This window comes from Oncorhynchus masou, chromosome 12 (genome assembly GCF_036934945.1).
Source record: "Oncorhynchus masou masou isolate Uvic2021 chromosome 12, UVic_Omas_1.1, whole genome shotgun sequence".
Taxonomy (NCBI): Eukaryota; Metazoa; Chordata; class Actinopteri; order Salmoniformes; family Salmonidae; genus Oncorhynchus; species Oncorhynchus masou.
The window spans coordinates 63844624-63916712 of record NC_088223.1 but is presented as its reverse complement, the minus strand read 5'-3'; the positions used below and the strand labels follow the sequence as shown (position 1 = coordinate 63916712).

The following is a 72089-nucleotide window of genomic DNA, read 5'->3' as shown; positions in this document are numbered from 1 at the left end:
ACTCATGCCAGGTAGGCTACTCCTGTTATTTCACTCCACACATCAACCATTATTTGAGGAGCATGCAGTGCTCCTCAAATGTAGGCCCTGTTTCAAATGATCCCCTTTATGCTCAACATAGCTACTTCATATGAGCATGCACTGCAATGGGAAAAATATCCTTTCTATTTTATTCACCTAAGAAAAATGACATTCTTCTTACTATAAATTAATATTAAACAATGGCACAGATCTTGTCTGCTAAATTAACAAACCTACAGCATGGTGCATAGCCAGATAACATACAGTAGGCCACCTCATATTCTGTTCTTCTTAACTACATTTTCTTAATTTCATAATGTTTATTTTGACCTGCCTAAAATAAAAAGTGGATTATTGTGATGGTGTATATTAAATAGCTTTTTTAGACTTTTTTTAAAAACGTAAAGGTTCCAAAGGCGCTCATCACTTGCTTGTATGCGGTTTGTATGTGTGGACGCCTGGAGATGTGTTTATGTTAATTAACGGTAAATTGAGTGAGACTGGCAGGCTTTTGCATGACAATACACCTGTGGACAAAATGTTATGACGGCCACGGCCGTAGGCACACATCATTAATTCATAACTTTAAATACATTTTGGAATGTGGTTTGCACAGCTGTTCGCTCAGCATACATACATTTTAATGAGGCACTTGAAGACCAGTACATCCATTAACATTGTTTGGATTTAGCCATAATCCTAGACAAATGTCCAGGCTATAGGTAAAGTTACAATGTTTTACCATTAAAATCCCCATGGGTGGTGGTCCAGGTAGACCTAGTCTTTCTTTTGCAGTGGTGCAGTGCTGCTCAGATTATGATTGGTACAAGGATGAACAACCAGTAGCAGTGCATGAGTAACATCACTGGGGAAGCCATGCCAGGGAAAAAAATAGCCATATTACAACCTGTCTTGTAATAATTGCATTTGCTCTTTAACCTGTTAGTTCATATGCCTTGCCACCATGATATAAGGCTGTGACAATAAGAAGACATTGGCAGAATAAATTCAACCACAACTGTTTCGTCACAAAATCGGAGAACAACATCTGTCAAGTCCACAAAGCACAGTGCCTGTAACAAATAGTTACATGACCTACAGCATGGTCAATCAAGTTAATGTTTTTTTATTTTTTATTTTCAGAGTACTAAACAATGATTGATGTTAGGCTACCATTTTTTTTTAAATTGAAACTTTATTTAACTAGGCAAGGTATTGGGTGCCCAATCACAGCCGGTTGTAATACAACCTGGATTTGAACCAGGGTGTCTGCAGTGACACCTCTAGCACTGAGATGCAGTGCCTTAGACCGCTGAGCCACTCGAGGGCCCATACACACCGTAGCATTATTGCAGTCCTACTAGGAAGACTACAGTTGCGTTCTTGAGGACTGACATGAGCATAATGCTGCACATTTGCCAAAAAAATGCTTGTTTTGTTTGAATATAGAAAGAGGGTAATATGTGGGAACTAGAATATTTTAGTGATAGTTCTACTGTTTTAGCCCTTATAGCCCTATTCAGAATGGGTATTACAAGAGACGTTGGTATCACACAGGATTCGTTTTTCCAAACAGCCCCCTGTAATTCTTAATTTTTTCAAATAGAATTGATTTATGACGGAACCCAGGAAGTTTTTGTAGGCGTGAAGATATTTCAACGTAATGTCTAGACGATAATAGGCTAGCGACATTGAAATCGTGCTTGGCGGCCAAATGTATAGGTCTCCACATAATTTTTAAATCGAATAAGTGTGATCATAATAATTATTTTTGCGATCCGTCCATGTTGGACGTCCTCCTAATAACAACGCCCCACATCCTGCTGATTCGAGCTATTGAACCTATTTGCACTTGTGTTTATGGATCGGTAAGTGACCGAGGTAAAGACAGTTTCCAGTTGGATATTCGAAGGATATTCGTGCTTTCAAACCTAAATAGTTTTCAAACCACTTGAGCCACAGACTCCAAATAAGTGTCATGATGTTGGAAAAATTGCACACATTGCACAGGTCTTATTTCCATGATTTGGAGATTAATTCGCTTTCCAAAGTGAATAAGCATGTGTAAATGTGAGCAGCATTTTGTATTCCTAGTTGAATTGGTTAGGAAGTGTAAACAAAGTACAAACTATTTTTACATTCAAATTTCAATAGCTTCTTGGTCATGTGACCTACTTGACTCAAACAAGGTTCAGAATGTCCACTGACTACCCCTCTATGTTGCACACCCTTTGGTTTGTTCATTTTCATCTCACACGTTTTTACATGAATTTTTCAACTTTCAAAATTCAATAGCTCCTTGGTCATGTGACCTACTGACCTCAAACAAGGTTCAGAATGTCCTCTCACTGCGCCTACACATTGCACACCCTTAGTTTGTCCATTTTCATCTCATTCGATTTTACATACATTTTTCAAACGTTCAAAATTCAATAGCTCCTTGGTCATGTGACCTACTGGACTCAAATGTTTTTTAGAATGTCCATGGACAAGCCGTATATATTGCACACTCTTGTTTGTGTACTGTAAAATCATGCGGTGTAACATACGTTTTTCATAGTTTTACATTTCAATAGCTCCTTGGTCATGTCAATTACACACCTAAGAAGCGTGCAGTTGATATACAGCCATATTACATAACCTCTAGTCATGTATCATACATACTGTATGTGGGAATGTCTTATGTCTGTCCTACATGTAGTGTTGATACATGGAATATTCCTCATAAATTGCTATTGCAAGTAGAAGTATTATGGTCAACAACTGACATTTTCAGATATTATTTTGACAAACTCACTTTGTGTGTTAGAGTAATTTTTCAGCTATGATTTTACCACTCAGAATCCATAATGGATATGACAATGTGGCCAGCACAGGACGTAATACACTCTTACAACAATCTACTTTTTGAAATTCTTGTCACGCCCTGACCACAGAGAGCTTTTGATGTCTCTATTTTTGGTTTGGTCAGGGTGTTATTTGGGTGGGCATTCTATGTTCATGTTTCTATGTTTTGTATTTCTTTGTATTTGGCCAGGTATGGTTCTCAATCAGGGACAGCTGTCTATCGTTGTCTCTGATTGGGAATCATACTTAGGTAGCTTTTTTCCCTCCTTCTATGTGGGATCTTTTTCTTTGTTTGTGTGCAGTTAGTTTGCAGAAAGAAGCGGTTCGGGCGTTGTTTTCGTTTTCGTTATTGTTTTGTTTTGTCTAAAGTTTCACTTCAGTAATAAATATTATGTGGAACTCAAGAAACGCTGCGCCTTGGACTCATCCTTCCGACGACAGCCGTTACAGAAGATCCCACCACAAAGAGACCAAGCAGCGTTTCCTGGACATGGGAGGAGATTTTCGACGGACAGGGACCCTGGAGACAGGCTGGGGAATATCACCGCCCCAAGGAAGAGCTGGAGGCAGCTAAAGCGGAGAGGCGGCGATATGAGGCAAGGCAGCGCAGCAGGCACGAGGGGCTGCCCCCCACCCAAAAAATGTTTTGGGGGCACACGGGGAGATTGGCGGAGTCAGGCGAGAGACCTGACCCAACTCCCTGTACTTATCGGAAGCAGCGGGGTACTGGTCAGGCACCGTGTTATGCGGTGAAGCGCACGGTGTCTCCAGTGCGCGCTCATAGCCCGGAGTGCTATAGGCCAGCCCCCCGCAAGTGCCATGCGAGAGTGGGCATCCAGCCAGGGCGGATTGTGCCAGCTCAGTACGTTTGGTCTCCGGTGCGCCGTTTCGGTCCAGGGTATCCTGCGCCGGCTCAACCTACTGTGTCTCCGGGGCGTTGGGAGGGTTCAGTTCGCCCTATGCCTGCGTTCCACCCATGACGGGCAAATGTGGGCATTGAGCCTAAGGGAGAGGTGCGATTGTTAAGCACCAGATCTCCAGTGCTCCCCCACAGCCCGGTTCAACCTGTGCCTGCACTCTGGAGGGTCTGGGCTAAAGTGGTCATCCAGCCTGGAGGAGTGGTGCCAAGGCTGCGCACCAGAGCTCCAGTGCTCCCCCACAGCCCGGTTCATCCGGTGCCTCCTCCACGCACCAGGACTCCTGTAGGTCTCCCTGTGGCAGCCCCACACACCAGGCTGTCTCTCCGTCTCCTCCCTCCAGAGTCGCCCTCCTGTCCGGAGCTGCCAGGGTCGCCCTCCTGTCCGTAGCTGCCAGAGTCGCCCTCCTGTCCGGAGCTGCCAGTGCAGCGGCTCCACTCAGTCCAGTGGCGCCCTCCAGTCCGGGGCTCTCTACGAGGACCTTCAGTCCGGGGTCGGCGGTGAGGGTCCCCGCTCTAAAGGCGTCACATAAGTGGGCCGAGCCAGAGGTGGAGCGGGGTCCACGTCCCTCACCAGAGCCGCCACCACGGAGTAATGCCCACCCAGACCCTCCCCTATAGGTTCAGGTTTTGCGGCCGGAGTCCGCACCTTTGGGGTGGTACTGTCACGCCCTGCCCATAGAGAGCTTTTTATGTCTCTATTTTTGGTTTGGTCAGGGTGTTATTTGGGTTGGGATTCTATGTTAATGTTTCTATGTTTTCTATTTCTTTGTGTTTGGTCAGGTATGGTTCTCAATCAGGGACAGCTGTCTATTGTTGTCTCTGATTGGGAATCATACTTAGGTAGATTTTTCCCTCCTGTGTGGGATCTTGTTCTTCGTTTGTGTGCAGTTAGTTTGCACAGGGAAGCTGTTCGGACACTGTTTTCTTTATTGTTTTGTCTAAAGTGTCACTTCAGTAATAAATATTATGTGGAACTCAAGGAACGCTGCGCCTTGGACTCATCCTTCCGACGACAGCCGTTACACTTCTTGACTTCTTATCTGGTAAACTGCTACTGTGTGTCAAGAAAAGAGCCCCGATTAGGAGTTAGTGTACTCCAGTAAAAAAAAGGCTGGTTTAGATGAAAAACTATTGCCCTGAGTCCCCGTTCATTGGGGCATGAGAGACTAGTCAGTGGTAGAATTGAGTTGGCACTTTATTGGCCCAAACACCCACAGACCCACAAGGTTGAGGTTACTCATGGACAGAAATGAGTAATTATTATTTTTGCATTTTTACATTTGTGTCTTCTAACTGTCCAAGAATAGGATCCAAAGTGTTTGGAAATATTTGTTCCCGTAAATACAAAGGATAAACTTCCGGCGCCGACAGAGATGGCCGCTTCGCTTCGCGTTCCTAGGAAACTATGCAGTTTTTTGTTTTTTTACGTGTTATTTCTTACATTAGTACCCCAGGTCATCTTAGGTTTCATTACATACAGTCGAGAAGAACTACTGAATATAAGATCAGCGTCAACTCACCATCAGTACGACCAAGAACATGACTTTCGCGAAGCGGATCCTGTGTTCTGCCTTTCAACCAGGACAACGGAATGGATCCCAGCCGGCAACCCAAAAAAACGACTTCGTAAAAGAGGGAAACGAGGCGGTCTTCTGGTCAGACTACGGAGACGGGCACATCGTGCCCCACTTCCTAGCATTCTTCTCGCCAATGTCCAGTCTCTTGACAACAAGGTTGATGAAATCCGAGCAAGGGTAGCATTCCAGAGGGACATCAGAGACTGTAACGTTCTTTGCTTCACGGAAACATGGCTCACTGGAGAGACGCTCTCGGATGCGGTGCAGCCAGCGGGTTTCTCCACACAACGCGCAGACAGAAACAAACACCTTTCTGGTAAGAAGAGTGGTGGGGGCGTATGCCTTATGGCTAACGAGACGTGGTGTGATCACAGAAACATACAGGAACTCAAATCCTTCTGTTCACCTGATTTAGAATTCCTCACAATCAAATGTAGACCGCATTATCTACCAAGAGAATTCTCTTCGATTATAATCACAGCCGTATATATTCCCCCCCAAGCAGACACATCGATGGCTCTAAACGAACTTTATTTGACTCTTTGCAAACTGGAATCCATACATCCTGAGGCTGCATTCATTGTTGCTGGGGATTTTAACAAGGCTAATCTGAAAACAAGACTCCCTAAAATGTATCAGCATATCAATTGCGCCACCAGGGCTGGCAAAACCTTGGATCACTGTTATTCTAACTTCCGCGACGCATATAAGGCCCTGCCCCGCCCCCCTTTCGGAAAAGCTGACCACGACTCCATTTTGCTGATCCCTGCCTACAGACAGAAACTAAAACAAGAAGCTCCCACGCTGAGGTCTGTCCAACGCTGGTCCGACCAAGCTGATTCCACACTCCAAGACTGCTTCCATCACGTGGACTGGGACATGTTTCGTATTGCGTCAGGCAACAACATTGACGAATACGCTGATTCGGTGTGCGAGTTCATTAGAACGTGCGTTGAAGATGTCGTTCCCATAGCAACGATTAAAACATTCCCTAACCAGAAACCGTGGATTGATGGCAGCATTCACGTGAAACTGAAAGCGCGAACCACTGCTTTTAATCAGAGCAAGGTGATTGGTAACATGACCGAATACAAACAGTGCAGCTATTCCCTCCGTAAGGCTATCAAACAAGCTAAGCATCAGTATAGAGACAAAGTAGAATCTCAATTCAACGGCTCAGACACAAGAGGTATGTGGCAGGGTCTACAGTCAATCACGGACTACAAGAAGAAATCCAGCCCAGTCATGGACCAGGATGTCTTGCTCCCAGGCAGACTAAATTACTTTTTTGCCCGCTTTGAGGACAATACAGTGCCACTGACACGGCCTGCAACGGAAACATGCGGTCTCTCCTTCACTGCAGCCGAGGTGAGTAAAACATTTAAACGTGTTAACCCTCGCAAGGCTGCAGGCCCAGACGGCATCCCCAGCCGCGCCCTCAGAGCATGCGCAGACCAGCTGGCTGGTGTGTTTAAGGACATATTCAATCAATCCCTATACCAGTCTGCTGTTCCCACATGCTTCAAGAGGGCCACCATTGTTCCTGTTCCCAAGAAAGCTAAGGTAACTGAGCTAAACGACTACCGCCCCGTAGCACTCACTCCCGTCATCATGAAGTGCTTTGAGAGACTAGTCAAGGACCATATCACCTCCACCCTACCTGACACCCTAAACCCACTCCAATTTGCTTACCGCCCAAATAGGTCCACAGACGACGCAATCTCAACCACACTGCACACTGCCCTAACCCATCTGAACAAGAGGAATACCTATGTGAGAATGCTGTTCATCGACTACAGCTCGGCATTTAACACCATAGTACCCTCCAAGCTCGTCATCAAGCTCGAGACCCTGGGTCTCGACCCCGCCCTGTGCAACTGGGTACTGGACTTCCTGACGGGCCGCCCCCAGGTGGTGAGAGTAGGCAACAACATCTCCACCCCGCTGATCCTCAACACTGGGGCCCCACAAGGGTGCGTTCTGAGCCCTCTCCTGTACTCCCTGTTCACCCACGACTGCGCGGCAACGCACGCCTCCAACTCAATCATCAAGTTTGCGGATGACACAACAGTGGTAGGCTTGATTACCAACAACGACGAGACGGCCTACAGGGAGGAGGTGAGGGCCCTCGGAGTGTGGTGTCAGGACAATAACCTCACACTCAATGTCAACAAAACTAAGGAGATGATTGTGGACTTCAGGAAACAGCAGAGGGAACACCCCCCTATCCACATCGATGGAACAGTAGTGGAGAGGGTAGTAAGTTTTAAGTTCCTCGGCATACACATCACAGACAAACTAAATTGGTCCACTCACACAGACAGCATCGTGAAGAAGGCGCAGCAGCGCCTCTTCAACCTCAGGAGGCTGAAGAAATTTGGCTTGTCACCAAAAACACTCACAAACTTCTACAGATGCACAATCGAAAGCATCCTGGCGGGCTGTCTCACCGCCTGGTACGGCAACTGCTCCGCCCACAACCGTAAGGCTCTCCAGAGGGTAGTGAGGTCTGCACAACGTATCACCGGGGGCAAACTACCTGCCCTCCAGGACACCTACACCACCTGATGTTACAGGAAGGCCATAAAGATCAAGGACAACACCCACCCGAGCCACTGCCTGTTCACCCCGCTATCATCCAGAAGGCGAGGTCAGTACAGGTGCATCAAAGCTGGGACCGAGAGACTGAAAAACAGCTTCTATCTCAAGGCCATCAGACTGTTAAAAATCAACCACTAACATTGAGTGGCTGCTGCCAACACACTGACTCAACTCCAGCCACTTCAATAATGGGAATTGATGGGAAAGGATGTAAAATATATCACTAGCCACTTTAAACAATGCTACCTAATATAATGTTTACATACCCTACATTATTCATTTCATATGTATACGTATATACTGTACTCTATCATCTACTGCATCCTTATGTAATACATGTATCACTAGCCACTTTAACTATGCCACTTTGTTTACATACTCATCTCATATGTATATACTGTACTCGATACCATCTACTGTATCTTGCCTATGCTGCTCTGCACCATCACTCATTCATATCTTTATGTACATATTCTTTATCCCCTTACACTGTGTATAAGATATTAGTTTTGGAATTGTTAGTTAGATTACTTGTTGGTTATTACTGCATTGTCGGAACTGGAAGCACAAGCATTTCACTACACTCGCATTAACATCTGCTAACCATGTGTATGTGACAAATAAAATTTGATTTGATTTGATGCTGTCTCTCTTCATACCTCTGGCACTTTAATCAGACTGCCAGACTGTGTAAAAACATTATGATGGGGCCGGCAATGGAGTTCCCATTGACGAAGCACCACAGACCCAATTAGGAGAGAATGCTTATAGGTCAAGGGTGTGTCTGTGCCTTTTGGATTACTCTCTCTTTACAGAGAACCCATGAGGTTCAAGTCAAGAGCTACCCTTCCCCTTTCAATCTACTCTGCGCATGTCTGACAGAGCCAGCAGCCAAGAGTTTTTCACAGTATGTCATAAAAAATTATTACACTTATGAATGTATGTAAAATGCTAATATGTATTAGATCCAGTTCAATGGAATAACTAAGACCTGAATTTGAATGCAGCGTGTTCCGATTCCTCCTTCTCTTTCTGTCCAGCAGGGTCAACCAAAAACACTTGGCCTGATGGTTCATGGAGATACTGGGGAAGTAATATAGAAATGTATTCATCCGTGAAATGATTTTACTATTAAATCACCCATATCACAACCCTCATACCTCTTCACAAAAATGTACCTCAATCAATTTTGGAAGAAGGATTTTACTCACAATGAACTTCCAGTGGTTCTGGTTCACATTTTAAGAAACTCATGACGGCATTCTAGTTACTGAAGTTCACCTGAAATAAATAATTTCACATGTTTGCCACTAAGCCCCCAAAAATGTATCAATAGTTAATCCTTTAAAATTCCACTAACAGATTGTATTGGTACCTTGGGCAGACTTTGCTTACGCTGTCATGTCTTGTTATGTCTGTTCCTGTCCTTTCTCTTCACTCTCTCTCTCTCTGCTGGTCTTTTTAGGTTACCTTCTCTGTCTCTCATTCTTCAGCTGTTCTACATCTCCTCTAACTAGCTCATTCACTCTTTCACACCTGTTCTCTCTTCCCCCTCTGATTAGGTCTCTATTTCTTTCTCTGTTCCTGCTACTTTCAGTGTCTGATTCTTGTTTGTGTTTTTTGATGCCAGAAGCAAGCTGTCGTCTCGTTTGCTTCCACCTTGTCCTGTCCTGTCGGAGTCTGCCTGGCAGGTGCAACCTGCACTATACTAACGTTATTTTTGTTCCGCTGACAACGTTGGAAGAGGATTTATGCCATTCCTGTTTTTTCATTAAAGAACTCTGTTTTCTGTTAAAACCGCTTTTGGGTCTTCACTCAAGTTCATAACAGAAGAATCAGACCAAGAATGGACCCAGCGGCTCCGGACCCTTTTCACTCCGCCGTCGAGATCCAGGGAGCGATGCTAGGCAGACACGAGGAGGAATTGTCTGCTGCTCAACATGCCGTTGAGACCCTGGCCGTCCAAGTCTCCGACCTCACAAGACGGGTTCACCAGCTCCACCTCGATCCACCGCCCACTTCCAGGGTTTCCGAGTCTCCGGAGCCCAGGATCAACAACCCGCCGTGTTACTCTGGGGAGCCCACTGAGTGCCGCTCATTCCTCACTCAGTGTGATGTGGTGTTCTCTCTCCAGCCCAACACTTACTCCAGGAGCGCAGCCCGCATCGCCTACGTCATTTCTCTCCTTGCCGGACGGGCGCGTGAGTGGGGCACGGCAGTCTGGGAGGCGAGGGCTGAGTGTATTAACCAGTATCAGGACTTTAAGGAGGAGATGATACGGGTTTTTGACCGTTCTGTTTTTTGGCGAGGAGGCTTCCAGGGCCCTGTCTTCCCTATGTCAGGGGAATCGATCCATAACGGATTATTCTATTGAGTTTCGCACTCTCGCTGCCTCTAGTGACTGGAATGAGCCGGCTTTGCTCGCTCGTTTTCTGGAGGGTCTCCTCGTCGAGGTTAAGGATGAGATCCTCTCCCGGGAGGTTCCTTCCAGTCTGGACTCCTTAATAGCTCTCGCTATTCGCATAGAGCGACGGTTTGATCTTCGTCGCCGAGCTCGTGGAAAGGAGCTCACGTTCTCCGTTGCTCCCTCTCCACATCACTGCCACCTGCCGCATCACTGCCACCCTCCTCCACCGGCTCGGATGCTGAGCCTATGCAGCTGGGGGTATTCGCATCTCGGCCAAGGAGAGGGAACGGAGAATCACCAATCGCCTCTGTCTCTACTGCGGCTCCGCTGGTCATTTTGTCACCTCATGTCCAGTAAAAGCCAGAGCTCATCAGTAAGAGGAGGGCTACTGGTGAGCGCAACTACTCAGGCCTCTCCTTCTGGATCACGCACTACCTTTCCGGTCCATCTCCGCTGGCCCGGTTCATCTGCTTCCTGCAGTGCCTTGATAGACTCTGGGGCGGAGGGCTGTTTTATGGACGAGACCTGGGCTCGGGAACATGACATTCCTCTCAGACAGTTAGGGGAGCCCAGGGCCTTGTTCGCTTTAGATGGTAGTTCTCTCCCCAAGATTCAGCGTGAGACGCTGCCTTTAACCCTCACTGTCTCTGGTAATCATAGCGAAACCATTTCTTTTTTAATTTTTCGTTCACCTTTTACACCTGTTGTTTTGGGTCATCCCTGGCTAGTGCGCCATAACCCTTCTATTAATTGGTCTAGTAATACTATCCTATCCTGGAATGTTTCTTGTCATGTAACCTGTTTAATGTCTGCTATCCCTCCTGTTTCCTCTGTCTCTTCTTCACAGGAGGAGCCTGGCGATTTGACAGGGGTGCCGGAGGAGTATCACGATCTGCGCACGGTGTTCAGTCGTTCCAAGGCCACTTCTCTCCCTCCACACCGGTCGTATGACTGTAGTATTGATCTCCTTCCGGGAACTACTCCCCCCGGGGTAGATTATACTCTCTGTCGGCTCCCGAACGTAAGGCTCTCGAGGATTATTTGTCGGTTTCGCTCGACGCCGGTACCATAGTCTCCTCCTCCTCCCCGCCGGAGCGGGGTTTTTTTGTTCAGAAGAAGGACGGGTCCCTGCGCCCATGCGTGGATTATCGAGGGCTGAATGACATAACAGTTAAGAATCGTTATCCGCTTCCTCTTATGTCTTCAGCCTTCGAGATCCTGCAGGGAGCCAGGTTTTTCACCAAATTGGACCTTCGTAACGCCTACCATCTCGTGCGCATCAGGGAGGGGACGAGTGGAAGACGGCGTTTAACACTCCGTTAGGGCACTTTGAATACCGGGTTCTTCCTTTCGGCCTCGTTAACGCTCCAGCTGTCTTTCAGGCACTAGTTAACGACGTCCTGAGAGACATGCTGAACATTTTTGTTTTCGTTTACATGGACGATATCCTGATTTTTTCACCGTCTCTCTCGATTCATGTTCAGCACGTGCGACGCGTCCTCCAGCGCCTTTTGGAGAACTGTCTTTATGTGAAGGCTGAGAAGTGCACTTTTCATGCCACCTCTGTCCCTTTCTCGGTTCCGTTATTTCCGCTGAGGGCATTAAGATGGATCCCGCTAAGGTCCAGGCTGTCATTGATTGGCCCGTTCCTAAGTCACGCGTCGAGCTGCAGCGCTTTCTGGGCTTCGCTAATTTCTACCGTCGTTTCATCCGTAATTTCGGTCAGGTGGCAGCTCCTCTCACAGCCCTTACTTCTGTTAAGACGTGCTTTAAGTGGTCCGTTTCCGCCCAGGGAGCTTTTGATCTTCTTAAGAATCGTTTTACATCCGCTCCTATTCTTGTTACACCTGACATCTCTAGACAGTTTGTTGTTGAGGTTGACGCGTCAGAGGTGGGCGTGGGAGCCATTCTTTCTCAGCGCTCTCTCTCTGACGGCAAGGTCCATCCTTGCGCGTTTTTCTCTCATCGCTTATCGCCGTCAGAACGTAACTATGATGTTGGTAATCGCGAACTGCTCGCCATCCGCTTAGCCCTAGGCGAATGGCGACAGTGGTTGGAGGGGGCGGCCGTTCCTTTTGTCGTTTGGACTGACCATAGGAACCTTGAGTACATCCGTTCAGCCAAACGACTTAATGCGCGTCAGGCTCGTTGGGCTCTGTTTTTCGCTCGTTTCGAGTTTGTTATTTCTTATCGTCCGGGCTCAAAAAACACCAAGCCTGATGCTTTATCTCGTCTCTTCAGTTCTTCTGAGGTCTCCACCGACCCCGATGGGATTCTCCCTGAGGGGCGCGTTGTCGGGTTGACTGTCTGGGGAATTGAGAGGCAGGTAAAGCAAGCACTCGCTCACACTCCGTCGCCGCGAGCTTGTCCTAGGAACCTTCTGTTCGTTCCCGTTCCTACTCGCCCGGCCGTTCTTCAGTGGGCCCACTCTGCCAAGTTAGCCGGCCACCCCGGCGTTCGGGGTACGCTCGCTTCCATTCGCCAGCGTTTCTGGTGGCCCACTCGGGAACGTGACGCGCGTCGATTTGTCGCCGCTTGTTCGGTCTGCGCGCAGACTAAATCTGGGAACTCTCCTCCTGCCGGCCGTCTCAGACCGCTTCCCATTCCCTCTCGACCGTGGTCTCACATCGCTTTAGATTTTATCACCGGACTGCCTTCATCAGCGGGGAAGACAGTTATTCTTACAGTTGTCGATAGATTCTCTAAGGCGGCTCATTTCATTCCTCTCGATAAGCTCCCTTCTGCTAAGGAGACGGCTCAGATCATTATCGAGAATGTTTTCCGAATTCATGGCCTTCCGTCTGACGTCGTTTCCGACAGAGGCCCGCAGTTCACGTCTCAATTTTGGAGGGAGTTTTGCCGTTTGATTGGGGCTTCCGTCAGTCTCTCGTCCGGCTTTCATCCCCAGTCTAACGGTCAAGCCGAACGGGCCAATCAGACTGTTGGTCGCATTTTACGCAGTCTTTCTTTTCGTAACCCTGCGTCTTGGTCAGAACAGCTCCCCTGGGCAGAGTACGCCCACAACTCGCTTCCCTCGTCTGCTACCGGTCTATCCCCTTTTCAGAGTAGCCTCGGGTACCAGCCTCCGCTGTTCTCATCTCAGCTCGCCGAGTCCTGCGTCCCCTCCGCTCAGGCTTTTGTCCAGCGTTGCGAGCGCACCTGGAAGGGGGTCAGGTCGGCACTTTGCCGTAATAGGGCGCAGACTGTGAGGGCCGCTAATAGCGTAGGACCAAGAGTCCTAGATATTGTTGCGGTCAGAGAGTATGGCTCTCCACTCAGAACCTTCCCCTTAAGACAGCTTCTCGCAAGTTGGCCCCGCGGTTCATTGGTCCGTTCCGTATTTCTCAGGTCATTAATCCTGTCGCAGTGCGACTTCTTCTCCCGCGCTATCTTCGTCGCGTTCACCCGGTCTTCCATGTCTCCTGTGTTAAGCCCGTTCTTCGCGCCCCGCTCGTCCCTCCCCCCCCATCCTTGTCGAGGGCGCACCCATCTACAGGGTTCGTAAGATTTTGGACATGCGCCCTCGGGGCCGTGGTCATCAGTACCTAGTGGATTGGGAGGGGTACGGTCCTGAGGAGAGGAGTTGGGTTCCCTCTCGGGACGTGCTGGACCGTTCGCTGATCGATGATTTCCTCCGTTGCCGCCAGGTTTCCTCCTCGAGTGCGCCAGGAGGCGCTCGGTGAGTGGGGGGGGTACTGTCATGTCTTGTTATGTCTGTTCCTGTCCTTTCTCTTCACTCTCTCTCTCTGCTGGTCTTTTTAGGTTACCTTCTCTGTCTCTCATTCTTCAGCTGTTCTACATCTCCTCTAACTAGCTCATTCACTCTTTCACACCTGTTCTCTCTTCCCCCTCTGATTAGGTCTCTATTTCTCTCTCTGTTCCTGCTACTTTCAGTGTCTGATTCTTGTTTGTGTTTTTTGATGCCAGAAGCAAGCTGTCGTCTCGTTTGCTTCCACCTTGTCCTGTCCTGTCGGAGTCTGCCTGGCAGGTGCAACCTGCACTATACTAACGTTCTTTTTGTTCCGCTGACAACGTTGGAAGAGGATTTATGCCATTCCTGTTTTTTCATTAAAGAACTCTGTTTTCTGTTAAAACCGCTTTTGGGTCTTCACTCAAGTTCATAACATACGCACTAAACTTCTTTCTCCATTTAGAATGACTTGGGCTGGGTAATGATTTAAGATGTAAATCATTGTCCCGTGACCGCAGCTTGTTGTGGTTGCTTGAAAGTACCATTTGATTGTCTGTAGAAGAGAAAGTAAAACCACAAATGCTTTGAATGTGAAGAACATCATACAAATAATTAAGCATAAACTGAAATACATAGACATTTCAGAGAATATTGGTTTAGTTAGAAGGATTGTTTATCGAGATTTAAAACAAATGTAATTACATTTATATTCTGTCTATGTGCAATTTAATGGGTCATTGTCACATACAGTATATATGCCTTGTTAGGAAGATTAAGTGTCATACAGAAGGTGTTATGTAGTCAAAGTGTTTTATTGCTGACAATACTGTGTTTACGTGATGACACATCTTCACTATTTACTTTAAAGTGACAGAATAAGGGCCATATTCAAGTGTACATCATCAGAAACATTCAACTCCAATTCCAGTGAACTACATAATGATATTACATGTCCTTAGAAGTACATTAGATGTGCACCTAACCAAGTCTATGTTCATCCTTCATACTGCATGATTTCCCCCCCCCCCCCCCCTCAAGATATGTTTAGAATTGTGATTGAAAAAATGCTTATTGTCATGTTACGACTAGTATTTATTACCTCCCCATTTCAGATCCGGAGGGGGGGGTTGTCCTTTATCCTTGCCCATTCCGGGCAGAACCAGAGCATAGTACAGAACTGCGCTTTCTCAGATGTTCAACTAGGATCTTCAAACCCTCTTCTGTGTACAAGTTAATGCCAAACGGCTCGACTTGGAGGTGCAGCATTTATCCAGATGTAGTAGCTGAAGTTGTGGCACACTCCTTCAAAACCTTTTGTGCAAGCATGAGCTCTAGCATCATGTCATCGTACAGCAGGGGTGTCAAAGTCAAATGGACGGAGGGCCAAATAAAAAATTTAGCTACAAGCCGAGGGCCGGACTGTTCGAATGTTCATTGAAAATTTTTTAAATGACGCATATAGTCTAGTGAACCTAATTGAACCTACTGAAAACCTAACAAATATATTCCAATATGATCAGATAAATAAAGCAATATTTTCTTATGGCTCTGTCAGTAATCTTTAATTTTCAACAGACACAAAAGACAAATTTCCTTTATATAAAAATCCCCATAACATGAACATTAAATGAAAGAAACCGGTATTCAAGGCACCATCAGTAGCCTATATTTTCTATTTTAGCAAAAGTGGGCTAAATTTACTTCAAAGAAAAAAACAATAATAGCAATTTTCTATCATCCACTCAACTGAAATATTTTTAAAATATAATTGGATTGAAATACAATAAAATAAAGTGCAAAAATCTATTAATCAAAAACAACACTTTGTTTAAGGAGAAGTAACATGCAGTGAAAACAAATATTAAACTTTAACTTTTAAACTTGAACTGAGTAAAAACTCTAAATATGTGATTGCACAGTAATGTTCACTTGTTTGAGGTTGAGGGTGATACTTGGTGGTGTCCCATCTTTTCCACAAGTTCATCAATGTTCGGGGTAAGGCTCTGAGCTGAGGAAATCCTCAGAATTGAGTGGAGGTGTTCAGCAGTAAGTCGACTTCTGTGTGATGTTTTGTTCAGGTTCATCAAAGAAAAAAGTTGTTCACACAGGTATGTGCTGCCAAACATAGACAACGTTTGAGCAGCCTGGATGCGCAGCTGGGGCATTGTGTCGGGGAGGAAACGGGCGAACTCCGCAGCACCCACTGCCGCATATTTTGCCCTCAGTGCATCATTGCATTGGAGGTCAATCAACTCCATTTGGAGGTTTGGTGGTGAGCTTTCCACGTCAACAGCAAATGGGTTACCGAGCAGTTCCAACCTGCTTTTTGTGCTTCAAAGTCAGCAAATCGGCGTCGAAAGTCAGCGGCAAGCATACCTATTTTATCAGCCAACTGTGCGCTCGGGAACGCACTGGTAGAGAGCTTCTCTTTCATGGTCTGGCAGCTGGGAAAGTGGCTCAAATTTTCTTTCCGCATCTGCGTCTCCCACAGAGTCAGTTTGGTTTTAAATGCCTTCACTGTACTGTACATATCAGAGATGACATGATCCCGACCCTGCAGCTGCAAGTTCATTGCATTCAGATGACTCGTAATGTCACACAGAAAAGCCATTTCACACAGAAACATTTCGTCTCGGAGTTGTGTTGTGTCTTTCCCTTTGCTGTCCAAGAACAGACAAATCTCCTCACGAAGCTCGAAACATCTTTGAAGCACCTTTCCCTGGCTTAGCCATCGCACCTCTGTGTGATAAGGCAAATCACCATGCTCCGTTTCTAACTCCGTCAGAAATGCCTTGAACTGGCGGTGATTCAAACCTTTGGCTCTGATAAAGTTAACTGTGCGCGTGATGATGCTCATTACATGCTCCATTTTCAAGGCTTTACCGCACAACGCTTCCTGGTGTATGATACAATGATAAGCTGTCAGCTCACCTGTCGCGTTTTCCTCTTGCATCTTTTCCCGTATCTTCGCCACCAGTCCGCTCCTGTGTCCACACATCGCAGGTGCTCCGTCGGTTGTCAAACCCACGAGTTTTTCCCAAGGCAGCTCCATCTCATTTACACATCTTGACACCTCTTCATACAAATCATGCCCCGTAGTTGTGCCATGCATAGGACGTAAAGCCAAAAACTCCTCTGTCACGCTTAGGCTGGAGTCCACTCCGCGGATGAAAATTGACAACTGGGCAATGTCAGAAATGTCGGTGCTCTCATCCACAGCCAAGGAATATGCAATGAAATCTTTTCCCTTTTTCACAAGCTGCTCTTTTAGATTGATGGACAACTGGTCTACTCTCTCGGCAATGGTGTTTCTGCTCAGACTCACATTTAAAAAGAGTTGCCTTTTTTCTGGGCAAACTTCGTCACAAACTTTAATCATGCAGTTTTTGATGAAATCCCCCTCCGTAAATGGCCGGGCTGATTTAGCGATCTCTTCTGCCAAAATAAAACTGGCCTTGACAGCAGCCTGGCCTTGTGATTTGGCTTTTTTGAACAGAGCCTGTCGAGATTTGAGGCCTCGTTTTAATTCCTCTGCCTTTTGTAGCCTTTGTTCCATGTCCATATTCTTGTTTTTGTCCGCGTGTTTCGTTTCATAATGTCGTCTCAGATTATACTCTTTCAGTACCGCCACACTTTCTCCACACAGAAGACACACAGGTTTTCCAGCTACCTCCGTGAACATATACTCCGACTCCCACCTTGTTTGAAACCCCGGTTCTCAGTGTCCACCTTCCGTTTTGCCATTTTTGATGGGTATCTGAAAGTTAATTTTACTGTGATGCTGACGACTGCTGTGCCAATAAATATTGAAATGAAGCAGCCTACTGCTCGGTGCGTCACCGTTGCATTGTGGGAAATGTAGTATTGGTGCGTGTAAAAGATCTGCGGGCTGCCGGCTTGCTGCGGTCTGCGGGCCGGTTCTAATAATAAATCAAGATCATCCCAGGGGCCGTAAAAAACCTTCTCGCGGGCCGGATGTGGCCCGCGGGCCTTGACTCTGACATATGTGTCGTACAGCCTTCTGCTCTTTCTAATTTCAGCCACAATCACTTTGAGAATATCTTTTGAAAGGCTTCTTATGTTGCCTGACAAAATCTCTTCTGTACATGTGTTTTTAAACTGGCTGTAGTGGTAGATGCTGACACCTTTTTGTGCTGCCTTTGCTACTGCACCTCTGCAATTATATCTTATGGGCCAACATCTTCTCTCACTTCGTTGGTGTGTCACCTCACCAAATCTGAATACTATGATGTTGACATATTTGCTATATTGGCTAGGCCTTTTTTGTCGTCTAAACATGTATTTCGCTTTACACGACTGAAAGGTGCAGGTGGTCGAGGCACAGAAGGTGAGGCTTTTATCCGGCTGTGACTAGTTTTGATATGTTGGTATTTGAATGCCAAGGTGCAGCATGGATTGACCTTATTAAATTCAGAATAAAGCACATCTGTCCATGGCTGTTGTAGATTTGAGGTACCTGGTAAGGGCTTTATTTTCTTCCACCTGCCCATCTTAGTAGAAATGGAAAATGACTTTGCCCCTGGTCTGGTCATTCTTTTAGCATCACTTGTTCTGTCCCTCTGTCTCCGAAGTACTCTTCGTCACTTTGTGCTTGTATGTAATCTTTCTTGTCCTCTAGAGCCTCTGCCTCACTTTCTATCCCGCTGTCTCTGGAATAATGATCTATTTGGTGTTGACTGAATTTCTGGTCATCATCAATATTTCCCTTTCCAATGGTCATCTTTATTTGCCAGTTTCATGACATGCTCTGTTTTCTAATGTGTTGTTAACTCAATCATTTTGTTGTATGTTTTCTGTAATGACATTAAAAGTTAATTAATCACTATGTCAATACCTTTACGTCACTCAGAAATACAAAAAGCTATGAGAATGTAAGTTGATCACTGCACAGGAAAAAAATGTAGTTTCAACATGTAGTGGTGTGAATGATACACATGTCAGGTTCGTTGAAATGAGTGGACCAAGGCGCAGCGTGCGTAGAGTTCCACATTATATTTAATAGTGAACCTTACAACAAAAACAACAAAGAATATAACAAACGTGCAGTGCTCAAGGCAACTATACAAAAAACAAGATCCCACAAACAACAGGTGGGAAAGGCTGCCTAAATATGATCAGCAATCAGAGACAACGATAGACAGCTGCCTCTGATTGGGAACCATACCAGGCCAACATAGAAAACGAAAAACTAGAATGCCCACCCTAATCACACCCTGACCTAACCAAATAGAGAAATAAAAAGGCTCTCTAAGGTCAGGGCGTGACAATACATTTTGGTGTTACACAAAAGACGTAGGAATGTATTTTTCCAGTTAGAAATAGTAGGCCATGCATCAAATAACTATTTTCATCAGAAACATGAACCCTCAAATGCACTATTGCATTTTGTAAGTTGCCTGCAGGTGGCTTGTTCTGAATGCACTCAAATATCAAGTCATGTAAACTGCGTGCTAATACTCACAGTAGATAGATTTGTCTTAATGAACAGTGCATGAAAGTGATGCTATGAAAAGGATTCTATCACATTATCAAGCTCACTCTGACTTACAAATCATTGCCTATTACTGTGATTAAAAAGAGCACATGAAACATTGTTTTTCATGAGGCCTACCTATACACCTTCCTTCAAGCACCTCTGTTAGAACACCTTTCCTGTCCTTGATCCATAATAACACGACTCTCGTACTTCGCCCTTTTCCATTATGGTTGATATTAACGATGAAAGGAGATATATGTCTCTCTCCTATTGTGTACCGCTGTGGAAAATAAAAAACAGGGAAAATAAATACTTAGAACTACCAAATATTATAGATAAATATTAAAGGGGTACACATACAGTGCCTTGCGATAGTATTCGGCCCCCTTGCACTTTGCGACCTTTTGCCACATTTCAGGCTTCAAACATAAAGATATAAAACTGTATTTTTTTGTGAAGAATCAACAACAAGAGGTACACAATCATGAAGTGGAACGACATTTATTGGATATTTCAAACTTTTTTAACAAATCAAAAACTGAAAAATTGGGCGTGCAAAATTATTCAGCCCCTTTTTCTTTCAGTGCAGCAAACTCTCTCCAGAAGTTCAGTGAGGATCTCTGAATGATCCAATGTTGACCTAAATGACTAATGATGATAAATACAATCCACCTGTGTGTAATCAAGTCTCCGTATAAATGCACCTGCACTGTGATAGTCTCAGAGGTCCGTTAAACGCGCATATCTTTATGTTTGAAGCCTGAAATGTGGCAAAGGGTCGCAAAGTTCAAGGGGGCCGAATACTTTTGCAAGGCACTGTAACACTGGACTGAACCCCTAATTGTCAAACTAATATTAATGTACAACAATATAGAAGATACATGACTAGAGGCTATACAATTTAGGTGTATATCCACTGCACACTTCTTAGGTGTGTAATTGACATGACCAAGGAGCTATTGAAATGTAAAACTATGAAAAATGTACATTACACCGCATGATCTTACAGTACATAAACAAGAGTGTGCTATATATAAGGCTAGTCCGTGGACATTCTAAAGTTTGTTTGAGTCCAGTAGGTCACATGACCAAGGAGCTATTTCAATTTTAATGTTTGAAAAATAAAATCGAGTGAGATGAAAATGGACAAACTAAAGGGTGTGCAATATAGATGGGAAGTCAGTGGACATTCTGAACCTTGTTTGAAGTCAGGTCACATGACCAAGGAGCTATTAAATTCTGAAAGTTTGAAAAAATAATGTAAAAACGTGTGAGATGAAAATGGACAAACTAAAGATTGTGCAATGTGTAGGTCCACTGACTGTACATTCGGAACCGTGTTTGAAGTCAGTAGGTCAAAGAGCTATTGAAATTCAATATGTAAATAAATAATTTAAAATAGTGCCAGATGTGTATTGATTAAAAAAGGTATGCGCAATATATGTCTACGCCATCGGGTTAGCTACAACCAGTTTTTAACGTTTTATGAGTAATGGTTAAAGAACTATTGAAATTTGAAAAATTAGATTTGTCACTGTGTTGATGGTCCCAAACTGATGGTGGACGTAAGGAAAACTACAGGCGAACAATGGATAATTTTACCTCGGCGAGAAACCGAATTTGCCATTTCCAAAACGTTTAGCGGGGATGCAGCTTTGCGATCTATTTATTGCCTAGGACAGGCTCTCCAACCATGTCTTGGAGAACTACCATCCTGTATGTTTTCACACCGACCCTAATCTAGCGAATCTGCTTCGATAATTAGCTGGTTGATTAACTGAATCAGGTTAGTTACAACTGTGGTTGGAGCGAAAACCTACAGGAAGGTTGGTGCCTCTCCAGGAACAGGGTTTGAGAGCTCTGACCTCGGACATCAACAGCCAGTCTGTGTTTCACTGAATAGCCTAAACTATAGGCAGTACTTTTTATTGCACATTTAGGCTTAATTAAACTGATGCATTTGGCGATGTTCAACTCCAATTCACTGACACTATGAAGAATAGCTTTGCCATACTAATTGATATCTTAATATATACTTTAATATACATACTATACTTTTGGTGAATTTACGAGGCATTGCTAAATAAGGTATAGCCTACAATATACGCACGGAACTAACGGTCTCTCTGCCTGCCTGCCCCGATCCTCCCTATTAGCTATGAAAAACGCTAGTGTGTAGTAAATGTTTACTGCCAGTCAAAAGATACCGTGTGTTAAAAAAGTTGGATTTTGTGGCGTTCATTGCCACAGTTATAAACTGTACATCACGAGTCTCGAAGAAGTCTAAGAAACGGAACATTATTGTGGCTACGGCAGAAACGTTTTTGAGATTTAAGGATTTCAAATCTGAAGATTTGTAAGGGGTGCGTACTGGCGCCGGAAGACCTGCCCTCCCAGGTTCCCCTTGAGTCTGTGTAAGGGATTAGATCTGTTTTATTTATTTTTAACTGAAAACTTGTTTGATTTAGTTTAGTTTCTTTATTTACTTTTTGATAGTTATATTTTTATTTTGAGGGGTGTTTTATTTCTCCATTTTTGGGAATCATGTTTCTTTCCCCCACTGTAGGTGGCGGAACTTTACAGCCGAAAGGTTACAGGTACTACTGAATGAAGAAGTTCCCTTCTACCAGGTTCCTGAGCCTGTGTAGAGATCTGAATAGTACAGTTTTTGTTCGAAATTCAGGGTAGTAGTGTGATTTTGGTTAGTGTTTTTTGTTTTTGGTAATTCGTATGATTTGTTCATCGAAAACATGTTTTGTTTTGGTGATATTGTTTACAACCCCGTACCGTAGGTGGCGGTAATACACAGTGTGGGTGTGGTCTGCCAATAAAGAGAAAAAATACATAAGAAGAAGAAGAAGGGAAAAAAAACTTTGGCGCACATCGACATTTTCAAAGCCTGACGCATTTTGGCCTCCTTATACCGCAGATTGCCTCCTAGTGCGACGAGATTAGTTACGGAAACTAGCATTGCTAGGTAGCTATCCCCGTTTAGAGGCTTCGACCTTATTTTCACCCATATTGTGACTGGATAGACCATAGTCTTATTTACGGTGAGTTTTAACATTGTCCTGCCGTCCCTTTTTCAACCATGCAAGCTAACGTGTTAGCACAACATCACAATTAGCATCACAACTGGCCGTGTTAGCAGTGTTGTGGTTCTGACTCACCAGCGACATCTGCGGATGTTTACAATGAACGTTAGCAGGCTAAACTGGTCATATCTGTTTTTATCTTGTGCGACGGGTACGGTGCTAGTGTGATCTATAATTTCATTTCGTGCAATGTTTGACCATTAGTTGTGTTAATTTAGCGACTGTAGTGAGCTAACTAACGTCGACTGTTACTAATAATATCAGTATGTGTTGCTAGCTAGGTAGCTTAGATAGCTAACGTTACCTAACGACGTCTGCCAGGCAGGCCACCAGGTGAAAGCATATTCTTCTGTTGCCTAACTGGCTTTGTCAGTCGTTAGTTAGCGTCTACCAGTCGGCTGGTTTGCTATGTTAGCGATATCGATATCTGACGTTAGTTAACTAAATTGTTATAAAGCTTTCGAAATTGACTTTTTATATTGCCTCTGGAAAATAGACGGGAGACTGGCAGGTGGTATGAATTGAACATGTATGGACGGTGGTTAGTTAACCTTACACCAGAACGAATTAACTAAGTTAAACCGCTTCTCTCAGTTCCAAATAGAAACAAGCTAAAGTTTATATTTTGTTGTTGTTGGCAAACGTGTCATAAATGCCATAGAAGACAGGTTAAACACCTGTTGCTGAGCCCAATCAGCTGTCTCGTAGCCTGAAGCCTCTTGGAATGTGAATGTCATTAACACCCTGAAGTAAACAAGTTACTGCGTTCCCGCCAGAGTTATCAACTGCTTGCATGGCTACGAGACTACCTAAAAGATATGGACTGTGACCCATAATTTTTTTTTCACCATGCCCCGAAATCATATATAGAAAGCTAGCTATATCGATCTACGTATTGGTAACTTAGAACATGTGTGATTACTGTAATTGCTCTCTAACTATCAAATCTGTTTGTCAATTCTGTGTGTCTGGGGATGTAAACTTAAGTTGTTCTATCTGTCATGCTGAGCAGACATATGCAGTCCTACTAGCAGGGGAAGATGTTCAACAAGTCGTTTGGTGCTCCCTTTGGGGGAGGGACTGGAGGATTTGGGACGTCATCCACATTTGGGCAACAAAGTAAGTAACAACAGTTGGTGCGGGGTGTACAGTTAGCTTTAATGTATGTCCTGGAAACTTGAGTACCCTTATGGTTTCATGCTTGTCTCATCAATGTCTTCGCCTTGGGATTCACTCTCGAGTCAAGTTAACTTGTTGTGGATTATAAGAGGGGTGGTGTTGACCCTGTGTTTGCAGACACTAGCTTTGGGGCGGCAACAGGTGGCTTCGGAGCCTCAGCGTTTGGGGCGGCCAACAACACTGGAGGACTCTTTGGGGCAACGCAGAATAAACCAGGTTTGCCACATCTCCCTGAGCCTGACTTTAACACTTAATCACTCAGTACCCACCTAGGCCTGGCGAATATCATTTCTGCTTATTAACATCCTGTAGTACAGGAGCTATAGCTGCTTTCCTTTTAGACTTTGTTTCATTACAATCTCAGCTTAGGCCCAATAGCAGTGTGGTTTCTGTCACAACATTTGTGGTTTAGGAGCAGGCCGTTGTTCTCCATTGCAGTGGTTTATGAGTTAACATGGCTGACATCTGAGTGTTTAGGGTGACCATGTTCTTCATTTGAATGAAAAGCCACTGAAGAAAGGTGTCTGTGGTATAAGGTATTTTATAAACTGTGGGGTTGGAGCCCTGAATGCTGATTGGCTGAAAGCTGTGGTATACCACGGGTATGACAAAACATTTCTAATTGCGTTTATAATAGCAATAAGGCACCTTAGGGGGTTTGTGGTATATGGCCAATAAACCACTGCTAAGGGCGTTCCTAAGAACAGCCCTGAGCCGTCGTATATTTACCGTATACCACACCCCCTCGTGCATTATTGCTTAATTGTATAACTTGTATAACCACAGCGAAGTTACAGATTCTGTTACATTTCCCACTGGTGTATTAATAAAATATACAGGCGGTTTTATATGTTTTGATGTGATTGCACTAATAAAGTACGATGTTGGGCATGTTTAAAACTAGCTTTTGTACTGTGACGTCTACCTGAACCGTGAACCTGCATGATCACACTGCCACTCACAGTAGACCGAGAGCTGACTGTGCTCTATACATTTTTCCATTATTCAATATACGACGGTGACTGTTATCTGTGCCCGCCGTGATGCTGCTACTGACATGTGGTGCTTGAATATATATATGTGTGCCTGTCTGTGTGCCTGTCTGTGTGCCTGTCTGTGTGCCTGTCTGTGTGCCTGTCTGTGTGCCTGTCTGTGTGCCTGTCTGTGTGCCTGTCTGTGTGCCTGTCTGTGTCTAACCCCACCCTGTAATGCTCTACTCTCTCAAAAGTGGTGACAGCCAATCCTCAGCAAATCCACACTGGTGCAGGTAGAGGAGGTAAGCATTGGCTGCCGCACGCACACACACAACCCGCTCTTAAACAGGCGGCTGTGCACACGAAAAGGCTGGACACTCACAGTCGGTGTTATACTCTTGAAAAGGGGCTTCCGTGCATACAAAGTATATGCAATATGTGGTGTTTGGCGCAAAGCCACAGTCTGTATTCTTCTCTTAAAGGGAGTGATCATGTAGACAGGTGGCACTGTGTATGGCCCTATTGTCATACAGTTGAAGTCGTACGTTTACATATACCGTAGTCAAATGCATTTAAACTCAGTTTTTCACAATTCTTGACATTTAATCCTAGTAAAAATTCCCTCTCTTAGGTCAGTTAGGATCACCCATTTATTTTAAGAATGTGAAATGTCAGAATAATAGTTGAGAGAATTATTTATTTCAGCTTTTATTTCTTTCATCGCATTCCCATTGGGTCAGAAGTTTCCATACACTCAATTAGTATTTGGTAACATTGCCTTTAAATTGTTTAACTTGTGTCAAATGTTTCGGGTAGCCTTCCACAAGCTTCTCACAATAAGTTGGGTGAATTTTGGCCCATTCCTCCTGACAGAGCTGGTGTAACTGAGTCAGGTTTGTAGGCCTCCTTGGTCGCACACACTTTTTCAGTTCTGCAACACATTTTCTATAGGATTGTGGTCAGGGCTTTGTCATGGCCTCTTCAATACCTTGACTTTGTTGTCCTTAAGCCATTTTGCCACAACTTTGGAAGTATGCTTGGGGTCATTGTCGATTTGGAAGACCCATTTGCGACCAAGCTTTAACTTCCTGACTGATGGCTTGATATGTTGCTTCAATATATCCACATAATATTCCTGCCTCATGATGCCATCTATTTTGTCAAGTGCAACAGTCCCTCCTGCAGCAAAGCACCCCCACAACATTATGCTGCCACCCCCGTGCTTCACAGTTGGGATGGTCTTCTTCAGCTTGCAAGCCTCCCTCTTTTTCCTCCAAACATAACGATTGTCATTATGGCCAAACAGTTCTATTTTTGTTTCATCAGACCAGAGGACATTTCTCCAAAAAGTACAATCTTTGTCCCCATGTGCAGTTGCAAACCGTAGTCTGGCTTTTTTATGGAGGTTTTGGAGCAGTGGCTTCTTCCTTGCTGAGCAGCCTTACAGGTTATGTCGATATAGGTCTCGTTTTACTGTGGATATGGGTACTTTTGTACCTGTTTCCTCCAGCATCGTCACAAGGTCCTTTGCTGCTGTTCTGGGATTGATTTGCACTTTTCGCACCAAAAAACTTTAATCTTGAGGAGACAGAACACGTCTCCTTCCTAAGCGGTATGACGGCTGCGTGGTCCCATGGTGTTTATTCTTGCATACTATTGTTAGTACAGATGAACGTTGTACCTTCAGGAGTTTGGAATTTACTCCCAAGGATGAACCAGACTTGTGGAGGTCTACATCTTTTTTTCTGAGGTCTTGGCTGATTTCTTTTGATTTCCCCATGATGTCAAGCAAAGAGGCACTGAGTTTGAAGGTAGGCCTTGAAATGAATCCACAGGTACACCTCCAATTGACTTTAAAGGTTAATTGACATCCTATCAGAAGTTTCTAAAGCCATGACATCCTTTTCTGGAATTTTCTGAGCTGTTTAAAGGCACAGTCAACTTAGTGTATGTAAACTTCTGACCCACTGGAATTTTGATACAGTGAAAAGTGAAATAATCTGTCTAAACAATTGTTGGAAAAATTACTTGTTATGGACAAAGTAGATGTCTTAACTGACTTGCCAAAACTATAGTTTGCGAACAAGAAATTTGTGGAGTGGTTGTAAAACGAGTTTTAATGACGCCAACCTATGTGTATGTAAACTTCTGACTTCAACTGTATGTGAGAGTGAAGTGGCCTGTTTGTGCTGAGTGAGAGGAAGAAAATGGAGCTGTGGAGAGCGGGATGAAGGGATGCATGTTTTGTGACGACGTCTCCTTGTGATGAATGAAATGATCGGGTCACCTATAAAGTAGTTGAGCTGAATCGAAAGGTCTGTACTGGTTTTAATCACCAATGCACAACTACAATTCTAGAGGATCCTTGATGAACATGAAACCAAACCATTGGCCCGGGGTCCTACAAGAATTTGAGTTGTGCACTCCCACAATAAGCCAAAGGGACCTATGTGTGAGCTAGTTTGGTGTGTGTCCCTCCCCAGGTGGCCTATTTGGTTCCAGTACCTTCAGCCAGCCTGTGACATCATCCACCAGTAGCGGCTTTGGCTTTGGTGCGCCCAGCGGCACCGCCACCAGCCTGTTCGGCAGCACCAGCACGGGCGGCGGCGGAGGACTCTTCTCCCAGCAGAGCAATGCCTTCGGCGCCGCCAAGCCAGCCTCTTTTGGCAGTCAGTCTTTTTTTTTTATTGTCTAGCATTGGTCTTTAAAACCGGTTTACAATAGAATTAGAATCAGTAGTACCAATAGGCGTTCCCATTCAAGTAAATGAACTGTGGCCGGTGGGTCAATGGTCATATTTGGTGTTCTATATGGAGTGTGAGTTTAGAGTTCTGTGCCTTTCTCATAGTTCCATGCGTGCAACAATGGCAAATAGAACTTGTTTTGGATTTTGATTATTTTTTTTGCTGGCACTCCGATGGCCACTCCAGAGCCTTCTATTTAGCCTACCAAATAGTAGTAAATAGAGGGCTCTGGTCTATTCTAGTAATTGGGATTTTCTGCTGGTGTATAATGAGATCATGATGTGTAATACCTTTGTTTATTTTCTTTTAATATATGAATGTATTTTTATAGCTAGGCTACTCATGACGTATTGCTTGTTTGTGTAATGCTTTTTAAGTGCTTTGAGATTATGAAAAGCGCTATAGAAATAAATTATAACATTTCAGAAGGATTTTAGATCACTCATGGGGGGCATGTGTTTTCTTAGTCGGGTCACGTCGACATCATAGAAAGCTGACTAGATCGTGATGTGTATTTAATTTTTTTTAGCGTTCGGTACGAGCACGGCCAGCAGTGGGGGGCTGTTTGGGGCAACCAACTCCAACCCTTTCGGAGGGGCGTCTACCTCCCTGTTTGGAGCATCAGGGTTTACCCAGCAGGCTGCCCAGCCAGGCACCACCGTCAAGTTCAACGTGAGTTTGGCCTGAGTTTGGTGGGTGGGGGGGGCACTGACAAGTTGCACAGACGCAGAATGTGTCCCCCATTCAGTGATGCTTGCTTTATGCAAATTGACGTGTGACAGCTGTGGGCAGCCAGCCGCATTCCCTAACCAGCCATTAATTAGCCTCTGCTGCTTCTCTCTGTCTGTTCTGTCTGCGTCTCCATCAGTTTTAAAATGTTATTTCACCGTGATGCTGGGGTGTGCAGACAGTGATGGGGTTTGTGTTAATGGAGGAAAAACAGAACAGTCAACCTTGTGCCTTTATGTAACTGAAATCCTCAAGTTATAGCCCAAACCCCATTCTACCGCGACTGGGCGCGCGTGTTATATCATTTTATAAACCATGTCACGGGCCACAAGTTTTTGGTTTGATAACAAACAGCCTTGTTTAGTCATGGCTAGCTAGCTAACACCCTTGTCTATGCACACATTTGGATGGCACAGGAAAAAAAGGGATGTATAGCCTTCTCAAATAGATGCTTTAAAGGTAGGATGCATATGCCTAGTCAATGTAATTGTAAGTTAAATCTGAATCAAATGTTTTTTTTCTGGTGTTCATAAAATTCTGGTTTCTGCTTAACTTATGGGAGGTGTGAGAGGGAGTAAGTTTGTGTGGGAGGGAGCTTGTGTTGGCTGAAGAGTTGGCTAAAGATGGTTCCTCTTAACTGCCACAATGATAATGCAGATCATTTATGCATTTACACTGAGTACAGGAAACATTAAGATCACCTGCTCTTTCCATGACAGACTGACCAGGTGAAAGCTATGATCCCTTATTAATGTCACTTGTTAAGTCCATTTCAATCAGTGTAGATGAAGGGAGGAGATGGGTTGAGGAAGGATTTTTAAGCTTGAGTCATGGATTGTGTATGTATGCCATTCAGAGGGTGAATGGGCAAGTCAAAAGATTTAACTGCCTTTGAACGGTGCACCTACTACTACTATGGTAGTAGGTGCCAGGCGCACCGGTTTCTGCCAAAAACTGCTACTCTGCTGGGTTTTTCCACGCTCAACCTTTTCCCGTGTGTATCAAGAATGGTCCACCACTCAAAGGACATCCATCCAACTTGACAGAACTGTGGGAAGAGTTAACATGGGCCGGAATCCCTGTGGAATGCTTTTCACACCTTGTAGAGTCTGTCCCAATGAATTGAGGCTGTTCTGAGGGGAAAAGAGGGTGCAACTCAATATTTGGAAGATGGTTCTAATTGTTTGTACTCTGTGTGTATATTCATTCCCGGGGCGGCAGGGTAGCCTAGTGGTTAGAGCGTTGGACTGGTCACCGAAAGTTTGCAAATTCAAATCCCTGAGCTGACAAGTTACAATTCTGTCGTTCTGCTCCTGAGCAGGCAGTTAACCCACTGTTCCTAGGCCGTCATTGAAAATACAAATTTGTTCTTAACTGGCGTGCCTAGTTAAATAAAGGTACATTTTTTTTCTATAACATTCCTCCTGCACATGGTAGGCCTTTGGATATATGCAAATGAGGTATTTTCTGCAGTAGCCTTTTCTGTTATGCAGTGAAAGGTGCAGTGTTTCCGCCTCTCAAAAATATGACTAAAGTTTTCAAATTTTTATACATAGTTCTTGAAATGAAGATAATCTTTGAGAACTTACAATCACCAAAATGAAAACGGACAGTCTGGGAGAATCAAAAATTCCAAAAATGTCCTTTTTGTTTTGAGTCACTCACCTAGCATAAGAACACTGCATAAGCCATGGCAAAATGTGTAGCTTTGCAGGAAGTTAGCTTTAAAACAGCAACAGTCTGCGGCCAAGAGGAGGGCCTCTAAAATTTGTGGTTGGAGACCGCTCCATTGGCCACAGCCACTACCACTCGGTATCGTGATACTTGGCCTGGTATCACATCGTTGGTATTATGACAACCTCATTCTGAAAGTAGGCTAAATGTTTTGCAGTTTACAGATTTTTCCAGTGTTTCTGTGCGAAAATAAATAATTATTCTCACCTTTTTGTGGCCTCACCAGTTTGCATCCCTGCGACCTAGGCTAGCCAAATACACCTGGGCCGAACTACTGTACTAGGACTCTTTGCCATGTGTCGTGTACGAAATTTTATTTCATATGGAATGTACTGTACTTAATGCTCTATGTGACTCTTTACTGTGATCCTAATTCCGAGGTCAGTTTTCTCTGCTATGTGTACAAGTAATCAGTTCAACCTGCTCTAATACAGTAGAGTTTGTATCCCAATGAATCTCCTCTGCTGTTGTCCAGCCTCCAACAGGAAGTGATACCATGGTGAAAGGGGGTGTGACGACAAGCATCAACACCAAGCACCAGTGCATCACGGCCATGAAGGAGTATGAGAATAAATCACTGGAGGTGGGTCATTGTTAGGCATTTACTTTCACCTGTCTTCTATCTTTCAGATCAGTGAAAATGGAAGGGAAAGAGATGAGGAGAGGGATCCACTTCAGAGTATTGAGATACAGCCAGGCCTCTCACCCCCTCTCTCCTTTGTGGTGTGTTGCCTCTGTGTAGGAGCTGAGGTTTGAGGACTACCAGGCAGGGAGGAAGGGACCCACTAACCCTATGGCTGCACCAACAGGCGGTCTCTTTGGGCCTGCAGCCGCAGCCACCCCCAGTACGGGGACTACAGGGCTGTTTGGCTCCTCAGCCACTAACACAGGCTTCTCCTTCGGCCAGGCCAAAACCTCCTTCGGAACTAGTAAGTCACACAGGCCCATAGACCGAGCCCTATAGAAAATATAAATACCATAACTTCTATCGGAATGTTCTTACTCCCTCTCACTTCCTTCCCTCTGTCCTCAGGTGCGGGTGGGTTTGGTGCAGCCACAGGCAGTCTGTTTGGGCAGCAGCAGCCCCAGCAGGTCCAGCAGGCAGTCAGCCTGTTCAAGCCCTTCGGCCAGGCCACGACCACCCCCAACACAGGCTTCTCCTTCGGCAGCACCATGGGCCAGCCCCAACAAACCAGCACCATGGTGAGAGCCTACACACACATGTTAATACATGCCTAACATAGTACCATTCCAGTAGAGTAACTCTTTCTCCATCCCAGGGGGGTCTGTTTGGGGCCACGGCAGCGTCCCAGGCAGGGGGGTTGTTTGGAAACACCGCTCAGACTGCACCAGCTACGGGCTTTGGGACAGGCACCGGACTCTTTGGACAAACCAACACCGCGTTCGGCAACGTCGGCACACAGGTATTAATTGACTCAACTGCTCATGCCTTTACAAAGTTTGGTACAGTATGATGGATGCATATTAATATGGTGTCTGTCTGTGCTCCTATCCCCAGCAGGGCTTGTTTGGTAATAAAACGGCAGGGTTTGGTGTCACCACCACCAGCGCCCCGTCGTTTGGCACGGGCACCGGCCTCTTCGGCAACAAACCTGCCCTCTCTCTCGGAACAGCTACCAACACATCCAACTTTGGTGAGTTGATAATCTGCCCTTATTTGTATGCACCTGTGTGACGAAGGCTAGTACATGCTTATAAACTGTCTGTAGGGCTGGGTGGTATACCGTGTTTTATGATGTACAGGTATGATGCATTGATCGGTTTGGGTTTTTAAATTCTTTAACGGTATTTAAATGTTTGATTTGTCAAATGTGATCGGCAACTCTGGCACGTGTAATGTCCATTCCTATAGTTTACTGTGTTTGCTACTTGTCGTCTTTCTCCTTCCTGCTACTGCATGCCGTTTCCCACACCACGTTCTATGGACAGATGAGTCAAAAGTATCACTTTTTTGGACGACATGAGTCCCATTATGCCTGGTGGAACCAAACACAGCATTCCACAGTAAAAAAAAAAAACTCATAATTTTGAAGTTTTGGAATGGCCTAGTCAAAGTCAAGACCTCATCCCCACTGTGATGTTGTTAGGACTTTAGACGAGCAGTTCATGCTTGAAAACCCACAAATGTTGCTGATGTAAAGCAGTTGCGCATGGAAGGGTTGGCCAAAATTACTCCACAGTGATGTGAGAGACTGATCAACAACTACAGTAAGCATTTGATTGGTGTCATTGCAGTTAAAGGTGGCACAACAACCAGTTGAGTGTCTGGTGGCAATTACTTTTTCACACAGGGGTGTTGGGTGTTTTATAACTGCGATTATGAAATAAGTTTAATGTTATTTGTTCACTCAAGTTATTTTAGTTTTTTTATCTGATATTAGGTTTTGGTTTAAGATCGGATAACATTCAGTATTCAAAATATGCATAAGTAGAGAATTAGAAAGGGGGCAAATACCTTTTCACAGCACTGGAGATGCAGAAAGATGTTGGTGACAAAGACTCTGCTTTCTACAAGTGTTCTATAATTTCACTTCCGTTATCGGGATGGGGATTTGAAATGTTTTAACTTGTCAGGGCTTGGGTCCTTTTTCTCAATTTCCGCCTGACTGACGTGCCCAAAGTAAACTGCCTGTTGCTCAGGCCCTGAAGCATATAATTGGTACCATTTGGATAGAACACTGTTTGTATAAATGCTAAAATAATGTAGGATACTATAACACAATACATATGGTAGGAGAAAATACAAAGAAAACCAACTGGAATTATTTTTCTTTTGAGATTTCATGCACTTACAATGGAAAGTATAGGGGCATAATGAATTCTAGCTCACAGGATGCAATTCCTATGGCTTCCACAGGGTGTCAGCAGTCTATGTTCAAGGTTTCAGACTTGTAACTTCCAAAACAAGTAACAAATATGAGTTTTTGTAGAAGGACACACTTGTAAATTCGTGTTTGAGCGTGCGATGAGCGTTGAAGACAAGACGCACCTACTAATATCGGTTTCCTATTGAACGTACTTCTTTCCGGAATAAATATTTATAGTTTGATTACCTTTTTTAGGGTATCTGAGGAGTCAATAGAAACATATTTTGACTTGTTTTAACAAAGTTTAGCGGTGGACTTTCGGATTCCTTTATCTGCATGTTGATCAAGTGGATTACTCAAATCGATGGCGCCAACTAAATAGATGGGATATATTTTTTGGGATAAAAAGAAGGATTTTATCTAACCAAAGGACATGTTATAGCTGGGACCCTTTTGTTTTGACAAATCAGAGGAAGATTTTCAAAAAAGTGAATATTTAATTGCTATTTGTGAAACCTGTCGGTGGAAAAATATTGATGTGGGGCACCGTCCTCAAACAATCACATGGCATGCTTTCGCTGTAATGGCTACTGTAAATCGGACAGTGCAGTTGGATTAACAAGAATTTAACCTTTCAACCGATATAAGACACTTGTATGTACCTAAATGTTTAATATCCATAATTTTTACGATTATTTATTTGATTTTCGCCCCCTCCATTTTCATTGGAAGTTGACTCGCTAGCAGGACGTCTAGCCCTAAGAAGTTTTAAGAATGAAAAGTGAATTTCTTTGCCACATTTTTTGCAATATTACTTTAGTTCCTTGTTACAAACAATGCATATTTTGGAATATTTTTAATCTGTACAGGCTTCCTTTTCCCTCTGTCAATTAGGGTAGTATTGTAGATTAACTACAATGTTCACCCATCCTCAGTTTTCTCCTATCACAGCCATTAGACTAGACTCTGTAACCGTTTTAAAGTCACCATTGGCCTCTGTGAAATCCCTGCTGGTTTCCTTCTCCGGCAACCGAGTTAGGAAGGACACATAGATCTTTGTTGTGACTGGGTGTAATTAATGAAGTGTAATTAATAACTTCACCATGGCCAAAGGGATATTCAATGTCTGCCTTTTTTATTTGTATCCATCTACCAATAGGTGCCCTTTGCGAGGCATTGGAAAACCTCCCTGATCTTTGGTTGAATCTGTGTTTGATATTCACTAATCGACTGAGGGACCTTACAGATAATTGTATGTGTGGGGTACATAGATGAGGTAGTCGTAAAGAAAATTACGTTAAACACTATTATTGCAGAAAATGAGTCCATGTGACTTGTTAAGCAAATTAGTTTACTCAACTTATTTAGGCTTGCCATAACAAAGGGGTTGAGTACTTATTGACTTAAGACATTTCAGCTTTTCATTAAAAATAATAATAATAATTTGTATGAAGAAAATGAAACACAATTCCTCTGACTTGTGTGTAGGCCAGTGCCAAATAAAGTCTAAATGTAATCAATTTTAAATTCTGGCAGTAACAGAACAAAATGTGGAGAAGGCCAATGGGTGTGTACTTTCTGAAGGCACTATCTATATGCCAACAATGACTAATTTATCATAACCATTACAGATAACAAATCCTAATGGCTAAATTTCCCCATTTCTTTTATTATAGTGTCAAAAAAAAGTGGTTTTTAAAATGTATTTAACCATAATATCAACTGGTTATATCGTGGAACATAATCTTCAAAAAGGCAGTAACTGCTTGTGGAAGCCTATGGCATTAGGGTTGGGTGATGTCAACCTTTTGACCTGTTGTGATCTTCCCATAACTTCCCACAAATTATTTAAAAGTAATATCATATATTTAATAACCCCGCTACGACAGTTTAGCTATAGAGCAAAATCAAATTCAACTGGGGCAATCATGACAAACATAAGGTAATGGCAAAAAAAAAAAATCATTTCGGGTGGAGGAGCAGGACGGGTTTGTGTACGTGTCGGTTTCTATCTGTGTGGCAGGCACATGATGGAGCAGTGACTATCTGAGGAACGGGCTGTCTTTTTATTATTTAACTTGGCAAGTCAGTTAAGAACAAATTCTTATTTACAAACCCGGACGACACTTGGCACTATGGGATTCCCAATCACAGCCGGATGTGATGCAGCCTGGATTCAAACCAGGTACTGCAGTGATATGTAGTGTCTTAGACCACTGCGCCACTCGGAGTCTTAACGTAGTGAGCTCGATTATAGGCCTACATCATGGGCTGGGTAGACGCAGTCTTAATTCTTATTTTTTTTACATTAAAAATGTTGACAATTAGCAAACGCTCTTATTCAGAGCGACTTACAATAGTGAGTGCATACATTCTTCAGCATTGAATAATTGCTTTATTTGCTTCAATAAATAACAAATGTATTGTTTATGCCATATCGCAATAAGCTGTGATTATAGGTCATATAGTGGGGAGCGATTGGAATGCAATTGAGTAAGCCTTAGAGGGGAAAGGGAATTTGAGGAGAAGGACTGTTACTTAGCTTTTCATTGTTTTACCCTGTAAATGCACATGTACAAATGAAGACATTCATTTTTAAGACATTTTTTTAAATATGTTTTGGGACACAATTTCACTGCCCTAACAGGCCAGCCACAAAGCACGTTCCACCAAGTCATTTTACAATATATATATATATTTTTAGCTATGGTTAAAGATGGTACTCGAACAGACATCAACTCAATTACTCATTCCCATCCCTATTAGTTTTTGTATCTTGTCTGCAAACTACTGCTTGTTTATCTTTTCTTAGCATGTTCTGGCCAAAAATAAATTGTTAGCCACTAATTGCTAGTTAGCTGGCTAGCTAGCTTGTGAAATGTCAGAGCAAATGTAGCTAGCTAATACAGCCTGGTACCGGTACTGGCGTAGGCATAAATGAGCATGTTTTTGCAATGGTATCTTTTAAAATCTGATATAACATCTAATTAGGATCCCCTGGAAACACTGACCAACACTTTGGTTCCTACCCTGTCAATAATTCCTACCTGGCTTATTCATTAGTTGTCATGTCAAACAACAATGTATTCAAGATGCTGCCCACTATATTCCAACTAGAATTTGATTAATCATTCTATTTTCCAACATTTCACCAATTTTACTAGGCCTAGATGTTTTGCACATCATGCTGCTCTGCGTGGCACAGTGTGGAAATAACAAAAATGCAGAAATTCATGAACATGTTTGAAGTTGGATTGAACTTTCTAAAACAACCAGAATGGACAGAGCCATTGAAATCACCTTCTAATTCCTACTCATAAAGCATATTTAGTACTTTCATTGTTAAAAATATATAAGAGACCGTTATACAGTAACAACGTGAAAAATATTGTGATATGATATTTTGGCCATATCGCCCAGCCCTACTTATATTGGCTATGTCAGTGACCATGTTGTTCTTCTCTCTGTGTTGCGTGAAGGTTTTGGACCCACTGCTGCTGGTGGAAGCCTTTTTGGGAACAAGACTGCAGCAGGAGGACTAGGGACCGGGCTGGGAGCCAGCTTTGGAGCAGGTATGAACAGAACAGATGACACTTCCCGAGCACAATAGGCCTGGCATACATTTGGTAGTGAAATATGTTAACTTCTCATGTATCATATGGAAGATAATAAATAAATCACGCATCAAATATCCATCACGTAAAAAATAGCATAATCAAAGTCCTGCCTTTTTGGATGTGACATAATGAAGACTCAGGTAAAACAGTCATTAGTCTGTGTGTTTCTCTGAGCGTGTATGTTCTGTGTTTGTCAACAGTAGGCACTGGTCAGATGTCTCTGTTTGGGAATAACAAGACCCTGGGTTCCACTCTGGGAACAATGGGAGGTTTTGGAGTGCAGGGATTCAGCACAGGAAACAGCACTCTGGGCTTCGGAGTGCCTCAACAGCCCGTTGGTAAATACCACTTCTGTCTATCACCACCTCTCTATCCAGTCCGAAGCTGAATGTGAAAGCACATCCCTCGCCCTTTCCTCTAGTACAGTGGTATTCAAACTATTTCACCCCCCCCAATAATTTATTGCCACACCCCAAATCTAATAACACAACCTTAAAATCTGTTAATTTAGATTTTGTCTGGATAACATTACACAATGTGGTGTGAACTTCCCAATTCTTATGCCTGTTTCACTTGTCTCTCTACTCAGCGGTGACGGACCCTAACGCGGTGGCGGCCCAGCAGGCAGTGCTGCAGCAGCAGATCAATGCTCTGGCCTACTCCCCCTTCGGAGACTCCCCCCTCTTCAGAAACCCCCTCTCTGATCCCAAGAAGAAGGAGGAGCGTCTGAAGCCCACCAATCCGGTGGCCCAGAAGGCGTTGACCACACCAACTCACTACAAACTGACACCGCGACCTGCGACACGTGTGCGGCCCAAAGCTCTGACATCATCGGGCTCCTCCAATTCCCAGCTGTTTGATGGGTTGGATGACGACGAGCCTTCTCTCACCAACGGTGCCTTCATGCCCAGGTAGGTGTCTGTGGAAATTTGCTTCTAACTAGTTCACATGTTTATTTCTACTGATTTACTGAATTCAGCTGTTTTCTGTTATGTTTTTCTAAGCGGATACTAGAACTTGGTTTTCAATAGTTTTTCACCTCTTGCATGTAACGTCTTGTATGAGCTGCATCTATATGCTTCTGTCTGTCTGCTAACCGTGATGTTGGTGTATGGTACCTGATGTGTGTGTTAGTTGATCTGTGTATGTTGTCTGATCAGTGTTTCTCTGTGATGTTATAAACTAGGAAGAGCATCAAGAAGCTGGTGCTGAAGAACCTGAATGGCAGCAGCCTGTACAGCAGCCCAATCAACAGAGACTCCGACGACCTGTCTTCTCCACCAGAGTACCCCCTCAACGGACTCGGGTCAGAGACACACATACACATACACACACAGTTAACATTTCAAATATTTATCTGTGGAGTGTTGGTTGCTGACTATGTCTCTCCCCTACAGTGCCAGTGTGGACGAGGATGATGTGAGGGAGGTGGTGGAGGGAGGATGCGAGAACGACCTGGAGATCAAGTTCTACACCAAGCCCAACCTACAGGACACCATCTCAGAGCTCAATGCCCATAGGATGGGGGCTGGGGGCAGGAACGGGCTTGAGGTGAGCTGATAGTAAAAAGGAGTAGACAGACAGTGAATATGGTTCTCAAATGACACCTGATTCCCCATAAAGGGCACTTCTTTTTTTGGGCCACGCTCCTCAGATAGTGCACTACTTTAGACATTTTTAGCAAGACTGTTCTGAACCTGCCTCCTCTGATTTCAGGTGAGCAGCGAGGACATATCGCTGGGAGATGACTCCATACAGGAGGAGCGAGTGGAGGGCCCCCCCCACCCTGCAGGTATCGTTCTGGGCCGTGTGGGCTACTACACCATCCCTGCCATGGACGAGCTGGCCAAAATGGTGGACGAAAACGGGGTGTGTGTGGTGGAAAACTTCACCGTGGGCAGAAAAGGTAAGCCTCTCTGGATTGGTCGGGTGGACACTGCTCTTTAAAAAACATTGGTTGGTAGCTCACTGCTCTGCACTCTGATTGGCTCTCAGGTTACGGCTCTGTGTTCTTCCATGGTGAGGTGAACGTGACTGGGCTGAACCTGGATGAGATTGTCCACTTCAGACGTAAAGAGGTCATCGTCTACCTTGACGACAAGAACAAGCCCGCTGAGGGGGAGGGGCTCAACAGGTCAGTGATAGGATGGGACTGGGACATTCTCCCCTTCAGTGGGGACATTGTCGTTATCAGTTTCCTTGTCATGCAATCATCACAGATGTCATAAACTGATTTGACATATATTCTGATAGTGATCACAGCTGAGGCATAACTCAAGTTAATATTCTCCTTATTTCCTCTCCCTTTCTCTCATCCTTGACTGCATCTCTTTACTAACCACATATTCTTCTCTTTCTTCCTCTCCCCTCTTTCTCCCTTACTCGTCCCTTCTCCCAGGCGAGCAGAGGTGACTCTGGATGGGGTGTGGCCTAATGATAAGACCACCTGTACTCAAATAAAGAGCCCTGAGCGTCTGTCTGAGATGAACTACGAGGGCCGCCTGGAGAATGCCTCACGCAAACAGGGCGCCCGCTTCCTCGAGTACCGCTCCGAGACGGGGTCCTGGGTGTTTGAGGTAAGCATGCCTCGACACACACAGCGTCTGTGTGAATCAATTTCTCCCTTCCATGTCTAACTCTTCTCTCCCTGTGTCTGTAGGTGGCCCATTTCTCTAAGTACGGCCTGCAGGACTCTGACGAGGATGAGGAAGTCCCTCTCAAATTGGACCCCAAGAAGCTGAAGACTGCAACAAGACTTCCACCAGGGCTGCTGCAGCTGCCTCCCTCCCAGCAGCAGGTGGCACCACAGGCTCAGGTAGACTGAGCAGCACAGTGCGCCCATCCACACTGACAGTCATACTCACTGCTCTCTACATCACCTGGATGGCCTTAGTCAATATACAACCTTAATATCCCCGATGATCTGAAAAGAAGCAGTGTTTCCTTTCCACTACCATTACTACCACATGCAGTGTGTTGCGTCCTCTGTCTATATCTCTGTTTCACCACTCCTATTATGGGTTGTATTCAATAGGTTTCTATGAAAAAAGGTTTTTATGTTTGGTAGCCCTGGATGATGGGTGTCTCTGCACCCCAATAAGGCTCTTAAACATCAATCTGACATCACATGATGAGATGGGAAACATCCACATGTTCAATATATCAGTGGTGTGGGGAGGTCTGAGTTCTCCTCTCCGCCCAGGTTCACCGCTACCTGAGGTGCCGCAACTCACCAATCACAGACAGGAGGTGGGCAGGGTGGATTGCACAAGTCTGTCAGTCCTGGTTAGTGGTTAAGTTCTTGCCCCTCACAACCAATTCAGAATGCACACCTTCTTCTGTGCTCTAAATCTGAAATATCCTGAGCTTAACATCAGCCTGGATCACGAGCAAAGGCATTAAGTAATTAGTGGATTGAAAATGAGATGTTTTAAGGGCTAAGTGTTGAATGAGGTTTCTGGATAAAAATAAATCATACTGACTTAAGGAAATGTTTAACTCTGTGAAGTAGTTTTTTCTTTTTCTTAAATTAAATTTGTATTATTATTTGTATTTTTTTTTTTACCAACTCTTAGTCTCATCTGCTAGGTGTTTAAAGTCAAAATGTACAAACTGATTATGGTAACTTCAGAAAACATCACATTACCAAGGTTGTACCTCATTAAAATCCAGTATTAATGCAGAGATGTTAAACCTGAAAAATCTCTTCACAGATTCATAGTTGCTTATGTTTCATCTTTTTTGTCAAACAAGCTTTCAAAAATTTACCAAAGATGAGTGATGTGTTCTTGGGCAACTCTGCCAGTCCTGCAGAATATATTCAGGATTAGGTCTTCTGTCTGGTTGAGGGTTTAAGAAACTACTACTCTTGAGGTATTATTGACTCAAGCTACGACTTATCTTATTATGTAAAACCTGCTCCAATAAACATATGTGATATCTGATAATAAACTCATTAAAGATGACACATTCTGCTGGTCTGTCAGACTTGTATATGTAGAGAAGAAAAGAATGCTTATTGAGAGTGATGTCCACCATATGTGGTCTTCTAGTCCACACACCTGTACCATCTGCTCTGACCAGTGGAGCTCACTGACCTGGAACCAACTGCTCTGAATACACATACTGACATTTTACATTTACTTACATAATCTGATAACACTAAATTGATTTTGTTTGTGTCTCTCTTCTTGGTGTTTGGCGGCACTGTCCCTGCTGTGTTTGTCGACCCGCTGTGTGTACAGTCCACAGCAGTGCTGGAGCTGCTGAATTGCATGTTGGAGGTGGACAGTGATATGGCCGACATTACCCAGGATGCCCCAGAGGAGAGCATGTTGGGGGAGAAGGGAAGTCGGCTGGGGAATGTGACCCCTTCGGAACACGACTCTGTCTCAGCGTCCAGTCAGATCGCCTCCTCGCTGGGGATCAACCCTCACACACTACAGGTAACATACTACTGTACACCCTCATGCGCCACTTGTTTAATGATGTGGGTGGGTGGTGTGTTTTCCCTCACTCGCTTCATGACGGTAGTGTGTGCTTCCCTTCTCTCAGATTATGAAGGCATCCCTGTTTGCTGAGGCCGATGATGGTGACATGTTCCAGGAGCAGGGAGGGATGACAAGTTCTCTAGATGTGGCCTCTCCTCGCATCCACCTGCCTGGCACGCAGGGCAGGCCCTCCAGTAAGTGTTACACACACAGCCCAAACACTGATTTATACCCTCAAACAGTCACCATCCTTTACTTACAGACCCTAATAGGCTAAAATGCTAATATAGCAGTCCTTCTGAATGAAGCTTTACAGTTGGATGAATTAAAGGTGGTTTTCTTGGATTGTGTTCATCGAGTTCTCCCCCTCCCCCCCTTGTTTTCTCTCTCTCCAGTCGGTGGTCTCCTGCAGACTCGTTTCAGCGGTGCCGGTCTCTTTCAGCACCCTGACGTGCCCTTCGGTGGGGGCCTTCCCGACAGGCTGTCCATGTCTCGGGTGTCGCCGGCGGTGCCTGAGCCTTCGCGGGTCTCCCCCTGGCCCTCTTTGCTAGCCCCTCCGGCCAAGTCCACTGTACGGACAGTAGGGGCTCGGCAGCTGGGGGGACCTGTGGACCCAGAGAACTCAGTCACACTGGGGAAGGTATTGATAGCTATACTTCTAATGTGTTACATTTCCTGGAACTTTCCCCAAATTCCCAGTTTTTTTTAAACTCCTGGTTGGAAGATTAACAGAATTAAGAGGGACTAAGTAGGAAATCTGGAATCCTCCAACCAGGATTTCTGGAAAACCTGGGAATTTGGGGAAAGTTACTGGAATTTTTGCTAGACACTTCATGATACAATTGTAACAGCTAAGAGTTGAAATATCAGGTACAGTAGACTGATTTACACAAGGATACATTCAGATGTACATGGGGCAAAGCAATGCAACTTTACATCAAGAACATTGAGATTTGCTGGATAATTTTAATGATTCCACTGTTTATTATGTGTGATTAGGGCTGTAAAGTATGGGTTGTTGTAATCAATCCATTCCCATCCATCCAGGGCCGGCTTCTGATGGATGCGGCTTTGTTCACGGGCCGGTCATTTCGGGTGGGCTGGGGTCCTGGCTGGACTCTGGTCCACTGTGGAGACGGGCTAAGTGGGGCCGGGGACAAGGAGCAGGACCACGGAGACACAGGAGCTGCAGGCTTTGGATTCCTGTCCAAACCTGCCAAGAGTAGACTGTAAGCAACACACACACCAGACCACTGTCATCGGACCTCTTGAACAGTAGCATACCTCCCTGCACCCCACTGCTGGCTTGTCTCTGAAGCTAAGCAGGGTTGGTCCTGGTCGGTTCCTGACTGTGACCAGATGCTGGAAGAGGTTTTGGAGGACCAATAGGAGGCACTCTTTCCTCTGGTCTTAAATTTTTTCCCAATGCCTCAGGGCAGTGATAGGGGACATTGCCCTGTGTAGGGTGACGTCTTTCAGATGGGACGTTAAAATGGGTGTCCTGACTCTGTGGTCACTAAAGATCCCATGGCATTTATTGTAAGAGTATTGTTAACCTGGGTGTCCTAGCTAAATTCCTAATCTGACCCTCATACCATCGTGGTCACCTAATCATCCCCAGCTTACAATTTGGCTCTTCTCTCCCCTGTAACCATTACCCGGATTGTTGCTGTAAATGAGAATTTGGTCTGTCAACATTCTAGTAAAATAAGGGTTAAATAAAATAAATAGAAAATCTACACAGGAGTGTGGGAATGGGATCCAGACTTGTATGAAAGGACTGTTTTGAGGTTTGTTTAGAGAGATCAAAACTAAAGCCTAAACATTCCTCGTTCCTCTCCTCTATATCCATCTTTCTCCCCATCCTTCTGTGTTTCACTGTACAGACTGTCAGACAGTCCATTCAAGGTGGTGATTGAGCAGGTGGTTGGTCTGGAGCCGCGGAACATTGAAAAGAGCCAAGCGGTGTACCAGCGGCCCCTGGAGATCAGCCTGAAGCACAGCAGCATCAGTACAGAGGGGGCCTGCCCCTTCATCCAGCCCCAGAGCGGTGTGGCCGCCCTGCACGAGTACGCAGAGTGGATTACTGACCTCAACCAGGAGGCTGGTGCTGGAGATGGTAAGAGATGCAACACACACACAATGGTAGATGGTGCACATTCATTATTGGTCCAATTCCAAAGCTTCCCTATTATTCTGACATCACCCCTGTATATTTCTGTTTTAATCCTCTCTCCCATGGCAATCTCGATGTGTTCAGATATATAAAAAATATATGCTTGCTAGTGCTATCCTCTTTATGTCCATCTCCCTGTAGCAGTCCTGGGTCACTGGGCTCAGGTGTGGACTCTGTGTGAGGCCCTGTGGGGCCGACGGTGTTCGGCAGGGCCTGGTACCAGTGGCTACCTGCAGCAGATGGAGAGGAGAAGGAGCTTCTCAGCCTGGCTGTCCCACAGTGCCACCCAGAGGATCGAGCAGGAAGTGAGCCTGAACCAGGGGGGAGGAAACGTGGAGGCCATCTTTAGCTACCTGACAGGACACCGGATCAGTGACGCCTGCAGGCTGGCTCAGAAGAGTGGTGAGAAGAGGAGGGGGGGGATTGTAAATTGAGGGGATGTTGAGGAAGGGAGATCAGGAAGACGAGGGAATGGATAGAGGAGGGGAGGGGTAGGAAGCGAAACCCTGCTGCATACAAGTGGTGTCTTACAAAACCGTTGGGACAGGTTGTAGGATCTCATTAAGTTGTCTTAAACCTGTGTGTAGGGGACCACCGTCTCTCCCTGCTGCTGTCCCAGGCGGTGGGATCTCAGTACGGCCGGGAGCTGCTGGCACTGCAGCTTGGAGACTGGAACAGGATGCAGACAGACTCTTTCCTGCTGGAGGAGAGGTTACGGATCTTTGCCCTTCTCGCTGGGAAACCTGTAAGTCAGTGTGTGTCCAGCTCTTGCCGTTCGTTGTGTTCAGACCACCATTTACTGGATTGTCGTCTGTATGTGTGTGTGTAGGTTTTGCAATCCACATAATTTGTTGGAAAATACATGAATACATGCTCTGCACCATCACTCATTCATATCTTTATGTACATATTCTTTATCCCCTTACACTGTGTATAAGATTCGTTTTGGAATTGTTAGTTAGATGTTGGTTATTACTGCATTGTCGGAACTGGAAGCACAAGCATTTCGCTACACTTGCATTAACATCTGCTAACCATGTGTATGTGACAAATAAAATTTGATTTGAATGATAAATGTTTTCTGAGCTGTATGTACTGATCTCTCTAGGTGTGGCAGTCTACAGACTGTGTGGTGAATGTGTGTTCAGAACTGGACTGGAAGCGTTGTATGGCTGTCCACCTGTGGTACATGCTGCCTCCTACCGCCTCCATTGCTGAAGCCCTGGTGAAGTACGAGGCTGCCTTCCAGGGCTCTGCCAAGGGTCAGAAGTATGCCTGCGCCCCCCTTCCCCCCTACCTCGACCAATCAGACCAGCTGGACATGGAGGAGGATGATTCTAAACAGCCGCTTTATGATATCTGCTTCTACCTCCTCAAACTCTACAGTGACAGGTACGACACTACCCACAACACACTGCGCCTACATACACTTCTCACAATGCACTGTATATGTTTCTCAAAATACATTATTTTGCTTTACTAAGGGGTGGAGTGGGGCTGTAGGTTTCTCTGACTATAACTAATCCTACATTATCATTATCAAAGCAGATTTAACAGAATAACAGTAAACTACCTCTAGAGTTGGGTTTAAGTGATGGCTCTCTCTCCCTCCCAGACACTACAGCCTGCAGCAGTTGTTGGACCCCCTGGCGGTGACGTGGGATCGTCTTGACTACCGTCTGAACTGGCACCTGTGGTCGGTCCTGCAGGCGCTGCACTACACACACCTCAGCCTGGCCCGACAGGGCCTCATACACACCAGCTATGCTGCCCAACTGGAGAGTGCTGGCCTCTGGGACATGGCCATCTACGTACTGCTGCACATACCTGACAACACGTACGTACGCTACATGACCAAAAGTATGTGGACACCTGCTCGTCGAACATTTCATTCTAAAATCATGGGAATTAATATGGATATACTTGCTTCCATTCAGCCACGAGCATTAGTGAGGTCGGACACTGATGTTAGGCGATTAGGCCTTGCTCACAGTCTGCATTCCAATTCATCCCAAAGGTGTGCAATGAAGTTGAGGTCAGAGCTCTGTGCAGGCCAGTCAATTTCTTCCACACCAATCTCATTTCTGTATGGACCTCGCTTTGTGCATTTGGGCATTGTCATGCTGAAACAGGAAAGGGCCTTCCCCAAACAAAGTTGGAAGCACATAATCATCTAGAATGTCATTGTATGCTGTAGCATTAAGCTTTCCCTTCACTGTAACTAAGAGGCCTAGCTCAAACCTTGAAAATCAGCCCCGGACCATTATTCCTCCTCCCCTAAACTTTACAGTTGGCACTGCATTGGGGCAGGAAGCGTTCTCCTGGCATCTGCCAGACCCAGATTTGTCAGTCGGACTTCCAAATGGTGAAGCGTGATTTCACTCCAGAGAGCACATTTTCCACTGCTCCAGAGTCCAATGGTGGCGAGCTTTACACCACTCCAGCCGACCCTTAGCATTACTCATGGTAATCTTAGGCTTGTGTGAGGCTGATAGTCCATTTTATTTTTATTTTACCTTTTATTTAACCAGGTAAGCTAGTTGAGAACAAGTTCCCATGGAAACCCATTTCATAAAGCTCCCAGAGGCAGTTTGGGAACTCTGTAGTGAGTGTTGCAACCAGGGACGGATGAGGTTGTTTGGCCTACCACTTCGCAGCTGTGCTGTTGTTGCTCCTAGATGTTTCCAATTCACAATAACAGCTTAGTTGACCAGTGCAGAAATTTGACAAACTGACTTGCTGGAAAGGTGGCAATCCTATGACAGTGCCATGTTGAACATCAGAGTTCTTCAGTAAGGCCATTCTACTACCAATGTTTCTCTGTGGAGATTGCGTGGCTGTGTGCTCAATTTTATACACCTGTCAGCAACGGGTGTGCCTGAAATAGCTGAAGCCACTAATTTGAAGGGTTGTCCTCATACATTTGTATGTATGTGTGTGTATATATATATATCACAAACAGACACATGTGCTTTGCTTATACCTAGTTAGTTGTACAACTGAAATGTGTCTTCTGCATTTAACCCAACCCCTCTGAATCAGAGTTGCTGGGGGCTGCCTTAATCGACATCCACATCTTCGGTGCCCAGTGAACAGGGGGTTAACTGCCTTGCTCGGGGGCAGAATGGCACATTTTTTTACCTTGTCAGCTCAGGGGTTTGATCAAGCAACCTTTCGGGTTGTTGGCCAAATAATCCTACCCGCCAGGCTACCTGCCGCCTAGTCATGAGGAAGGTTAAGTTGATGAGTGAGAGGAGTTTGAGGGTCAGTGCTCTCAGCAGAACCTGGATGGGCTGACATGGATTCATCATAATCTCACAAGTGCTACTGTGACCAGCTGGGTTCAAAGTTCAAACCCAACTAGTCTGCGCAATGTGTTAGCCCTCTGTGCTCGGTGAGCTAAAGGAAGTAATCATGTCTCAGGAAAGCTTACACATTATGTGAGCAAGCACTGTTGGAAAACTTAAAACATGTTCGCTTGTTAACTTCATACGACTTTACGTGTCTTTCTCCTCTGTCCAGGCTGCGTGAGCGGGCGGTGAGGGAGATGCTGCAGCTGCACTGCCCCCTGCTGGAGACGGAGGAGTCTGCCAAGAAAGAGCACTTTCTCACAGAGAGACTACTGATCCCAGAACAGTGGCTCAACCAGGCCAAAGCTACCAGAGCCAGAAGAGACACAGACAGACACGGAGAGGCCCTTCACCTGTACAGAGCAGGACACTGGAACCTCTGCCACAGTCTGGTCATACAGCACCTTGCCTCAGGTGTGCATGTAAACACGCACGCGCGCACGCACACACACCCAGACAACCTCTAACCCTGTTTCCCTCTGTCTCTGTGCAATTGCCACTGTAGATTGCATCATTAATGATAATCATGAGTACCTCTTGAAGTTCCTGGAGGGGCTTGCAGTTCCTGAGCGCAGTGCTGTGATCCAGGACTGGGATACGGCGGGCAGAGTCTACCTGGACTACATCAGAGTCGTACAGACCCTACATGCCATACAACAGGTACGTGTGTCTGTCTGGACTACACTACAACAGATATGCATACCATATTGTGAGTTTGGGGGATTTTGTCTGCGCGCTGAAGATTTCTAACCCCAAAATTGGAATTTGTCAGTTATGCTCTCCTAAATCAGTTGAGCTAGCTGTAGTCATGTGCCGTCATGATTCCCAAAAGACGCAGGAAAAAGTCGTCACCACAATATCCCAGCTCAATTAACCTAAAATCCACCTTGAAATTTGCAAAATAATCAGCACATGTCCAGACATTTGAAAGCTAGTCCCACAGCGCATCAGCTAGCTCCACTTGTCTGTCGTCTTCATTATGTTCACTCAATTACTGTTAATTATGTTAGCCAATTATTTATGCTGCTAATCTCCTGATTATTTGTCTCTGTCATATACAGATGGGCAATAGTGGCTATGAGCTGGAGCACTCGCACATTTAGGTGTCTTTGGGCATGTTAATGGGAGGGTGTTTCTACTGTGTACTCAGATTAACATGGCTGTTTATCAGCTGGAATGGTATATTAATGCGTCTCTCTCTCTCTCTGTGTGTTCAGATGGACAGTACTGGTAATGAGCTGGAGTGTCTACACACTGAGGTGAGGTCACTCTGCAGCAGGATAGAGTTCCTCCCTTGCTCCACCGCCAAGGACCGCCTCGCCCAATCAGGTGAGGAGATCGAGCTGTCTGCTTTAGTGTTGTGTGTTCCTATATCTATCTAACCCTGTTCTCTCTCCTGTCTCCAGAGATGGCCAAGTGTGTGGCTAACATCCTGCGTGTGGTGTTGAGTCTGCAGCAGGGTGGTGAGGGTGGCGAGATCCCCTTGTCCCAGCTTGCGTCCAACATCGGCCATCTGCCCATGCCCGAGGACTATGCTCTCGAGGAGCTCCGCAGTCTCACCCAATCATATCTGAGACAGCTCATTGTCAGCTAATGATCTGCCCCCTGCCCAATAGCAACTGAGGAAGTTTGTTGGAAGCCAATGAGAACAGTGGGGGTAGGGGGGGGACTATCTGGGACAGTTTAGTAGAACTACAGGGGTTTGGTTGAGACTGCAGCGACGAACTTGATGTGTGCTCCTTTGGGACTTTGGTTTCTCCTGAAGAAAATGGCACAGTATTATTGGATGAAGCATTCCTCAGTGTGTGGAAATGAATGACTTGCAAGTTTTTGTTTTTGTATAGCTCTGTTGTACTTAGTTTGTGTAAGATGTGTTTAAAAATGGAACTGCTGAACCCTCATAATTCTCATCTTTCCCAGCGTTTGACCCTGTTTAAAGGGACAATCTCATTGGCTAGTGTGTGTACCGCCAGTATAAATGCTTTCTGCAAACTGTTTGACTTGTTTTACATCAACGTGGAAACTTAAAGGTCATTATAGTAAGATTTGTTGGGAGCTGTCAGGGATGAACTGTCTATGTGTATGCATAGGGAAGATCTATCGCTGAAAATGGACAAGACTCATGTAATATTGTACAAATAGCAGGCTTGAAATGAACAATTCTTGTTTTTGGATACCAAAAGACATAGAAAATGTCCAATAAGATTGGATAAACTTATATTTTTGTATTTTTTGTTGTTGTATGTTGTCTGAAACCCAGAATATGTCTGTAGTGTATTGGAATGGAATGGAATCTAACTAGCACTTCATCACATATGTTTCAGATTACTATTTTATGGGGGACTACCAGAGCTGGTTTTTGTAATCAGTGATCCAACAATAGTTTGTTTTTAATGAGCCAATCCATTTTCTCTGGTCTTTGCAAGGAGTTTGAAGGATATTTTAAATATTATTTACAAGTCCTTGGTGTTACCACCCTCCATTCTTTGTTCCCCTTTCTCTCTAGTTTTCTGTATTTAGATTTTTCAAGAGAAATGTACTTATTGATTGTTGTGCTGCTGCTGCAGTATATTTTGGGTGGGAGACCGCTCCCCTCGTGCACAGTGCCTTTTACGAGGAGGGTCTCCGGACTTCTGTTGCTGCCGTTGCTTTGTGCACGATTGTGATGGTGATAACATTTTTATTAGTCTGAATAAAATGCATTCTATTTTCTCCTGAATTGTATTCAACAATTATGCACAATAATATACCCTTACTCATGCACTCCCTGTCAGATCTTTAATCCCTCACTAGGTTTATTTTTAGTAATTGTAATGCAGCCATTCTTCTCTAGGCTGTTCATCTTCTGTATCGGACAGAATCTGCATTTACTTTCTGTTTTTAAAAGGCCTAATGCATTTTTAAAGGGCTTTCCTTTCTCCAAATGAAGTTCCTTGCTTACATTGTGTTACTATGAACAGGGTTGCTGAGTGGGACCATGCGTGTCGATGGCTGGACGGCTGCGTTAAGTACCTGACACCTGACGTGTCCACGGTACAAGCAGCTTTAGGTACCATTACATTGAACTCGGACAAGTGGCCTACCTTCTCTGTTCAATTATTCACATCACCTGCCCTTCCTTGCAGATGTTTCTTTAAACAACTAATGGTGGGTTTTCCTCCTATGTTACAGTAGTTATGGAGTCCGTGCCAGTTGGACTCTTCTCTGGTGCCCCTATAGCTTTAAAGTTTGTTTCAAATGGATTTACAGTATTGCATGTAACCTACTATTCATCATTCTGCACATTATTACAGTGCCTTCAGAAAGTATTTGTACCCGATTACTTATTCCACAATTTATTGTTAAAGCCGGAGTTCAAAATGGATGAAATAGATTTTTTTTTCTCACCCATTACACAATATCCCATAATGACAGTGAGAACTAGATATGGCCTTGTGTTTTAGGTTATTGTCCTGCTGAAAGGTGTGTGGTGAAATGCAGATGGAACAAGGTTTTCCTCTAGGATTTTGCCTGTGCTTAGCTCCATTACTTTTCATCCTGGAAAAACTCCCCAGTCCTTAACTACAAGCATGTACACAACATGATGCAGCCACCACTATTCTTGAAAAAATGTAACTCTAATGTATTGTATTTGCCCCAAACATAACACTTTTGTATTCAGGACAAAAAGTATATTGCTTTGCTGCATTTTTTTGCAGTATTACTGTAGTGCCTTGTTGCAAACAGGATGTATGTTTTGGAATATTTTTATTCTCTCCATCAGGGGTCTCAAACTAATTCCAGGGAGGGCCTAGCTTTTGTTTTTCCTTTCAATTAAGGCCTAAACAACCAGGCGAGGAGAGTTCCTTACTAATTAGTGACCTTAATTCATCTATCAAGTACAAGGGAAGAGTGAAAACCCGCATAGTTTCAGCCCTCCGTGTATTGACATGTTCACAGGCTTCTTTCCGTTCACTCTGTCAATGATGCTAGTATTGCGTAGTAACTACAATGGTGTTCATCCATCTGCAGTTTTCACCTATCACACCCATTAAACTCTTAAGTCACCATTGGCCTCATGGGGAAATCCCTGAGCAGTTTCCTTCCTCTCTGGTGACTGTGTTAGGAAGGAGGCCTGTAATTTTGAAGTGACTGGGTGTATTGATACACCATCCAAAGCATAAACACTTCACCGTGATCAAAGGAATATTCAATGTCTGCTTTATTTTTTACATCTACCAATAAATAGATGACTCAAAGAAGGGCACTGGAACTTGTGACTTAAGCACATTTTTACTCTTGTAATTATTTAGGTTCGTATAACAAAGGAGTTGAATACTCATTAACTCTTAATTTGTAAAAGAAAAAAATCGAAAAACATCATTCCACTTTGACATTATCGGGTATTCTGTGTAGGCTGGTGACTATTTTTCTTCTCTCAAATTAATCAATTTTACATTCAGGCTCAAAATGTGGATAAAGTTCTGGGGTGTGAATACTTTAAGGGCAGTGTATATAACATCGCAGGGTATAACATGCCTCCTCTTGCACCATGGGGGGCGCGCACCACAGCGCGGTAAGAGGACTAGGTTACTGGATACAGCGGCAGTCCATCCAAAACCAGCTCTATGCGCAGCTGTCTCTTCGCAGCGCGTTTCAGGCCTACGCTGAACTCCCCAAATACGGTAAATCCTCTCAGCTGTAGGGGGCTATTTTGCTCTTCTGCCCGCTGTGTCAAACAACTTGGCATATTGTGCCAGTTCAGCACCATGCATCTATGGAGAGTCTTTTCTACGTGGCTATTCTTCCTCTGTTTTAGTTTTCTTCCAGGTACGTGCTCATTTTTTGCTTAACAATTTTACAGCATGTATTGCATTAGAGACAAGGTTCTGATTGCTTATCGATGGAAGAATCTGAGGGCAATTTTTCTCACTTTGGCAGTCCGTAGCCTAACAGTAGGCCATTTCGTTTTATTCCCCGAGTGTTCTAAAATGCCAACTACAATATAGTGACCTAACTGACCTAACATTGAAAATGTGGCAGATTATACATTCACATTGGATGCTGAATGAATGAACAACCCCTCAACGATGTATTAAGGGGCAAAGGTGGACTGTGGATATGACATGCATGCATCCATGAACTGTCACTATGTACTCTGGGTTGGTGATTTCAGGATGAAAACTTAGGTGTTGATATGATGTGATGTACTTGATGGTCTACCACGTCATAGTGCTTGACCCTATTATTAATGTTATTGCTGGTGTCACTCTTCACAAAGCTGTGGAGATGTTGTGTTTGTGCATTAGTACCTGATTGATGTGCCCATGCTTCTACATCTGCATTGGTTGCTCTTTGAGGGTTTAGGCTGGGTTTCTTTATAAACACTGGGACAACTGCTGATATAAAAAGGGCTTTATAAATTTGATTGATTGCACTCATGGCAAGCTGTTCCTCTCATAATTCCTCTCTCTTGCTCTCCATATCATCCCTTGATAATCCCCACCATCTGGGTCTCAAACCAACAGCTCGTGTGTTCTGACGTGACCACTGAGCTGAAAGAGCAAATACACACACACACACACACACACACACACACACACACACACACACACACACACACACACACACACACACACACACACACACACAAAAGAGATCAGAGCAAATGAGAGAATGACAGATTACACCATTACACCTACAAACTCTGTTGTCTGGACACGTGATATCTGCCAGCAGTCAACGGGTTAATGCTGTCATCCCTGTGACCTCTAACCCAGACTCATGACTGGTCCTGCAGATACTGACAGGAGACAAAAGATAGCAGATGAATAAAGGGGTAACAGGAGCCGTGGTTACACCTTGCATTAACATGTGGTTGTGGTCATCCGATCAAGATGATCCAATAACTATGGTAATAAAATGTCTCTTATATTCCCATAGTGTCTGTATTGTGATCAGATTCCCTGATCCATTGCACATATTTTTTTCCAGCACTGTCTTTATAAATTGTTTTTGTTCGAACTGTACATTAAGACATTATTACCAAGCCCAAACCAAAGGCTATTTAAAATCCTGAATAAAATGACCTCCAACGGTGCTACCACTTTCCTTGGGTAGCATTGTTTCGTCACAAGGATACTAGGGCCCATAGGAAATTGGAACCGTTCCCTTGTGGTGTGACACTTACAGCACAAAATCAGGTTAGCAGCAGGAAGCATTTCCTACCCTTTCACCTCAGTTGTAATATATCACTTTTGTACAATTATTGAAAAACAATGACTGAATGCATGAATTCCTTTCAAATTTGACAGATAATACACGTACTAATATAGGCACTTCATACAAAAATCAAATGACCTTTAACCAGGAGCAGCATTCAGTTGAAATTAAGCATTTAAGCAAACAGATATTATTTTATGTTATAGCATGAGATTCAATGTAGTCCATGTTTCTGGTCATACCTCGTACCAATAATAATGATAAGTAGTATCAGAAGTAATGAAATTCATATTAATATTGTTGGTAACCATAATATGAATCATGAAAATATCAATAATGAGGATAATTTTAATTGTAGTAATAACATCAATACAAATGATCATATCACTGATAATAAATAAGAGGATTTGGTTTAGGACAGAGTGCATTCAGAAAGTATTCAGAGCCCTTGACCTTTTCCACATTTTGATACATTACAGCCTTATTCTAAAATGTATTAAATAAATGTTTTCCCTCAGCAATCTACACACAATACCCCATAATCACAAAGCAAAAAAACGTTTTTAAAAATTGTTACAAACTTGTTAAAAATAAAAAAACGGAAATATGACATTTACTCAGTACTTTGTTGAAACACCTTTGGCAGTGATTGCAGCCTCAAGTTTTTTGGGGGTATGACGCCACAAGCTTGGCCCACCTGTATTTGGGGAGTTTCTCACATTCTTCTCTGCAGATCCTCTCAAGCTCTGTCAGGTTGGATGGGGAGAGTCGCTGCACAGCTATTTTCAGGTCATCGGGTTCAAGTCTGGGCTCTGACTGGGCCACTCAAGGACATTCAGAGACTTGTCCCGATGCCACTCCTGCGTTACCTTGGCTGTGTGCTTAGGGTTGTTGTCCTGTTGGAATGTGAACCTCCAGCCCGGTCTGAGGTGCTGAGTGCTCAGGAGCAGGTTTTCATCAAGGATCTCTCTGTACTTTGCTCCGTTCATCTTTTTCTCAATCTTGACTTGTATTCAAGTTCCTGCCACTGAAAAACATCCCCACAGCATGATGCTGTTACCACCATGGTATATATATATAAACTTTTTGCTTTGTTATTATGAGGTAGTGTAGCCTAGTGGTTAGAGCATTGGACTAGTAACCGAAAGGTTGCAAGTTCAAATCCCCGAGCTGACAAGGTACAAAATCTGTCGTTCTGCCCCTGAACAGGCAGTTAAACCACTGTTCCTAGGCCGTCATTGAAAATAAGAATTTGTTCTTAACTGACTTGCCTAGTAAAATAAAGGTAAAAAAAAAATACATTTTTTCCTCATCAATTTTAGATTAAGGCTGTAACGTAACAAAGTGGAATAAGTCTAGGGGCATGATGACTTTCCGGATCCACTGTATGTACAAAATTATGTGGACACCCCTTATAATTAGTGGCTTCGGCTGTTTCAGCCACACTCGTTGCTGCCAGGTGTTTAAAATGGAGCACACAGCCATGCAATCTTCATATACATTGGCAGTAGAATTGCCTTACTGAAGAGCTCAGTGACTTTCAACGTGTCACTGAAATAGGATGCTACCTTTCCAACAAGTCAGTTCATCAAATTTCTGCCCTGCTAGGGTTGCCCTGGTCAACTGTTAGTGCTGTTATTGTGAAGTGGAAACATCTAGGAGCAGCAACGGCTCAGCCATCAAGTGGTAGGCAACACAAGCTCACAGAACGGGACCGATGAGTGCTGAAGCGTGTAGCTCATAAAGAAATTGCCTGTCCTCGGTTGCAAAACTCACTACAGAGTTCCAAACTGACACTGGAAGCAACGTCAGTCCAATAACTGTTTGTTAGGTTTCCATTGCCGAGCAGTCGCTCACACGCCTAAGATCACCATGTGCAATTCCAAGGGAACACTGCTTGCCCCAATGCACTGTGCCAACTGTAAAGTTTGGTGGAGGAAGAATAATGGGCTGAGGCTGTTTTTCATGGTTCGGGCTAGGCCCCTTAGTTCCAGTGAAGGGAACGCTTAATACCACAGCATACAATGACATTCTAGACATTTCTGTGCTTCCAACTTTGTGGCAACAGTTTGGGGAAGGCCCTTTGCTGTTTCAGCATGACAATGCCGCTGTGTACAAAGCAAGGTCCATACATAAATGGTTTGTCTAGATCAGCGTGGAAGAACTTGACTGGCCTGCACAGAGCCCTGACCTCAACTCCATCAAACACCTTTGGGATGAATTGGAACGCCGACTGCGAGCCAGGCCTAATCGCCCAACACCAGTGCCCACCTCACTGATGTTCTTGTTGCTGAATGTAAGGAAGTCTCCGCAGCAATGTTTCAACATCTAGTGGAAATCCTTTCCAGAAGAGTGGAGGCTGTTATAGCAGCAAATGGGGGACCATCTCCATATTAATGCCCATGATTTTGGAATGAGATGTTCAATGAGCAGGTTTCCACATACTTTAGGTCATATAGTGTATGTTACGTACTATGTTTAGGGGTAACGTTTAAAGTTATGGTTAGTGATAGTGATATACATTTATATTTAGAAATCTTGTTAATTATGTCCAGACAGTGATGACCCAGAGCCATAGTAAATGAGGTCCTGGCTTCTGAAACTACCATTAGAGTTGATCCCAAAGTTCTTGTGTGTGTGCATGTGTTTGTGTCTCTGTGTGAGTGTGTGTGTGTGTGTCCAGTTGGTAGAGGAGAGCGAGTTGAGTGAAGGGCATGGGCAGGATTAACTTCTTATGGCTGGGGGCAGTATTGAGTATCTTGTGTGAATAAGGTGCCCAGAGTAAACTGCCTGCTACTCAGGCCCAAAAGCTAGAATATTAGTAGATTTGGATAGAAAACACTTGGAAGTTTCTAAAACTGTTTGAATGATGTCTGTAAGTATAACAACACACATGGCAGGCAAAAACCTGAGAAACAATCCAGGAAGTGAGAAATCTGAGGTTTGTAGTTTTTCAACTCTTTGCTTTTGGAATATACAGTGTCTATGGGGTCAAATTGCACTTCCTAAGGCTTCCACTAGATGTCAACAGTCTTTAGAACCTTGACTTCTGTTGACTCCACAACATGGCGGATATCTGTATGGCTTGATTTGTTGCCTAAGAGCTGTACTCAGATTATTGCATGGTGTGCTTTTTCGGTAAAGCTTTTTTGAAATCTGACACAGCGGTTGCATTAAGGAGAAGTGTATCTATAATTCCATGCATAATAGTTGTATCTTTTATCAATGTTTATTGTGAGTATTTTTGTAAGTTAATGTGGCTCTCTGCAAAATCACCGGATATTTTGGAACTACTGAACATAACGCGCCAACGTAAACTCAGATTTTTGTATATAAATATGAACTTTATCGAACAAAACATACATGTATTGTGTAACATGAAGTCCTATGAGTGTCATCTGATGAAGATCATCAAAGGTTAATGATTAATTTGATCTCTATTTCTGCTTTTTGTGACTCCTCTCTTTGGCTGGAAAATGGCTGTGTGTGTTTTTGTGACAAGGCTCTGACCTAACATAATCATATGTTGTGCTTTCGCTGTAAAGCCTTTTTGAAATCGGCAGGGTAGCCTAGTGGTTAGAGCGTTGGACTAGTAAGCGGAAGCGCAAGTTCAAACCCCTGAGCTGACAAGGTACACATCTGTCGTTCTGCCCCTGTTTCTAGGCTGTCATTGAAAATAAGAATTTGTTCTTAACTGACTTGCCTAGTTAAATAAAGGTAAAACATTAAAAAAGCAAGGCAAAGCATTTTAGGCATTCTTTAAAGTCAGCACAATCCTTGTCCTGTAAAGAAACAGTATTTAGAATTGTGGAGTGGAGTTTTAATATTACACAATGACATCACGTTCACTGAGGTACCTTCAAAATTACTCTGCAATCATAATTTAATCGAAAAACACTGTTACCATCAATAAAGAAAGTTTGAAAAAAGAAAATTCTACCCCTGACGAACAGATAACATTGTTGTCGATCTTTAGAACATTTCTCCTATAGCTGCCATTTCTATTTTTATTTAACTAGGCAAGTCAGTGAAGAACAAATTCTTAGTTACAATGACTGCTTACACCAGCCAAACCCAGACCAATTGTGCGGCACCCTATGGTACTCCCAATCACGGCTGGTTGTGATACAGCTTGGATTTGAACCAGGGTGTCTGTAGTGGCTCCTCAAGTGCTGAGATGCAGTGCCTTAGAACCCTTTGCCACTCGGGAGCCCAAATGTTACAAATGTTGCAATGTATTTTTGTTGCAACATTGCTTCTGTGAAATAAACCTGGGTCAATGGAACCCTTCCTACTGACAGTAACTCAATAAGCCATGTCAACTAACAATTTTTAGATTGGTAGTTAGTCTAGCCAGCTATCTAAACTTGTAGTAATCATGGCTGAATACCGACTGGGCATGCAAGGCACATGCCCAGGGACCTTGACCTCCAGGGGGCCCTTATTGATTTCGCTAGTCATTGTTAACATGGCATAAGTTATGGCGGGGTTTTTTTATTGCAGGAAATTAGCTTTTCAACTGCAAACATTTTTCTACAAACGACTGCAAAATAGTTAGATTACGTTAAATTACCTGTAAAAATGCTAATTATTTGTCTCTGCACCATGGCAAAATAAGTAGAATTGTATGAAAAGTTTTGTAAAATTGCAAAATGTTCTCTCTGCCACATAGCACGAGAGGCTTTAGCAATTTTTGACTTATACTGTATACACTGTTAAAGTACAGTAAATCTCACATTCTTATGCATAAATACAATCTATTAATTTAAATAAAAAGCTGTGAATTAGCATACTGAAGGAGCTACTCACAGAGTTATGATGCCTTATGGCTACAAATACCACAGTATACAGATTAGGGAAATGATGGAGTAGCTACTCCTTAAAGCACTGCGAAGGAGCCAAGATGTCCCTCCTGTACTTTTAGACTACACTCTTAGAAATAAAGGTGCTATCTAGAACCTAAAAGGGTTATTCGACTGTCCACATAGGAGAACCCTTTGAAGAACCAATTTTGGTTCCATGTAGAACTCTTTACACAAAGAGTTCTAAATGTACCCCAAAAGGGTTCTACGTGTGGCCTCCCGGGTGGCGCAGTGGTCTGCTGTGCCACACCTCCCTGGGTTTGGGCCCAGAGTCTCTGGACTGGGAGGCCCATGGACCGGGCGGCCCATGGGGCGATGCACAATTAGCCTAGTGTCATCCGGGTTAGGGAGGGATATCCTTGTCTCATCACGCACTAGCGACTCCTGTGGTGGGCCAGGCGCAGTGCACATTGGTTGGCTCTGACATATTGGTGCGGCTGGCTTCCGGGTTCAATGTGCACTGTGTTAAGAAGCAGTGCAGCTTGGTTGAGTTGGGTTGTGTTTCGGAGGACGCATGGCTCTCAACCTTTGTCTCTCCTGAGCCCGTAAGGGAGTTGTAGCGACAAGACAATAACTTCTAACAATTGGATACCGTGTAATTGAGTAGAAAAAAAAGAAAAAAAAGAGTTATACATGGAACCAAAAAAAGATTCTACCAGCCAAATCACCCTTTTGGAACCCTTGTTTTCTAAATGTGTAGATGTAGACTATTGGAAAGGACACAGTATGGTTCCAATAAATACTTCATCTTTGTCACATCTTTGTTGATGGATCAGTTGGATTGATGTTAAGGCATCTTGATCAAGCACAGTAAATTCCTTGTATAGTGTTTCAGCAACTGTACCAGACAGAAGGTTAACGGGATATCATTTTATGTGACAGAACAAGCTAGTATAGTGTAACATCTAAACCGTTGTGAAATATATTTTTCATTTCCAAAAATATTGTATTTTCAGCAGTTTGAAGCTGGTGTACGAAACAGAAAGTAAAACTTAAGAATGAGAAGCATTGAAATAGAGCACATAGAACAGATTTACTGCTTCTTAGACTTGCTTTCATTCACAATGACAGATTTATAACACCACATTTCTATGAGAATTTGGTCACGTAGCTCAACAAGTTACATATTGCAGCTTTATGTGTAATGTGTAATGTGTAATGTGAGATGGGAAAACTGTGGAACCTAGCTAATATGGGCTACAACAAGAACCCAGAGTTGTTGGTCTAGTCATGGGCTAGGTGTCAGGCATTGAGGTTATGGGATGAATGCTATGTGATAAAGGGGGTAGACTTACAGTGATGCCCTGGTTGACAGATGTGGTTGGTACTTTAGCTAAGTCCTCTCGTTGGTTGACATGTTGTATGTAAGCCTTGTCAGGTAGCCTGGCGCTTAAGGGTCAATAACTGAAATGTAGTTGGTTCAAATCCCTGAGCCGGCAAGGTGGAAATATCTGCTGTTCTGCCCTTGAGCAATGCAGTTAACCCCACTACAACTACTCCTCGGGCACCGATGATGCTGATTCAGAGGGGTTGGGTTAAATGCTGAAGACATAATTCCGTTGAATCCATTCAGTTGTGCAACTGACTAGGCATCTGCTTTCCATCTATGACACTTACACATGTACGGTGTACAATACAGATGGATAATCACGCTAGAAATGCACTCATGGCCACACCAGCCGAAATAACATTAACCATCCCAGCTAGCACATTTGGTTCCTAGGATGTTGTTGGAACGTATATTTTTGGTTTCTCATTGGTGCTGGAACTAGGCCATACGTTTCCTGACCAGTAGAACTGAAGTGAAAATTTCTCTTGTTCTGGAAACATACATTTTTAGGTTGTAGGGAGGTTCTGAGAGCATTTTAGTATGGTTCCCTGAACCTTTTCCTGTGAAGTTTTATTAACGTTCTGAGAATGGAAATTCTAGGTTATTTGAAGGTAATAAAATAACTTTCTGAGAACATCTTTCAATAAGACTTTTAAAAGCACTGCTAGTTTGGGTTGACTGATTTGAACTCCAAGCACAGACAGGACAGAGGAAAATTAATTTGCTTCAGCATTAATCATCATCAAATATTTTATTTTTATTGTGGCACGACGTCAGTGAGATTCAAACGTATGATCTTCTGTTCTCTATCCAGGGTGGAGCTAGCATGCCATGTCTTTTTTACTCATACAAAGCTGTTCAAACAGATCCCATTTCAAAGGAAACAAGCACTCATTAAGATCAGGTGTGGCCAATTAATAGGGGCTGCCAACAAACTCCCGCTCCTCCTCTGGCGCTCATTGTCGCCAGTTTACTCATTATTATGCACACCTGCCACCATCGTTAAGTGCACCTGCGCTTCATGAGACTCATCTGGACTCGATCACCTTCCTGATTACCTCCCCTTTATCTGTCACTCCCTTTGGTTCTTTCCCCAGGTGTTATTAACTCTGTTTCATGCCTGTTCACTACTCGTGTTTCTTGTTTTGTTTGTTTATTTATCAAATTCAATCCCTGTACTTGCTTCCTGATTATTAGTGTACATATTACAGAATAACGTCTCCCCAAAGGGAAGCAACAGGGCTTTTTTCATATTTAAAAAATAAATAAAAATTCAACTGGTGACGTCGGGTCCAAGGGCGGCTGCCAACGCAACCGGGGATGCCCCAGCTGGCTAGTCAAGCTTCCATGCCTCAGCTGGCTTGATAGGTTCACAAACCTCAGTTGGCTTGTCAGGCTTCCATTGCCGACGCTACTGGGGTTCCCGCACCTCAGTTGGCTCTGCAGGTTCCCGCGCCTCAGCTGGCTCTGCAGGTTCTTGGTTCTCGGGACTGTCCCTTTGGTCGGCGGCTGGAGCTGCGCATCAGGGACAGGGTACTGTCCCGTCTACTCTCGCGCCTCCTCTCTGGCTCTCGTTGTTGCCAGTTTTCTCATTATTACGCACACCTGCGCTTCATGAGATCCACCTGGACTCCATCACATTCCTTATTACCTACCTCTATACTGTATCTGTCACTCCCTTTGGTTCTTTCCCCAGGCGTTATTGATTGTTTGTTTCATGTTTGTATGCTACGTGTTTCTTGTTCTGTTTATTTATTTGTTAAATTCACTCCCTGTACTTGCTTCCCGATTCTTAACGTACACGTTACACACTTCTTAATGTTCTCTGAACGTTACTAAAGATTTTATGAAAAGTTTTCTTTTTTCTCCCAAGTTCCTTATGTGCGGATACTGTTCCAAAGTCAAGCAGCTATCCAGCACCATTCCCATAAAATTATGGGAGGGTTGTATGCAAAATAACCATAGGACAACCACACTCACCAAGTGCTAAGAAACATAGTTCTCAATGTTATGTGCTAGCTGGGATTTGCCTGTTTTTCGAATTTCCCTCTTCCACACAAACACACGCATGCGTTGTTTGAGAATTAGTGCCTGTACAATCTTTGGCAGTAGTAGGTGTATCAAATAAAATGTTATTGGTCACATTCGCCGAATACAACAGTGAAATGCTAACTTACGAGCCCATTCCCAACAGTGCAAGGTTAAAAAGTAAGACAAATTTGATAAAGAAAATATTAACACAAAAACAATGAGGCTATATACAAGGAGTACCAGTACCAAGTCAATGGGCAGGGGTACGAGGTAGTTGAGGTAATGCAGTATGTGGGTAGGGGTAAAAGTGACAAGGCAGTCAGAATATATAAATGGAGTAGCAGCAGTATACATAAAGTGTGTCTGTGTGTCATCGGCAAACGTAAGGATGGTGTTGGAATCATGAGCGGCCACGCAGTCGTGGGTGAACATGGAGTACAGGAGGGGACTGAGCATGCACCCCTGAGGGGCCCCCCTGTTGAGGGTCAGCATGGCGGATGTGTTGTTGTCTACCCTCACCACCTAAGGGCGGTCCATCAGGACATCCAGGATCTATTTGCAGAGGGAGGTGTTCAATCCCAGGGTCCTTGGCTTCGTGATGAGCTTGGAGGGCACTATGGTGTTGAATGCTGAGCGGTTGTCAATGAACAGCATTCTCGCGTAGGTGTTCCTTTTGTCCAGGTGGGAAAGGGCAGTGCGGAGTGCAATAGAGATTGAGTCATCTGTGCATATGTTAGGGCGGTACGCGAATTGGAGTGGGTCCAGTATTTTTGGGATGATGGTGTTGATGTGAGCTATGACCAGCCTTTCAAGGCATCTCATGGCTACAAATGTGAGTGCTATGGGGCGGTAGTCATTTAGACAGGTTACCTTGTTGTTCTTAGGCACAGGGACTATGGTGGTTTGCTTGTAATATGTAGGTATTACAGATTTGGTCAGAGAGAGGTTGAAAATGTCAGTGAAGACACTTGCCAGCTGGTCAGCGCATGCTCTGAGTACACATCCTGGTAATCCATCTGGCCCTGTGGCCTTGTGAATGCTAACCTGTTTAAAGATCTTACTCACATCGGCTACAGAGAGCGTGATCACACAGTCATCTGGAACAGCTGGTGCTCTCACACATGGTTCAGTGTTGCTTCCCTCGAAGCGGGCATAGAAGGCATTTCGCTCGTTTGGTAGGCTCACGTCACTGGGCAGATCTTGGCTGGGCTCCCTGTTGTGTAGAGACAATGAGTGTGTCAAATGTTTTGCTATCGGTGGTGTAGTACCAGATAGAGCTTGGCTGTGCTGCACTTTGCTGTCAGCAGTAGGAAGTGAATGGACAGGCATTTAGCAGCTCTCGATGGACACGTTATCTCATTTACTGTTTATAATTACCTACCTGCTTATCTCCTCCCCTCTCCTCCCTTCTCCTCCCTTCTCTAACGTCTCTCCATCATTTCTCTCCAGAGCGTTCAGTAATTACCCTCTTCCCTCCATACCTTTCTCTCTGTCTTTCCTCATCTTACCCTAAAGTCACTCCTAATTTACTACTTCATGTTTATCACTCCAATATTTCCCATTTCTGTCTCCATTCATCTCCCTCAATACTCTCTCTCTCATCCTCTGTTTGTCTGTCTGTCTCTGTCACTTTCTTTCTCATTTTGTTTCTCTCTCTCTGTCTGTCTGTCTCTGTGTCTGTCAAATTGTATTTCTAATTAAATTTACATGAGATTGGAATTGTATTGTTTATTTGTTTGTTTGTTGCCAAACCAATTCCAAATATAACTGGCCCTCAATAAGCTGTCCCAAACCCAACAGCAACTCTTCCAACAAAGGCTTGAGAGACTGCAGGATTCTCCCACCACTTCATCAATTAATTAATAATTAACGTTCCTACATATACACTGAACAAAAATATCAACGCAACATGAAACGATTTCAAAGATTTTACTGAGTTACAGTTCATGTAAGGAAATCGGTCAATTGAAATAAATTAATTAGGGCCTAATCTATGGATTTCACATGACTGGGAATACAGATATGCATCTGTTGGTCACATATACCTTAACAAAAGGTAGGGGCGGGGTCTGCGGTTGTGAGGCCGGTTGGACGTCCTGACAAATTCTCTAAAACGACGTTGGAGGTGGCTTATGGTAGAGAAATGAACATTCAATTATCTTGCAACAGCTCTGGTGGACATTCCTGCAGTCAGAATGCCAATTGCACACTCCCTCAAAATTCTTGACATCTGTGGCATTGTGTTGTGTGACAAACCTGCACATTTTAGAGTGGCCTTTTATTGTCCCCAGCACAAGGTGCACCTGTGTAATGACCATTCTGTTTAATCAGCTTGTTGATATGCCACGCCTGTCAGCTGGATGGAACATCCTGGCAAAGGAGAAATGCTCACTAACAGGGATGTAAACAAATTTGTGCACAACATTTGAGAGAAGTAAGCTTTTTGAGTGTATGGAAAATGTCTTGTTCAGTATTGGAAGGAGGCTAACCAAAGTTACTGTAACATTATCAAATGTAATGGTTGTAGTGAATCATGCATGGAGGACCAGACATACATGTAGGCTAGCTTTGGAGTCATTTAGTGGATTACAAGGTACCACTTAGGTTAATCAAGTTGGGATGCTGTTGAGTCAATTTGCCCCATTCCTTTGAGAAACTGAGGCTTGAATTAGAATAATAATGAAGGTTGTGAGTGATGTGGATTTAATGTGGTTCCTTACGTTCTGCTAGGCTTTACTTACTGTGCTTACAACTCACTCACTCTCTCTCTCTGGCAGTGTGTCTGGGTGCTCATGGGAGATATGCTCAGAAGTTGTTGACTGATTTGTTTGCTAACTACACCAACGCTCTGAGACCGGTAGAGGACACAGACCACATCATCAACGTCACATTGCAGATCACCCTCTCACAGATCATTGACATGGTAAACACACACAAAAACATATACACAAATGCATACATACACAAGGTCACCACGATGACCCCACATGTACTACTTATTCTCTGTATAGGCCTCCTCTGATACTGTTTTCCCTGCAGGATGAGCGGAACCAGATCCTGACCACGTACCTGTGGATCCGGATGGTGTGGACGGACGCCTACCTCACTTGGAAGAAGGAGGACTACGATGGTCTCGATACCATCCGCATACCTAGTAGTTATGTATGGAGGCCTGATATTGTCCTATATAACAAGTAGGTCTGACTGGTATTGAGACACATCGGTTCTTCCTGCAGGGGTTTGTTATCCTCTTCCTCACATTCCTTTTCCTCACCCTCCTCTGCTATGGACACAACCTGGACACCCTAGATGCTATTACTCAGGGGGTGTCAAGGCCACAGGTGTGCTTCTGATGCTCATCACAGTGTATTGGAGCAGTAGTTTTTTCACTAGTGTCAGGGGTTCTTCCTGGTTAGGTTACATAGACAGGACGGTTTCCTGGCACTAGTTATAATTTATGGCAATGTCAACCTGAAATTAAAAATAAATAGAACTAAAGACAAGGTTGGTCGCCTGTCTTTTCTAGTATGCGGTTTTTACGCTTGTTTTTGGATACTAGTTGTTCTTGCCAAAACTAGCACCTGGATCTTGACGTAATGCTGTGCACAGAGTTTTGCATTGGGAAATACAGTATAAGTGGAATAGTCCTTCTATTTATTATTTCAGAGTGTCTTTTTCTCCCTTTATTTTGTTATGTTTTAATCTCTATTTGTTGCAATTACAACACACAACTGAATCAGTAAACCCTTTAGGATGGGCTTGACTTGAACATGTTCTATATCGTTTTTTCCAGAGATTATATCTGGACAGGTGTGAGGGATGTGTGTTATATGAAACTCAAAATAGTCCCCTTCCTGAATCCCTGTTGGAGGATGGTTGGTAGCAGGGGGATGCCACAGAATGCTGATTAAGTTCCTAAAATATGGTTTCTGAAAGAATTCCTTTGAGGGTGGTGACTATTAAAGTTCTATGTTCAGTCCAGTCCCCGTGATCAAGGTCAGAAATGTAGTGAGAGTGCTGAGTGTAGGAGTTGGCTATGAGAGGAGGGCTCTACTCCTGCCCTCCCCACTCTCTTTGTGCCTCGACCATCACCTTTCAATCATCCTGCCTGACCATCATGACATCCTTTATCTCTCTGTGAGTCATTCAGGTTTCCTGTCGTTAACTGTCATTAACCCTCTCATCTGCCTCTTTAACCACTCCATCTGTCTGTCTGTCTGTCTGTCTGTCTGTCTGTCTGTCTGTCTGTCTGTCTGTCTGTCTGTCTGTCTGTCTGTCTGTCTGTGTCTGTCTGTCTGTCATTAAGGTATTAGACACTCCATGCCCATCGTCCTTCCCTGCATTTCTGCCCTCTGTCTTTTCCCAGTCACACCTCTAAAGAATCTTTAGTCACTTGACAGTAAGTATATATTTTCTCTTTTTCTTTAATATCAATTGTAGATAAGAAATAATTTTAGATGGTTTTAATTGCCTTCTTTGTTCGCCAATGAATTCCTCACATACTCTTTCCCCTGGCTCTTCTCCCTCCCCCGTCTCTCCTCCCTCCTCTCCCCCATACACTCCCCCCTCTTTCCAAACTCCCTACTCCCCCTTCACCCTTCCTCTCACCTCTTACCCATACACTCACTCTCCCTTCCTCACCCCCCCCCCCCCCCTCAGTGCTGATGACCAGTTCTCCAGCTCTATGGAGACCAACGTGGTGATCCGTAACGACGGACAGATCATGTGGGACCAGCCGGCCATCAGTAAGAGCTCGTGCTCCGTGGATGTGTCCTTCTTCCCATTTGATGCCCAGCAGTGTCGCCTAACCTTCGGCTCCTGGACACACAACGGCAACCAGATGGACCTGGTCAATGCCCTAGACAGCGCTGACCTGGCTGACTTTGTGGCCAACGTAGAGTGGGAGGTCAGATTGATTAGTTTATTTTGCCACTTTTCTATACAGGCAAAGCCTGATCTTTATTCCCTTTTTGCACTTTATTGATTGAAAACACTTTTGCATTTGTAAGACTGTCTTATCTTGATGTTATTTTTACACTGAACAAAACTATAATTGCAACATGTAAAGTGTTGGTCCCAGGTTTCATGAGCTGAAAAAAAAAACATGCATAGAAAAATATTTTAACTCTGCACAAATGATGTTTAATTTTGTGCACAAATTTGTTTACATCCCTGTTAGTAAGCATATATTCTTTGCCAAGATAATCCATCCACCTGACAAGTGTGGCATATCAAGAAGCAGATTAAATGGCGTGATCATTACACATGTGCACCTTGTCCTGGGGACAATAAAAGGCCGCTCTAAAACATTTGTCACACAACACAATGCCACAAATGTCTCAAGTTTTTAGGGATCATACAATTGCCATGCTGACTACAGGAATGTCCACCAGAGCTGTTGCCAGAGTATTTAATGTTAATTTCTCTACCATAAGCCGCCTCCAATGTCATTTTAGACTATGTGGCAGTACGTCCAACAGGCCTCACAAACATAGACCATGTGTATGGCGTCATATGGGCGAGCGGTTTTCTGACGTCAACATTGTGAACAGAGTGCCCCATAGTGGCAGGCATAAGCTACGGACAATGAACACAATTGCATTTTATTGATAGCAATTTGAATGCACAGAGATACCATGACGAGATCCAAGAGTATGTACATGCCAGTCAAGTTATTCCACAACGACCTCAGCAAACCATTTCTGCATGGACCTAGCTTTGTACACGGTGGCTTTGTCATGCTGAAACAAGAAAGGGCCTTCCCCAAACTGTTGCCACAAAGCTGGAAGAAAATAATTGTCTAGAATGTAATTTTATGCTGTAGTGTCAAGATTTCCCTTCACTGGGGCTAAGGAGCCTAGACCATGAAAAACAGCACCAGACCATTATTCCTCCTACACTGAACTTTACAGTTGGCAATATGCATTCGGGAATGTAGAGTTCTACTGACAAGCGCTAAACCCAGATTCATCCGTCGGACTGCCAGATGTTGAAACGTGATTCATAACTCCAGTGTTTCCACTGCTCCAAAGTCCAATGCTGGTGAACTTTACACCACTCCAGCAGACGCTTGGCATTGCGCATGGTGATCTTGGGCTTGTATGTGGCTGCTTGGCCATGGAAACTCATTTCATGAAGCCCCCGACAAACAGTTTCCAGAGGCAGTTTGGAACTTGGTAGTGAGTGTTGCAACCGAGGCCAGAAATGTTTTTATTATGAGCTACACGCTTTAGCACTCGGCAGTCCCATTCTGTGAGCTTGTGTTGCCTACCACCTTTCCACTTCCCAATAACATCACTTACAGTTGACTGGGGCAGCTCCAGCAAGGCAGAAATGTGACAAACTGACTTGTTGGAAAGGTCTGCCACGTTGAAAGTAACTGAGCTATCAGTAAGGACTGCCAATGTTTGTCTATGGAGATCGCATGTGCTCGATTTTATATACACGTCAGCAATGGGTGTTTCTGAAGTAGCTGAATCCACATACTTTGGTGTATACAGTGTACATGTGTTCTTATACCCCTAGACTACCCCAGGCCACGCATTTCTATTATTTTCCATGCTATCCTAACAACAGGTTCTGGGTATGCCAGCCAAGAAGAACGTGATCCTGTATGGCTGCTGCTCAGACCCCTACCCAGACATCACCTACACCCTGCACCTGAAACGCAGGGCCTCCTTCTACATCTTCAACCTACTCATCCCCTGCATGATGATCTCCTTCCTGGCCCCATTGGGCTTCTACCTGCCGGCTGACTCTGGGGAGAAAGTGTCCCTGGGGGTCACTGTGCTGCTGGCCCTGACCGTGTTCCAGCTGCTGGTGGCAGAGAGCATGCCACCCTCGGAGAACGTACCACTCATAGGTGAGGGGCTTGGGGGTGTTAGAAAGAGAGAGGGGGGAGAGATATGGAGGAGGGAGGGAGAAAAAGAGAATGAGAAAGGGAGAGAGAAACAGCTTGCCATGAGTACATCAATCAGAGAGAAAGAGACACATTAGAATATATGCTTTTCTCTGGGCTTTTGAGGTCATTTTATCTCCTTCTCCAACACTAACAGAGACTGACCAGCTCAACTCAGAGACTTTTATAGATCTTCTTCTCCCATAAACTTGGGCAGAAATGTTTAGTGAATATTGAAGGGGTCTTGCTCAGCACAATGTCCTCATACAGCCTCTCTCTGCTGCTCCATTTAACTGCCTGGAATTGTAGATATGTGATACACAGCAGGGAGACCTTTATGAATACCGAATAAGCATATTTTCTATGTACATTCACTATACTATTCCATATTTTATTGTGATAGTATTGGGATGAGCAAAAAGCACTTATTAAATTTGAATCAACTTTGAAATGCATGCAGAGTTAAACAAGAGTGTAGGCATTTTTGCATTTGCACTTCAATATAGCAATGATTTGAGTTGTAGTATTTGTGTGTGAGTTGTAGTATTTGTGTGTGCTTGGCTTAGAGATCTGCTGTACTAAATTGTGTTGGTGTATGTAGGATAATGTTGATGTAATGGTACAGAGGCCAGGCAAGTCGATATTGGCTGTCCAGATAATTTAATGTGCTGCAACCACAGCGTGATAACCTATACCCTGCCTTCTCTCTCTGGAGCAATTATACTTGTCTGTCTATTTAACACGGTCTAGAATCCTGCAAGGCAGTGATGTTATGTTAGCCAATGTATATTGATCACTTTCAATGTATTGCTGATCACTATTTCTCCACAGGGAAGTACTACATTGCTACCATGACGATGATCACCGCATCGACCGCCCTGACTATCTTCATCATGAATATCCATCACTGTGGTCCGGAGGCGCGTCCCGTCCCTGAGTGGGCCCGCCGCTTCATCCTGCACTACCTGGCACGGATCTGCTTCGTCTTCGAGGTGGGAGAGAACTGCTTCACTGGCACCCCCAAGAAACAGGCCCCGCCTGAGCCCCCACCCGACCACAATACCAACCCCCAAACTGGAGGTACTAACTGGGATGTGAACGGGCAGGCCTGGGGGGGCATGGAAGGGAGGGGTGAAGAGGAAGTGGGAGGGGTGGGCGTAAAGACTCCAGAAGAGAAAGAGGAGGGGAATAGACTGGATGTGAAGAAAGGGTCATACCAAATGTTTGAGCCCAGTAGGTGGAAAGACGACCTGTTTGTAAGTATAGATGCAGAAGAGGAGGAAGAGGGAGCAGCAGGAAGAGAGAAGGGAGAAGGAGGAGAGGCAGAAATAGAGAAGCGTTTCAGAGGAAAAATTGGGTGCATGGGAGGGGCAGAGGAAAAAAGAGGCAAAGGTGGAGGAGGAGGAGGAGGAGATAGAGGAGGTGCAAGAGGAGGAGGAGAGAGAGGCTGCGTGGAAGGAGGAGGTGAAAGAAGGAAAGGATCATTAGGAGGTGCAGAGGATAGGGGTAGGAGGGAGGTGGTGGTGAGCGTCCAGTGTGTGTGTCAGCACCAGGCGCTCCGCAGGAACATAGAGTACATCGCCAGCTGCTATCATGACCAGCGTTCCACTCAGAGACGTACGGGTGAGTGGAGGAAGGTGGCCAAGGTCATGGACCGACTCTTCATGTGGCTCTTCTTTATCATGGTCTTCCTCATGAGCCTCCTCATTATGGGCAAGGCCGTCTGAGCACGTGCAGAGAGCAGAGGGAGAAGACTCCAGGTACAAGTGACCCTCAGGCACAGATCTAAGATCAGATCCTACCCTTCCCAAATACTGACCTTAACCATTAAGGAGGATCCCAAACTGACCTTAGATCAGTGTCTAATGGTAACTTTATCCTACTCCGAGGGGCAGTAGGCCAACTAAACCATTCAGTTTTTACCACAGGAGATACTGTGTGTGGGATTTTGTATGTACTGTATACTAGCTGTTAATATTCAGCAATGAGAGGTAGACTTAATTGATCTCATTTCATACAGAAATAGTTTTCTGTGAGTCTAAAGTGTTTGTAGGGAAGACAGGAACAAACTTCATCTGTGAAATGGAGCCAAAGTAATTATTCTGCCACCTGGCAACTATTATAAACACAAAGACACACAGTTTAACAAGTCCACATTTTTATATTACTATAACTTTTAACGCTTTTCGTCCTTTTACTGATTTACTGTATGTGAATAATCCATTAGACAATTGTATTTTAAGTGTACTTCTCAGGCCTGCCAGTCACTACATGAGAACGACAGTACTTTATGAGTGCACACCTGAGAAGTGCACACTTTCTTTGAGTGCACTTGACGCTGTTGAAGATTTGATGTGTAGATATAGTATAGAATGGCAATGCTAAAATAATAGTAGTGGTCAATGCTTAAGAAGACTAATGTATCCAATGCTTATCACTTGTCTTGTACCATAAACAATTTTGCATATGTACAAGTACGCCATTAAATGTATTAAATATTTCATAATATCCAAATCCCTCTGACTTTTTCACTTTGTAACCCCAGGAAAATATTTCAGAGTGAGTCATGATAGGGAAAGGAATACTGTTATACACTGGAATAGGACAGGATACATGGAAGAGAATGAGGGGGACGGTACAATAGGAACTGTAGTAATGTAATCCAATAACCCTTTAACATCATTAGGGCTTTGTGAATGAATTAGAAAAGCCATTTAACCTCAACTTTAAAACCCATTGGAGAGTTCTGTTGTGACGGTACAAGGGTAATCACCCTGATCCACTGCCAGACCATTCTGCTCATGATGACAACCATTCATATACACTCCCAAACTACACACACTGTAGATAACAGGATTTTCATAGGCTTTGAACCGGACCGCTTAAACTTGCTTAGTGGAGTGGTGCCAGGAAAATAACCTCTCCTTCAACGTAAAAAAAAAATGAAGGAGCTGATTGTGGACTTCAGGAGACACTGATTATTATTCACGATTAATTCAGGACTATCTGTAATCACGGTAGCATCCACATTAATGTAGCAGTGTTTAGAAAAACATTATATTGTTATTTACAATAAAAGTGACTCCAAGATGATACAATACATTATTTACCATTCATTCCTATTGGGCACAAAATAATCTGAAACAACCCAAACAGCAAATGCATCTAAGTTTGTAGAAGCTTGATGCAATCATTGCGTGCTAGGAATATGGGACCAAATACTAAACTTTGTACTATTTTAATGCACAAATGAATTTGTGGGACTATGTACAAAAAGTGTTATAATTTCTAAACGTTTCACCTAATATCGATGAAAATATTCTCAAATTAAAGCTGACGGTCTGCACTTTAACCTCATAGTCATTGTATCATTTTAAATCCAAAGTGCTGGAGTACAGAGCCAAAAAAACGAAAGTAAATGTCACTGTCTGTCACACCTACTCCTGCTCTCTCCTACCGGCGCTCAACATCAACGGTCCTGCTCACGATGACACCAGTCCTGGCAACCCACATTACACACACCTGGCAACCATCATTGCGCATACCTGCTCCCCATCGTTACGTACACCCGGACTTCATCATCACCCTGATTACTCTCCCTTTATTTAGCCCTCAGTAGTGTCAGTCATTAGGTAGTGTTGTGTTCGCCCATGTTTGTTCAGTTTATCTGGTAGTGAGGTCTGCCCAACGCATCACCGGGGTCAAACAACCTGCCCTCCAAGACCCGATGTCACAGGAAGGTCAAAAAGATCAACAAGGACAACAACCACCTGAGCCACTGCCTGTTCACCCCGCTATCATCCAGAAGGCGAGGTCAGTACAGGTGCATCAAAGCAGAGACCGAGAGACTGAAAACAGCTTCTATCTCAAGGCCATCAGACTGTTAAACAGCCATCACTATCATTGAGTGGCAGCTGCCAACATACTGACTCAAACCTCTAGCCACTTTAATAATTAAAAATGGTATGTAATAAATCTATCACTAGTCACTTTAATAAACACCTGACTCCTGGTGTATACGTTACTGTCTCAGTAATTTTGGAGCTCAGTGTAACTGTCAAAATAAAGGAAACACCAACATAAAGTACTTAAAAGGGCTTTGGGTCACCACGAGCCTGAACAGCTTCAATGCACCTTGGTGTAGATTCTACAAGTGTCTGAAACTCTATTGGAGGAATGAAACACCATTGTTCTACAAGAAATGCCATAATTTTGTATTTTGTTTTGCTCCAGAATCTCCCGTAAGTTTTCAATTGGGTTTAGATGACTGAGATGGCCATGGCATATGGTT

The 72089-nt window shown here is 44.1% G+C and overlaps 2 protein-coding genes across 9 annotated transcripts; both read left to right on the top strand.

Moving 5' to 3' along the window:
• The first annotated feature begins 22411 nt into the window (after positions 1-22411).
• On the top strand, positions 22412-49195 carry LOC135550649 (nuclear pore complex protein Nup98-Nup96-like). Of its 8 annotated transcripts, none has more exons than XM_064981657.1 (33): positions 22412-22613; positions 23668-23774; positions 23952-24050; positions 25063-25110; positions 27292-27477; positions 28082-28224; positions 30491-30598; positions 30758-30944; positions 31049-31218; positions 31296-31439; positions 31538-31670; positions 36323-36415; positions 36661-36798; positions 37050-37371; positions 37647-37766; positions 37858-38011; positions 38177-38366; positions 38456-38594; positions 38859-39036; positions 39120-39275; positions 40705-40905; positions 41015-41144; positions 41346-41590; positions 41998-42179; positions 42837-43069; positions 43268-43528; positions 43714-43871; positions 44235-44518; positions 44742-44963; positions 46649-46890; positions 46982-47136; positions 47694-47805; positions 47883-49195. In XM_064981657.1, exons 2-33 carry the CDS (start codon positions 23696-23698, stop codon positions 48068-48070), a joined length of 5400 nt encoding a protein of 1799 aa, XP_064837729.1. In that variant the 5' UTR covers positions 22412-22613; positions 23668-23695; the 3' UTR covers positions 48071-49195. The 8 variants fall into 8 exon arrangements, with proteins under 8 accessions (XP_064837729.1, XP_064837728.1, XP_064837726.1 ...); XM_064981656.1 differs by having other exon boundaries at positions 31535-31670; positions 43271-43528; XM_064981654.1 differs by having other exon boundaries at positions 31535-31670.
• Positions 49196-51007: 1812 nt separating this feature from the next.
• On the top strand, positions 51008-69774 carry LOC135549385 (neuronal acetylcholine receptor subunit alpha-10-like). The gene is made up of 9 exons (XM_064979368.1): positions 51008-51140; positions 51275-51285; positions 60265-60402; positions 63232-63302; positions 63631-63823; positions 63940-64094; positions 65560-65806; positions 67477-67762; positions 68630-69774. The coding sequence occupies exons 1-9, from the start codon at positions 51008-51010 to the stop codon at positions 69523-69525; spliced, it is 2130 nt and encodes a 709-aa protein (XP_064835440.1). The 3' UTR covers positions 69526-69774.
• The last annotated feature ends 2315 nt before the right edge of the window (positions 69775-72089 follow it).

Bases quoted from the DNA above. Each gene is read 5' to 3' on its own strand.
- LOC135550649 (XM_064981654.1), top strand. From the start codon at position 23,696: ATGTTCAACAAGTCGTTTGGTGCTCCCTTTGGGGGAGGGACTGGAGGA. The intron at 28,225-30,490 runs GTGAGTTTGGCC...GCTGTTGTCCAG, and splicing joins GCACCACCGTCAAGTTCAAC to CCTCCAACAGGAAGTGATAC. The intron at 42,180-42,836 runs GTAAGCAACACA...TTCACTGTACAG, and splicing joins AAACCTGCCAAGAGTAGACT to ACTGTCAGACAGTCCATTCA.
- LOC135549385 (XM_064979368.1), top strand. From the start codon at position 51,008: ATGGGGGGCGCGCACCACAGCGCGGTAAGAGGACTAGGTTACTGGATA. The intron at 65,807-67,476 runs GTCAGATTGATT...TCCTAACAACAG, and splicing joins TGGCCAACGTAGAGTGGGAG to GTTCTGGGTATGCCAGCCAA. The intron at 67,763-68,629 runs GTGAGGGGCTTG...ATTTCTCCACAG, and splicing joins GGAGAACGTACCACTCATAG to GGAAGTACTACATTGCTACC.